Source organism: Nilaparvata lugens, chromosome 6 (genome assembly GCF_014356525.2).
Source record: "Nilaparvata lugens isolate BPH chromosome 6, ASM1435652v1, whole genome shotgun sequence".
NCBI lineage: Eukaryota > Metazoa > Arthropoda > Insecta > Hemiptera > Delphacidae > Nilaparvata > Nilaparvata lugens.
The window spans coordinates 54,233,407-54,305,495 of NC_052509.1; the positions used below are offsets into that span (position 1 = coordinate 54,233,407).

The following is a 72,089-nucleotide window of genomic DNA, read 5'->3' on the forward strand; positions in this document are numbered from 1 at the left end:
AATCTAATAGTTATTCAATTAATAATCCCGAATTTTTGCCCTCCTAGGAGCTGAGCTAGGTACCGACCAGAAACTACTCTTCCTAGCCACGAACTCGAGAAATGTGACCCTGAAAGTGAACGCCATTCAGGCGCTGACCAATCTGGCTGTAGCGCCTGTAGCCAAACAACGCCTCCAAAATGACATCAATGTGTTGAAAAATATCGACAGAATGTCCAATCAAAAAATCGCTGAGTTGGTGGTGCGTTTGATTGAAGTCATACAACAATTATGAATGGCCTACTTTGGTTGGAGAAACAGAATCAAAATCTAGAAAAATCAGATAAAGTTTCATCACATTTAGTGTTTGATCTGAGTAATTTAGCTATATAGCCTAAACCGCGGTACCATAAAAAGTTGAAAATTATTATACTACTGGTTAATTAGAACAGAAAATTAAAAAGTTGGATAGAATTATTAACGTGTTTAATTTATCCTATATCATGTAGGATTGTATTTATGTAAAATTAAACGAATCAGCCTAAATTTCAAAAGAAATTGTTACAATCACTTGTAAAAATAATAAGTAACCTTCTTATTTTTCAATGAATGAAGTTTTGATTGTTAAATCATAATCAATCTTTGATGAAGCCAGTTTATTCATCCTAGTAGAGTGTTCAACTAGAGATTGATGAGGGTGTAACACCCGAAACTAATGGAATTGTTGCAATATCATATTTTATGAAATAGACTATATCAAATTAAGCAGTATACGATATCAATTTAAATTGTGACAGCCACTTATGAACAAATCAAGAAACTATTTTTGGTTGCTAAACTGTAATCAATCTCTGGTAAACCCAGTTTAGTCATTCTAGAACCGGTAATCACTGTTTACTAGAGATTGATAACTGTGTAACAACCGAAACTAGATTATATATGTTCTTATATCAAATAAGAGGCTGTGACAGTTTGTTTCGTTTTCTGGACTTATTGAACTCGGTCTGAGTTCACTAGAGATATCTGATGGTTTATACATACAAAAATTATTAATTTTATGAAAATTCTTCACAATATCTATAAAACTCTTCTACTGTAGTGAAATTTAGTTTTGCTTTAAACTGTCAGCATACCTTACAATGGCATACCCATCAATGCTTTGCATTCGTCCAATGCGAACAGTTAAAAGTGAATGCCAACAGGCTATGGGTTTTTTTTTGTAGAGGGTGATGGCCACATAACTCTGGAGCTGCCACCCAGGCTTGTGCATGGGTAAGGAGACACGGTTGATGATTGACCTACAGCCTTAGGTGTGTTCCGAACCATCAGCAAGTGATTTTCCAAATCATACTCTATTTTTCCAGAGGGAGTAGCAGGCGCTAGAATCTCAATCAATCTAATCGACACGATAGTTAATCAGCGCGACCACAGAGTAAATCAATCTCTATTGATTTATTCTACGGTCGAATTGCTGGAATTCAACAGAAATTAATAATGTAACAAATTGAACTTATTTCCATAGTTTCATTACGATATTCTATGTACCTACATACAACAATTAGGCCTATGTTTGAAAATTCCAACTAAGAAATAAGTGAATAGCTATTAGCATAACTAATAAATCTTTCAATTAGGAATCATACAAATGAAACAAAGCTTGATATGAAAATAGTATATTTATTTATTATCACAAGTTTATTGAACATTGAGTGCAGTTGATATCAAATATTGACAGAAATCGGGCATAGGATACACTGGTATTTACTCATACTATTTTTAAAATTGAAACTATTATACATTTATTATTACTTATGAGTGAGATCTACAAAACTATTGTGAGCACCGGTATTCACTCATTACATATTTTCATTACGATTTGATACACATTGATTACTTTTTATTGCACCTTTCAGCCTTCCTTTTGCTATTTCTAACTATCATCAACGTTATTATCACTTTGAAAATAATTCAAATTTATGGTTTGATAGAGTTTATCAGTACCTATTCAAATGGCTGATGCTAGAGAATCTATCATTTTTCAATTTCAGTAATCTTATGTTTTAAAGCCTTCTGTTGCAAAGTATTAGGAACTATATAATTAAAATTATTTATTAATTAATTACTACCTACCTAAAATATATCGGCTATATTAGTGTTATCTATCACATTTATTATTAGGATCTACTATAAATCTCTATACATTACATATAACATGATTATTTTTTCTATTATTAATGACTCCTTAATTCATATTCTGAAATAATTATCACTATGTATTTATTTCAAGCATAATTTATAAATATAATTAGATTCAAAGTTGATGAAAAATATATTCCCTGAGATCCATTATCACAGAATAAGTCTAATTTTCAATCTGTTTAAAAATAAAATTTATCCTAAATACGTAATTAAGAATCTTCTTCTTTGTTACATCAAATATTTTTTTTTGAAAATTCAGTCTACACCATGAAATTTTATATTATTAATAATTATAAAGCTATTGTGATATTACCGGTCAAGCTACTATATTTTCAATAATTATATTAACTAGTTTGACACATCTAAATTTCTATATAGGTAGTTATAACTTTTATCATTTACAATACCCTTATACTATATAAATGTCTATAGCACTTTATCAATATCAAAGTGACTTCTATACTAAACAATGATAATTTTATAGACTACGTGCATTTTTAAAGCAAACTTTACAATCAGACTTTCAAGTCACTTTAAAATGTTCTCAGACTCATGAGTTTCTCTTAAACTTCTTCAGACTTGAGATGAGATCAATACTAATAATTAATCCGTCGACATTATCCTAGATCAACAAAGTACTGAAATCTGAATATAATATAAATAATATTTCTAAAAGCCTATACGTCTCAACAGCTACCTACAAACAAAGAAAAATACTAAGCAAATTTATTGCATCTTGCAATTCGAAGCTTTGTCAAATTTGAAATAGCATTCTTGAAATATAAATATAAAACTACATCTATCTCTATAATTTCTTCAAATGAATAATTAAAACTCTAGACATGTAATATAATATACATTCGGAATCATTATCAGACAATCAGTTATTATTGTCTATGGTCGTTTTTAGAAACTACCTACTTGGAAATGTTACTCCTTTAGAGAACTTGTGATCTGAAACCTATTGAATCCAATATGCTCGTACTCAAAAACTAATATAAAATCAACTAATCAACTATATATAAATCACATATATCCAATGTGTTTGTACTCAAAAACTAATATAAAATCAACTATAAAAATTCAAAACCTGAAAAATAGATACACAGATATTTACATATACATAATCAGAATAAGACAATAAATTATTGTCTATCGTCGTTGTGACTTAAATATTAACTGTGAATTAATTAAATATTAATTGTGACTTTCTAAAATATTAGCGAGTTGAATAAAATTAAAGACAACTTTCGTTGTTAGTATATAAAAAGTAAAAGTATATAAGACTCTGGACTAGACATTAGAAATTCAATAAATATTTACATATCAACTCATCAGATCAAGACAATCCATTGTCTATTGTCATTGAGGAATTAGCTAACTTGGTGACTTCTTAGTGTGTTGAACCATTGATGCTATTACTCCTAGCACCTTGATCCAGTAGTTACTCCATCTAGTATGCCCCATTTTTTGCTTCGTTGATGAGCTGTTCGACTTCGCTGTCTAATGTTCTTCTCTTCGCTTTTACAACCTTGTTGTTGGTCGACTTTTCAGCTTTTAATCTTGCAGCTTTTTCCTCAGATTTCTTCATCTGATCGTTTTCCTTAAAATGAAAATAACATCTTTAGAGATCTGTTCCAGTTCAGACAATTTAAATGGGATCAAACTCTAATAATCTTGTGGTAGAAAGACTGGAAATGTATAGAAAGATACCCTAATAATGCTCTATAAGAAGAACCTTGAAGAAGGATTCTGAATCAATCAAATTGGCAAAGTTTCAAAATCAATTGTTCATAATAATTCATGATAGAACCATAAAGAGTTATTTGGAATTGTCTAAATCTAATGAAAAAGAATTATTATCAAACGGAAATCGGAATTAAATGCTGTAAGTCAATTTAATTTTGCTGTAAAGCATTTAACTTGGATTTTCGTTTGATAATAGCCTACTCATTAACCCATAAGAATTGAATAAATGCATTACCTCAGTAAGTTCCATGTGTAAACTATAAGAAACTGATGACTAATGATTAATTGCTAAAACGACAATACATTATTCTGGTTTTGCTATAAGAAGCAGACTATGAATCAAAACGATCTGAATTTGTTGAATAAAATCATCTTTCATTCTTTGGAATATTTGAAACGGACAATGATCATTATTATTGTATGTACTCACTTGCATAACTTTGTTGACTTTGGTGAAGAAGTCAGCAAATAGCTGATAGCAGTCATTCAGCTGGAAAGCAGCAGGCTCCTCACACAAGTGAACTGCCAGTTGAGATTTCACCTCTCGAATTTTTCTCATTTTCTTGACAAGACAATCCACATGTTGTTTCGCATTGTGGAAGAAATCTGGAAAAGTAAACAATAAAATAAGTTACATGTTTGATAGGTTCTTCAAGTATTATTCTGAAATTTCGAAGTTTAGGCTTAGGATATAAAATATTTTTCAGACCTCATTCCTACTGTTTGTACACCAAAGGTTACCACTGTTAATTGTTGAATTACAAGTAAAAAAACAGTAATTTAATCAGTTTGCAATTTTTTTATCACTCATTTACAATATAGCATACCACTCTTGATATTCAACAATGCTAGCTATTTTTACTTTTCAATTGAGATAATTGTGATTATAAACACAAAACAGTATAGGATTCTCATACCGTGAATTTGATATTGTACTTTGTATAGGCTTCTTATACCATAGATTGAAAATTGTTTGGGCTTCTCCTACAGTCAATTTGAAATTGTATGTTCATATTATTGTAAGTCTGAAAATTCCAATACAATCAATGGATGGATGGTATATTTGTAGGGTGTGAAACTTACCACCGAATTGAGAAGACACTCTACTCGATTTGATTCTTTTACTGATGTCATAAAATTCCTCCACCAATAAATTCACATCCCCTTCAAGGGCTGCAAACGGTGTCCTGCAAATGACATAATATGATGATAAGTATTGCTTTAAACTCTCTTATACTAGTTTCTACAACTTTTATAACAAATACAAAAAATACGAATACTCAAATTGCCATCAGTCATCTTCAACAAGATATCAAAAATCATCAAGATATCACTTATAATTTTCAAATCATCACATTTATCATATTAACTTATAATTTTATTTGGACTCAAAGGACTGAAGATCATTCAGAGATTGGACGAATACTTGAAAAAACCTAGGTTTGGAAAAGAATGGAAATTACAATTCAACACCTTAACTGTCACTCAAGTCCTCATCTACTCTCATCATATTGGTAACATATTGAATTTGAAAAAAAATACTATTGAAAATAACATTAAAAATCGAATAGGCTTTTAAAACGAAACTCACTTTGACATTCTCTGGAAATCGGCAACCTTGCTTCTGAATGCTAGCATACTGGCATCATTGGATGCAGCCACATCAACCACATAGTGCAGAAATGAGATCTTTGGCTTATTGGCTCTTGTGTCAGCCAGCATTGCCAGAGAGCTGATCTTGATCGCAGCTGCATCACCAGCATATGTTCCCTGAAGAAAAAAGTACAATAAATTATTATCATGCACTGTATCAAACATGTATTGAATACATGTTTCAAGTTGATAAGTAAAATGAACATCTGTGATCGCTTTTATTTCATCTTATTGCAATACCATCTCAAAACCGTTCCAAAATATTGTTATTATTATGTGAATAATCTCAAATAAAATGGACAGTTAATTCATCTTGAATTTTAATAAATGTATAATAATTATATTACACCAATGTATGAATGAGATTTTCCTCCAAGGTTATCTTCTCTACTTGAAGTAATACACTGTTGTAAAGTGAAAATCACTCTACACAAAAGTGAGAATCATCAACCTGGATTATTGAGAAATAAAATCTACTCACAGCATTCAGTTTATTTCCAAGTTGCAGGATGAGCAACAAGAACTGCTTGAGACTGCAATCATTGATGAGGAACTCGCAGGTTTCAATCACTTTCTCCACATGCTCAGATGCGTCAGTGTATCGTTCATGGAATTCTGCTTTGTAGAGCATTGCCTGCACCCTCAGTTCGTAGTCAGCGATGTCAGACAGATGCAGGTAGAAGCTCTCAGCTTCCCCAAGGTTTTTGCTGCTGGCATAACCGCGTATTTCAGCAATCTGAAAGAATGAGAATCACATTTGAAATTTGAGAGAGTTGGCTGAATCACCAACTTTGGAAAAATTAATTATTCATTATTCTGTAAAATTCAACATCCGTAGACTATCATCCATCAATAGAATTGTTTTATTTGTAATGCTGTTATTAGATTGAAAAATATTTTTCTTATTTTTAGAACTTGTGGCTGGAGTTCGAGGCTTCTTTTTCCAGTCACGACAAAAACTATTGTATCTTTAATGATTATTTTTATTTGTAAAAATATTTCTTGTATTTTTGATAGATGAATAATGAAAAATGTATTTTTTATAGTAAAAATTTGGAAAAAGAATTATCCCTGATACTAGAAGTGTCTTAACAAATAGGTTACCATATGTAGTACTTAAAATGTATAACTAAACATTCTAAACTTTTGAAGAAATCAACACAGTTTTGAAATGAAATTTCAATAGAGTTCTCACCTCTTTCTTTTCGGGCATGAGTTTCATCAACGATTTCAGGTTCTCCACAGGTAGACCAGCGCCATTTTTAATCGAGTCCAGGACAAACCCAACATCTTCCTTGAATTGCTTGAGGAATATGTTGACCAGGAAACTGCGCTGGCTGTCCAACAGATTCACTTTCTGCACCTTCTTCTCTGCCAGCTGATTTTTGTTGGCATCAGCTGATTTGGTCGGCTGTTTCTGGCAGAACAGCTCCTCCATTTTCGTAAAGTCCACTTTCAGAACTGGCAGTTGTACTTCCGAGTCTGACCACAATGATTTTGCTGTGATAGAAAACAATCTATTATTTTTATGAATTGAAACTATATAATTGGAAAACTTCAATTGGAAGACTACATAGTATTGGTATTGAATATATTAAATTGCATTCAAATTTTTGTCATCCTTTCAATGAATCCACAACTCTGAACTTTTCCAATAGACCAACTACTGTTTGAATGGTTCAAACAAGTGAAGCATAATATATTCACATTGTAGACTAATATTTTTATTCCAATGAATAGTTCAATCAATTTTTATGAATCGATAGAACTGTTAAGCCTATATTTCTTCATTTATTTAGAAATCTATTGATCAGCCCCTTGACATTAGATAAATTAATTTGTTAGTATTTATTGGAAGAAAGGGCTACCTAATAAATTCTCCTATCTGTACTAATAACCCAGAAATAAGTACTTCAATACGAGAGAATATTTCAATGATCTTGCATTGATTTTTTAGAACAATAAAGCATCAATTGAAAGACTGTAAATCAAATGAAATACAATAAACCAGCTGAAGAAATGGAGTAAAATGGGGAAATGAATTAAAACTCACCAATCTTCTGCTTGGGAACCTTGGTCCAGTTGAGGGTCTTCATCTTGATTGTGCTCTGTTGCAGCAATGTCTTGCTTTTCCTCAACACTGCATTTTCAACGCCTGGCTTCATGCTGGGGAAAGTGGAGGCACCCATCATCGGAGGAGGTGGTGGCGGGGGAATAGCTCCCATTGACAGAGGGGGAATACCACCCAATGGCAGAGGGGGTGGCGGGGGAATAGCACCCATTGGCAGAGGGGTTGGTGAGGGAATAGCTCCCATTGGCAGAGGGGGAGGCGGGGGAATAGCTCCCATTTTCAGAGGAGGTGGCGGTGGAACAGCTGTGACCTTGACATCAGCTGCTGGCTTGCCTTCGGCGTCCTTGTGAACAAAATTTGGCAGCAAAGATTTCTCCACCAGTACTGGCATGGCGGTGAGTGGCGGTGGGGGTGTAATTACTAGTGACATCTTTGCAGGTTTTTTCTCATCGCCAACAACATCCACCTTCTTGACGGCTTCCTTAGTGTCAACCTCAACATCATTCAACTCTAAGGCCGACTTGAGGTCAACTCGTATCTTCGAGAACATCTCCTTCAAACTACTGCTAGATTCGCTCTTCTTCAAGCTTGAACCAGCTTTTTTTAAGTTCGATTCACTTCTCTTGTAGCTCGCACAACCAAGAGTCTGAGTCGCGGCACCAACAGTTTGTATGACATTTGCACAGTTGCACTTGCAACAGCCAATGGTTTGAGTTCCGGTATCAACTGCTTTCGAAATAGTTTGTATGCCAGTTGTTGCAGTTTCTACTGCTTCGGTTTGAGTAGAGTTATTGGCGAAGCCTGGAGTGACTTGTAGGCCAGTGACACTCTCGTCAACTTGTAATCCCTGAGGTCTAGGAGTCATCTTCACGTTCGATGTAATAGCAGCTGGTTATCTGAAAATAAAAATACCTTGTCATATCACACATTCAAAACAAACAATAATGCAAGTTTTATGATGAACTGTAATCAATACCTGAATGAAACAACTTTTTGTGTAGTTGAGAAGTTGATATTGTGGTAATTATTCATATTGAATGAAAAAGACTGAGAAATTGTCAAAAAACAACAGACTTATTGATACTTAGAAAGACCGGTTTCGGTTATTACACCATTGTCAATCTCTGATAAACTAAAACTAAATACAAGAGCAGCAGAATTTATACTAGTAGGCGAGTACTGCTATTGGTCATAATAAAATATACTTTCAGTCTTTCCACTTGTTGTCTTGGTTCTTATTTTGTACTGGAAGTAAATTTTATTATCATGGCGATTCTGTTGCTTAAGCCGCCATTTTGTCACACCGTTGAGTGGGAGGAGACTGTCTAGCTGGGTCAATGGCAAGCGTTCAAGCCCTTGACAAATAGCAGTACTCGCCTACCAGTATGAATTCTGCTGCTCTTGTATTTAGTTTTAGTTTATCAGAGATTGACAATGGTGTAATAACCGAAACCGGTCTTTCTAAGTATCAATAAATCTGTGTTTTTTTGTCAATTTCTTGGTCCTTTTCATTCAATATGAATGAAAAAACTTAATTTAAACCTAATGAGAAATGTTCACAGTTTATTTATTCTGAAATTGATGAACTACTTCTGCTTGCTGCACTATTATCAATCAATTGGAAACGACTTATTTATTAAGCCTAGTAAGCATTATGAACTATAACTTGTAACTAAATGAATTCATGATTTATATCATTCATAAAGATAAACTCATTAAGCTTGTTAAGTGAAGTTTATTTTTAACGAATCAATAAGATCTAAATAAATATTGAAGAACCTTATATGAATCAATTCAAACTTTTTTCAATCCAACCCAAGTTTATTATGTCATTAAGAACATTACATCAATAGTAATAGTTCACAAAGTAGCATGAATAGATAAATAATTATAAAATGAAATCTCAATCTGCATAAATAATTTATCATAGGAAAATGAATAAGGCGATACTACTATCACAGCAATCATTTCAGATATACGATCATGGTCTAGTCAACGCTAGTCTAGACCTTGAAACTCATCGTGAACTGAACGGCTACTGAAACAGTGCCCGGACATTCACATCTGTATTCCTCTAACAACATTGAGTTCAAGTTTCCGTTCCGATTTTCATTGAACGTTTTCTCTTCTTAAAATAACGCTAGCCTACTATACTACGTAAACTCTTTGAAAACTATAACTAGCTAATAGAGGCTGATAAAGACCAAATCTCCTGAATGCTTGGTTGAAACCAAACTATGGAAAACATTATTTGGCTGAATTGATAATTAAAAACGAACATTACACTACAATAACGCTTATAAAAATTGATTTAATTAATCTTCAAGTTTTTGTAAAAACTAATATCAAAACTCTTTCAAACTGATAATAAAATATACGACTACAGACATTATGCTATACTTTAGCATAAATAATTCAAATGCAAGAATAACTAATCAAAACTATCAAGCAACAGAGTTGAATACTGAAATTAACTAATCAAATAACCAATAAATATAATTATTCAATAAATCATTAACTTTAATTCTGAACATCAAACAATTCATGAACAGGTCATCAAATCTACTCCTTCATGTTCCGTGACCTTCAATAAGGTCATAAGAATACTAATTAATACAAGACTTGGAATACAAAAAATGTAATGAAATACTGTACATAATGAATCTACACACTAATATAAGCTGTTTTGTATTCAGAAGAACTTAACAAACATAGAATTGAGTTACTTCAATATAATCAAACTGGAACTTCAAATTCAAATGACAAACGTCAAAAATGATTAACCGTTAGCCGGTACCGTTACCGCTTACTTTACTTTTAAATAGAAAAACTTTTTAATCGATAATTAAACTATCAAATAAACTATAATTTCAAATCAAACTGTATGAATTTATCAAAATCCCAACTAAACTTCCAGTTATCAAAAATCATAACTAAAAAGATTCAGTTTATCAAAATCCTAACCATATCGATTAAAAGAAAATTCAATGAAACAAAAACAAATTTGGAAATTAAATTGAAATTAACACTGAAACACTTCACATAATTATTATATTCTTCTATCAATCTTAAAAAAATTTGTTGACTGCTTGTTCCGCAAAATTTTAAGATGTGATACAGCTGGCAAAATAACATAAACAAAAATTTAATCCACATGATTATTTTGTTTACCTATCACATGACTCAAGTTTTGAGGAACGTTTGCAAAAAGCATATGTTTACTAGTGTTTTAAAAACTGTTGAAGAGTAGTAACATACTATCTTGGGAACGAGTATTATAATATTTTTCTCTTCAAGAAAAAGTTATAATATTCTTGGTAAGATTTTGCTTCCATTTCATTTTATTGAATAAAATCAATTCTATAGTCTCATCTTTGTCTTGAAATGCAAATTTACCTAAAACGCAAATTTGATTGAAATACCAATATTCGACATTGATCATAACTCATTCAATACAAATTAAACATGCTTTGAGAATTTAATGTTTCATTAGACAGATTCATTTCATGGTCAGCATTACTTCTTATAATAGCTATAGCATACTAATAGCTTCAACGCTCTCCATGTTGACAATTTCAACTGAATCTTACAAGCTAGAAATGTCATGTGTACCTTGCTCTCACTACAAATTGCAAAGAGAGTAGCCTGTTATGCTCATCTCAGAATGTCTTGTACATAGCTAGCTGATTGAATGAATCAGTAATATTCCTTCATTATCAATATATATAATTTAATTTCATAATAAAAAGGTGCTATCAAATTGATATTTTATTCCATCATTAGAGAATGGTTTCATTCTGCAAAACTGAGTCTGTACAAGAATAATTCACCATCAGCAATAACTAGTTTCTCATTGGTCAGTCCAATAGAAAGGAGTGAGATGACGCAGAGTTGCCAGCCAATGAGAATGCGTTGCACTTGTAGCTAAAATGAACAAAATGGAGTCTAGGTGGTGACGTAAAGGCATTAGCCAATGAGAGGGCGTTGAAGGCGTGTCACCTTCAAGTGTACTCGCACGTGATTGGTCGACTTTGTAGTAGAAGATACCTCGACTAACATTGAATTTGGTGTTCCGTCAGCATAGTTATACTGTTCATACATAATAAATTTCCGATGCATTTATATCATATTTGGTGATCAATTTAATATTGGCATAGCATGCACGATTGCCAGCTATTACTCTCTGCTATTATATCATCACTCAATCTGTTGAGGAAATTGTGTTGGTATGAAAATTGTTGTGTACTTTCAAAAGATAATCCAAGTACCTTGGCTCCAGCTTCATTCAACGCCATTGGGACTAACTTGACAAGCTTCGCACTCCTTTCTGCTCCAGTACAGTATGGATCATTCAATTCAATATAAAGGCGATTTTAAACTTTTTTTTTCTAATGTACAAAGTAAAAGCTATATGGATTCCAAGAGAGAAGATTGAAGAAAAATAACACAATACTATCATTTATCTAAGGTACTCGGCTATTATAGTCTCCATATTTTTACTACATTATCCCAAATAATATCAAAATTCAAACCAATGATTGATGATTACGGTAAATCTTTGCCAGATATGGCAATTACTAGGATAATTGAATATTATAAAAATTCGGGGACACAATAATTATGTTAAATTTGTTTACAGTATTCCTTTTTCCGTCTCATTATTCCCAATTAAATAAATTATGATTACGAAGAAAATTATGTTGGAAGTTATTACAATCTATCAGATAATATTTGAGGACAAAATATGTCCTAGTAGGTTAAAGTCTCCCTTATATTTCCACTTCATATGATTCCAATCCAATTAATAGGTATTTCGTAGAATCTGAATTTCTATTACAGGTTATCGATTATACGTCTATTATGATTATGTTAAACCGTCTATGATTATTCGGGTAAAATTATACAAAAATTACTAGATTTTTGCTACCCTATCACTTCCGAAGTGAAAATTTTAGAAATGTTGAGCAATTACTAAAGATTTTCTGTGAAGTAGCTTAAACATCTCATCTTAAACTCGTTATACAGTTTCAATAAGAGTATTTCGTCACTGAGAACAAGGCCGAAACTTCTGTATTCGATCCAAAGATCCAATAAATTAAAGAACTGTATTCAGTTTCAGTTAATACAATCCTACTATAATAGTAGAGGAGATACTAGATTAAAACATTTGTAAATTATTACGATTATCATCTTTAGTTTGTTCTGTATTCTTGAACATTCTGATTCATATCTCGAGACTAAAAAGAAATAAAAATATAATACTGTATCGATTTTTCATCAAGAAACATTTCAATTCACTATACGAGTATTTTTGTATTTTCGGGCACTAATATCAATGAATACTTTTTTCTTCGATTTAGAATCATCTCAACTCATTACTTGAGGATTATTACTTTCGGATACCCAAGTTTTCAGGAGAAAGCTTGGATTTTAAAGAGTTATTATGAGCGTTTCTAATATTGTACCTGGGCAAGTGAACAATCAAGGGTTATCCCAGATCTAAATTAATCTTCAGTGGTTGTCGATGGGTACAATAGCCTATAACGAACTTCCGGCGGGCTTTCCCAGGATAATCCAATGCTGAAAAGTTATAACGGTGTTCGGTGGATTACGGAAATACTCAAAAGAATGTGGTGAGATTCACGTTGAACCCTCAACATTCCTTCCAAATAATGTTATTTCAACCATTACTGACAATCTGTGAATCTCACGAAAGAAATTTTACATAATTTTAATGCAATCATAATGAGAAACATCTTTGTCTCCAAAGTAGAGAATTGGAGATTGAAGTTTGAATAGCCTACTAATATGCTAATCACTAAAACAATTATTCTTTCGCAGGTTAATCCCCTACTGTATTGTTTTGTCAATAATCGTATTTGCAATTCAAGAACGATCTTATCCTTATCAGAGCTGGTTACTAGACAATTTGTTTTCGTAGTTCTATAATTTATTGAATAAATGTCAGATTAATTTCTGAATATGATAAAAATTCCATATTATTCAATATTTCTTCATGGATATGATTTTTAACAATCAGGAAAGAAGGAAGGCTACAGTTCTCTGTAACATATTGTATATTCACTTCCCAAGAAGCCTCATCTCCAGCAATCGATCCTATGATATTTTTCGTACTAATAATTTATTTATTTGAATGCATATGGCATTATTTTTTTGTTTTCAGTCTTTTTTCACCTTTTTATTGGTGGAATAGTTAACTATTCAGGGAATATTCAGATTCTACGCCCCATACAGAACAAGATTTCATATCCAACCCCCCCCCACCATTTGGAACCCCTGGTTCATAAATTGCCTCCTGGTGGTTCGGGACCACCTAAAACTGTGATCTTCCACCATCATTAGTTTTATTAGCTACGCACATATCTGGAGCTCATGTGGACATCATCCTCTGAAATTATAATTCCCATTTATTTCACTCATATCTACAATATCACGATTCCTACTTTACATATTATGTATACCAAATTGGAAAGTATACAAATAACAAACTATTTCTGTTATCATTATCAACTTTGGTTTGTTCAAGATTCTGGAGCACCCCGAATAATATCTCAAGACCAAGAAACCTCGGGTACTGATATGTAATATTGTTATTGTTTTTTCTACCTAGCTGAGAAACATTCCAATTTACTACACAACTAATTTACTAATATTATATCTGGGCAAGTGAACAATGGAGGGTTATTCCAAATCTAAATTAATCTTCAGTGGTTGTCGATGAATAAACCGAGTTCACGGCGGGCTTTCCTAGGATAATCCATTGCTGAAAATCTTATAACGGTTTTCGGTGGATTACGGAAATACTGAAAAGTATGTAGTTACATTCACTCCAAACTCTTAGCATTCCTTTCAAATAATATTATTTCAACCAATACTGACAATTCTTAGTGAATCTCACGATAGAGACTATATAATTATGATTGAAATATTGATTGGAAACATTTATGTGTCCAAACCAGAAGATCGGAGATTGAAGCGGATTTGTGGCTCACTAAAACAACTACCGTATTTTTTCACATGTTTACCCCCTACTGTATTTTTATCCATCGACTTTGTTTGCAAGTTTGCAATTCTTGAACTGCCTAGTACGCTTTGATTTCCTAGCCACCAAAACTTGGCTGACCAGAACTAGTCGCTTGATGATAACCAATATTTCTAGTTCTGTTGTTCATTGAACAAATGACAGACTAATTTCTGAATTTGATATAAATTACATATTATTTGATATTCTTAGATGGATATGATTTGGAATTATCATAATCCACGGCTCTACAATCCAAAACGGATCTTGGCCTCCTCCAGCATACGCCTCCATTCTATTCTGTCCATGGCAGCTCGTCTCCAATTTCTTACACCAAGCCTCCTTGCATCTTCAGTGACTGAGTCCATCCATCTCAGCCTTGGTCGACCAGGGCGTCTTCTTCCTTTCATGTTGTAATTCATGATTCTTTTAGCCGGATATGGGTCATCAGCTCTTTCAACATGGCCTGCCCACCTGAGTCTCCCTACTCTGATAATAGCCAGTGCATTGGTGTGGCCGTACATATCATACAGATCCCTATTCTTTCTTCTGTGCCACACTCCATCAATTTGCACACCACCATAAATTCGGCGTAGAATTTTTCGTTCCAAAATGTTGATCATATTCTCATCCAGTTGAATAGGTCAGCACAGGCAGAATCAGTGTGCGGTAGATTCTTATCTTTGTCTCTAGGCTCAAATTCCTTTATCTGAAGTGTTTGGCATGATTTGGAATAATGGGGAGAAAAAAGGAAAACCATGTCCTTCTGTGGCATTTATCTATCAAGTTCCCAAGAATCGTTATCTTCTTGACCTATAATTAAACCTATACCATAACCTATTTCGTAAAAATAATTTATTGATTTGAAGGGATATGTTATAATATTTCCTGTTCCATTCTTCATTCCTTTTAACATCTTTTTATTTGTGGAATAACGAATGATTTAGAAAATAATTAGCTTCTACCCCTCGTACAGAAGAATCTCGTCAGTAGTCATTTTAAATAGATGCTGCTTGCCCTTTCTCTGGGACCACCCCAAAATTTCCAAGGATGCAGTCTGAGTCCAACCTCCAAATATCAAATTGAAAAGTAGCATCATATTTTGAGAAGTGGCTTGAAATTGTACAAAACTGGATGAATTCATCTGCAATAATGGAACATGGAATAATTTTTAATGTCATTTTTCATAACAGACATGATGTCAAGATGACAATTAATTCCAACATTGGAGAATAATTTCGTTGAATAACATTGAGTCTGCATGAGAATTCGCCATCAGCCATCAGCCATTACCAGTGGGTCATCATCAGCCAGTTCAGTAAGTCCAACCAATAGAAAGGAGTGAGATAGCGCAGAGCCGTCAGCCAATGAGAACTCGTTGAACTTGTAGCTGAAAGGAACAAAATGGAGTCTAAATGGAACAAAATTTAATTTGAACCCATTACAGAGAAACCATTAATCAAGTTTGATTGTTGGAAGTCACAAGGGAAAGGTAGAAATTGCAGCTGACGACCTCTTTTTCTCGTGATGATGAGAATCAGAAATGAAAATGACTCTTATTAGTCATATGACTATACTGGGCGGAGTGAAAATTGTCTTTCTCATCCACTCAACCTTGAAATAAACTCTACAAGTGAAAACTACAACTAGCTGTTACAACAAGACAACTATATACTGTCTACATCTATATGACAAGAGATGAAGATTTGAAATTTTCCAAAAGTTCTTTAATCGGATACCTCTGAAATATCTGATACCATTTGTTAATTGGGAAATAGTGCCAAAACAAGAAATGAATGTTCACGTCCTATCCACTTGTACATCTCATGGAACCGCTCAAAAAAATGATTGTACTATTACGAGGTCTGTACTCCACTATAATATCTTCTCTATAACATTCTATATCTATACTCTCTGATAGTACAGAGCACACGAAGCAGTACAACAAAGGTACTGTTTATTATACAATATTGAAGGTATTATTAAATTTGTTGTAAAGTTATCTCCGTTAACACAGAGAGCAAAATAGAAGTTTCATAAACAGAAAAGAATAGAATTTTCGTAAAGTTTCTCTGCTTGTTAACGAATGAGGACACGAGATACCATATCCCAATAAAATTGGGACTCAAAAACGTTGTATAGAGTAGCAATCCAAGTGCCCAGTCACACAGAAAGCGATCAGCTATATTATGGGGTTCTATAACTATATCTTTGAGAGTTATCTTAGATACAGATATAGAAACCTATGAACGCAGTTCGCAGATCGAACTCTGTGTGGCCGGGCTCTAAATTTTGGAAATGAAGATACTTGACAAGTTATCTGAGAAGTTGACCTACTCAGCATGAAAATAGTGTTGACTTTCTCGAAAAATTCGTCAAACAGGATAAAACACCATGCAGCTGGAAGGTAGTGCAGTCCTCGCAGTAATGGTCAGCCAGCCTCACTGTGATTTCCTTCATCAATTCCAATTTTCTCACCAGTTCATCGGCTTGGTTCTTGGCATTTTGGAAGAATTCTATAACATAATTTAAATTTGACACTTCAATATTCTCATTCTCTATCCATATGATACTGGATAAAAATTAAGTCGGTCGTATCGCTTTTGATGAACGTTTCGGTAAGTTTGGCAATAGTTCCAAAAACATTAAACTGCATGATTTATTCAAACAGAACCAAAAAACGAACCTGACCTAATTTTACGGTTGGTGAATTGAATTCGATTTTCGTCAAATTGAGCAACCAGATTTGATGAAGTACCGGAATTATTGGCTTTTCCATTGTTGGAAGAATCTTGTATAATTTTAGTAGCCAACAGAAATTCCGTTCTGTTTCAATCAATACTTTTATCCTCAATTTTATTCATATAGGAAGGATAAAATGCGTACTATATAGGTTCTTCTAATGACATAATATATTTCAGTAAAATTCCTAGAACGAATCAATTTAGTAAAGTGCGTGTATTCATGATACTATCATGTTGAATTTGAATGGAATCTTGTTGTATGGTACCAACAGCAAGGTAACAATACGAGTTAAAGTTTTATCTATTCTAGGAAACTAATGTATTGTAGCTATTCGTTGCTTCCACTCATTCATTCTCACGCTCGAACTACCGCTAATGCTCAAGAATATCCTCATCAAACTTCCATTCAACCAATATTTTGACAGTTTGAATTGTGTGACTTGTCCCACTCATTCAACACAGGACTAATTAGGTGCATCAAATACATAAATAACTCAATTGAAACTAGTCAATGCTTGTCAAAAGATAGACTTCGGATAGTTTATTTATTATTCAGACTAACTTAATTTGAAACTCAATAGTTAATAGTCTTATTTGAGTATCATGATTCAAAATATTATTCTTCTTGAAACTAGAAGTGGAAAGTTCTAGGAAATACATTAATTTTGAACAATTCAAAAAATGTTGATTCGAGGGCCTTTTTTCATTTAGGATTTTTTTTGACCAAATAGAAGCGTATTCCAACTAGTAATGAGTAATTGCGGTAGTGAATTGAATTGATTGACTCCGTGGTATCTATCACTCATATAAATAAAGGAGTATGTGTACAAAAAAGTTGTCTTCCCACCGAAGTACAAGCCTACAGCTTATGTGTGTAACCCTACAGCCAGAGAAAACTTCTATAGATTGGAGAGAAACCTGCTATAGATTGTCTTTTTTCTTTAGAACTACTTTTAATATAAATAAAAATATAAATTCGAGTACACTTATAAATTATTTTGTCACGACATGTTTCGGCTACTAATGCCTCATTTTATTTTTATTTTTCTGCTTTAGATTGTTTTTTCCGTGCTACAGCTTACAAGCATCATCCTCGGTGACCAAAAAAAAAAAACTTTAAGTAGATGTATTTTCACGGTTGCAAGTAGCCTACGTCAATTAAAATTAACAACGGTCAAATGACGTCATCTAACGGAATCGATAGCACGAGAAACAATGAACGACAGTCGATCACGTGAACGTGGTTGAATATAATGAACGTAAGTGCACCCGATCCTATCGGGATATTATCCGAACTTTTAATTATCATCCGCATCCTTTAAGGTATAAGTACAAAACAAGGAAACACAAACTCAAATTTTACTTTGTGGTATATGCTACAAACAGAACTTACAAATTACTAGTGAAAATGCCAATATAACAAGTGCATAAATGATAGATTTGAATACTCACCACCAAATTGAGAGGAAAGTTTGCTTGCTTTGAGTTGACTCTGAAGGCTACAACAAAAATATGGACTCCCTTCACAATGGATTGGTGGTTTGAAAAAATTTTATATTTTAATTATTTGATAAAGGAATAAGATTACATTACTCGTTTTGTAGAGAATGACTCGAATATTAATATCAAGCTTTCATTAACCGATTCCGCTAATTTTAATGCTAGAAGATAATTTCGAGCTGAACTACAATCAGAAGACCGAGTAGAATAAGATCAGACTAAGAAAATTTGAAAATGAAAAATTTCAAATGTTTTTCATCATCAGAATTGAAGTATTTAATTGGCTCAGGCCAATGAGACAAAACAATAATCATTATCAATATTGATGATATGTCATGGAATTTCATTTGGTAAGTAGACAAAGGTATCGCCAGTGCACGGTTTTCCCAGCCCACCTCACAGTCAATGCATTGCGTTGCCCAAAATAGACAAGGAATTTCCACCATTATCCTGGCTTCTCGTAATTACTGCTCCGTTCACAGGGTTATTTCAGAAATGCATACTGGAGAAAGTTCACACCAAAACAATAATTATTATAAGATAGAGGTTGAATTGGTATGGGTACACAGAATTTCACCATCAATTTTAAAGGAAAAAATTGATTTTTTTTATGTCGAAGAGTTCCAAGTCCTATCTTATCCTATTTGCTCCACTGATTCTAGAACAGCTTGAAATTTTATTCTAGCATTCAATTTAGCTGACATAATCCATTCAATTTTTTCCATTAGTATATAAGTTATGGAAAAATGTTCAATAAAACAGGGGATTCACATAGGCCAATAGGAAAAATGTGAAGGCTGTATGAATTCAGAAGATGGAGTAAAATCATCTTCAAAACATATTCGAGTAATGCTAGCTACACACACATCGATTTTGGTCGTTCGATAAAAAATTTAACGTTGTAATTCCAATGGTAGCGCAATGAAATAAATGGGTGTTTACAAACACATCGATCAACGATTTTTATCGTACGAACGCCGTGTAGTGGTCGTCTCATGTCTCGACTAAACACGTCCGCCGTGTAGTGGTCGTTCAGTGGTCGTGAAACTTCATACACATCGAATTTGAAGTTCGTAAGAACTTTTATCGAATGTCCGAGTAGAGTGATCATATGGCAACTCAAAATTGGTTGTATGGATTCAGAAGATAGAGTAAAACTATCTTCAAAACATAATATTCGAGTAACACCTTCTAAAATCCAAAAATATACATTTTCCATTATCTGTTATTTACGGTATGCGGGTATCTTCTGGGTCTACTCAATATTCTTCTTCTTACAATCAAGGATTAGCCTGTTCCGACTCACATTCAGCTGGTATTTACGATTTTTCATGTGTAAGAATATTATATTTAAATATGTGTAATAACCTATTCTATTGTTAATATGGAATGAATATTATTGCGTGGTCTGCCAGCCTCTCTCTTGCCTACTGGCTGATAATTGAAAATTTCTAAAGGAAACCTCTCAGCAGGCATTCTTTAGACATGCTCCCTCCATTTATGCCGATACTGCACCACTCTCTCATTCAGACTGAAGATATTTAACTCACTTCTTATATCCTCATTCCTGATATGATCTCTTCTGTCACACCCCTTGGTTCTGCGAAGAGTTCTCATCTCGGCTGCCTGCACTCTACTCTCAAGTTAGTGGTTTTGTTGCCACCCACGATTCACTGCCGTAAAGGAGGATTGGAGGTTGGAGCTGCCATTACTCTATAAAATTTCATAATTGTGTATTTCCTAGCTTGTTTGCCCAAGGTCCTGCTGATTTCACCACAAATCATTTGGAACTTTCCTATTTTCTTTTCAGTATCCAATATTCTTCTTTGTAACTTATGTCACATCCTGGATATGTGTATTCAGACACTTGTTCCAGCACTTTATTGTCAATCACAATTTTCGATCTTATAGGATATTTGCCTTGAGAAAGCTTTATTTCCAATCAATTCAACTAGTACCCTTTTATTTGTATTTTCATTAGTAGCCTACATGTTTCGACTAAAAAGCTCGTGTTTAATTGTAAGATTTCTTCATTATTTTTATTGTTATGCAATGATTAAATTAGATTAGAGTTTTTTATTTATGTATGCTATAATATTATACTGGCTTGAACTGATGCAGTGATATTCTTTTTAAACTATTCGCATTGGTTAAGGGTTATTGGGCCTATTATTCATGGCCCCCACATTCGATTGCAGGCCCTGCACCCAGGTTCAGGACCGTGCTCCCCGCATTTACCATTCTATTCATCTTTGAATTATCTAGCTGATTCACACACAAATTTGAGTCAATAATACTTTTCTGAAGATTCACAATCGTTTTTGACACCGTACTGCTTCATGGAAATCCAGTTATAAAAACTCAATTGGAAAAAATAGCTTTTCGTGATGGGCCTGAGCATCAGTATTATATTTCAATGAATTTTCACCAAGAAAAAGATAATCATCCGACTTAGATGGTATGGGTATTGTTTGAAGTTTTGTTAATAGCCTTCATCGAATAAACAATGAATTCAATTTTTATGCTTGATTTTGAGACTTACTTTTACTATCCTTTGTCTCCCTACATCATTCGCCTGCTGTTTTTTTTATGGCAGGGACAGGGAGAGGCCTACTAGCGGTTAGCATTCTGTCAATGTGCTCTTCCAATCAAATTCATTTTTTTTCTACTCGATTCAATTCAATATTTTTATTTCCATCAAAGAATACATCAATAAAACATTTACATTACAATTCAATAATAAATATTTCCAGGAAATAAATATTCCCCCACATAGACTATTGGTCCATGTGTGGGGGGAGAATTCCTATCTATAATAACTGTAAAATAAAAAATCCTGCAGTATTCTGCCTTAATATTATTCTCACTTAACTATTACAATATTGGAAATATATTATATCAAGAAAAATAAATATAAATCATCAATAGTTTTATTTTAATAAACAGAGTATGATGCCGTGGGACTTTTATTAAAGATTACTATAGTATTATGTTGGAGTACCTATCTTCTAAAGTTTTTAAATTACTTATTATAATGTTCAGAGTGCTGCATCACAGTACCAGAGTTAACAGAGTTTGAATCAGGATCTACATATAAGGCGAGTTTATGAGGACTTCTGATGCCTCCTGACCAATACCAAGCAACCATGTGACTATCTTCTTTTTGTAGTTAGCAACACTGCATCCCTCAGCTTCTTTTATTGTGATTGGAAGATTGCGATAAAGTAGGTGGGCAATACGAAATGGGCTGTTATCGACCGATTTAAAGATAGCTCTAGGTGTATAAATCCAAAATTCAGTGTACCATATGTCTAGTGGGGTAATTATGGTGTAGCTGTGTAAAAATTTCTGTTCTGTACGATTTGATAGAAATAAGAACAGGAAATTCGGTGTAGAGTTTGTAACGTTATTTTTTCTATAACGTGTGCCCTGCTTGGCCGCAGTCGGTAGAGCAAAGATTTTTGAATATACAGAGTGATTCATAATTATGGTAAAATAATTTAATACGTGATATTAGAGGTAAAAATAGGAAAAAAGTTCCTATAAACATTTATTCATAAACGCTTCATTAGCGAGCTATACAGAGTGAAAGATTTCGCACGGAATTCAGTTCCTCTGGTTAAATACACCGATGCTGAATTGTTTGAGGACTAGTTTTTGAAAAACTTATGCTGGATTCATATGGAAAAATATCTGAAAAATTTAATAAAACTAGTCTGGAATCTGTAGTGTGAGTAGTTTTTGAGAAAAAAGTTGAAATATGCAAAAAATCTAAGTAGAAAAACACAGACTTCTACGTTTGATGCCCAATAACTTTCTTTAATGACCAGTAAACCAATAATTTTTCGCAATAAAAATTGTGGAGAATTTAATTCTGAAAAAAATGATGTAAGCTGTGTAAACTAAATTTAAATAAAAGTTGGATAAAATGTATTCTTATGTAGTACATTACACCACAAAATTTGCTGTTTTATGAGGAGAGAACTAATAACTCATAGGTTGTAGCTGATTGCAAATAGAACATTGATTTTAAAAACAGCTGTTCCAAAACAGCTGATTTATTTTGTTTTAAATAAAAAAATATTTAAAAGAAATTATCAGCTGAAAATTATTTTCAGAAATATTTTAGCTCACTTTTGAACAAAAAAACAAACTGTAAGTTAGGCCTACTGTAGCCGCGCTGTGTTTTTTGTTTAACCTATTAACCAGTTATTTGTAACCATTTCACTTTGCTTTTGTTTTAAGTGTTAACTTTTTAAAATACATTTAATGTATGGAATGGGACACTACTGTAATAGTACTGAAGCAAGACGTTTGTATCAAGAGAACTTTCCTAACCGAGTATGTCCAAGTTCAAGGTTTTTTGCCACTATTCATCAACGTCTGTCTGAGACAGATTCTTTGATATCCAAAGAGCACATTTATGCACGCAGACCCCGATCTACTAAGACTGTTGAGTTAGAAGAACAAGTTCTTAATGAAATTTATGAACATCCCGAGAAGAACACAAGAGAATTGTCAGTGCAGTTTAATGTCAATCAATCTATTATTTGGAGGATACTAAAAGAGCAACAATTACATCCATACCACTTCCAGAAAGTTGATACTCTATTGCCACGAGACTGTATTCCCTGTGCTGGTATTTGCCGATGGTTTTTAGTAAAACTTGTTTACCCAAACTTTTTAACAACCGTTTTATTTACCGACGAGGCACACTTTACAAGAACAGCTATCGTTAACGTCCACAACTAACATATTTGGGCAGCTGAGAATCCTCATGCCATCAATCCCAATCTTCCACAACATCAGTTTTCAGTAAACATTTGGGCAGGAATCATAGGAGATCATCTACTTCTGTTCGAGCTTCCTCCCAGGCTTAATGGCATAATCTACTAGTCTTTTGGTATAAGTTTAATGTCATTTAGATAATCTACTTTCATATAAAAAAACTTTTCATAAAAAACCGAATATTTTATTTGCAATCAGCTACAACTTATGAGTTATTAGTTCTCTCCTCATAAAACAGCAAATTTTTTTGGTGTAATGTACTACATAAGAATACATTTTATCCAACTTTTATATCAATTTAGTTTACACAGTGTCACGTTATTTTTTATAGTTAAATAACGATTAGCCTCCTGCTTGGCATCAATCGGTAGAGCATGAAATATTTTAACAATTATAAAAATCAGGTCGTGGTTTTTAATAGGATATAGTCTCATAAAAATCTTTATAGGACAAGATATGAGCTTCCACAATAATTCTGATAATTCATTAAAAAATATATATATAATACTTATCCTAAAGTATTGAGGAATTAAAATAAATCGTACACCATAAACAATTTGATACATATATTAACAAATATCTCAAAAAATAAATCAGAGCAAAAATATATAGAGCGACAAAAAATATATAATATAAGATAAAACAATAATCGAAATCAATAAAATATCACAGGCTAAATACTATTCTTTAAATTTTATAGCACGAAACGTTACCATGTGCTTTCATTTTTATGATCTTATGCATTTATTTGCATGTAGCTGCGATATCAGCTTGCTAATACTTGTCGACTTGGACAATTCTATTTAAAATAGATTCTTAAAATCAGCATGACAAACTGACAAACTAGTATTCCAAATATATATATTAAATTCTATAGTATCTAATAGATTTCTTTGTAATAAATATATTTTTTATCTCAGGGTGCGAGATTCGGCACTTGTATGTTCGTATTTCTACACATCAACTCCCTTTAGTATACATAATATATCCTTTGTGAGTAAATTTTATATAATTCAACCTGTTATACTGGTTGACCGAATGATCAGCTGATTCGCTCAGCATTGATTCTAATAATTATCGATATATTTAAGATCGACTAATTCTTTTCAAAATGTAAACAAATAATTCTAACCTCAATGTTCATACAAACTTTTATTTTTTTATAATCCGCCAATAATAAGTAAGCCGCTTTATAATTTTTTGATCTTGCCAATGGGTTCTCATAGTTATTGAATCACAATTATACATGTTTTCTTATCATTTTTGATAATACTATTACTCCTAATCGCTAATAATATTCGATTTAAGTTGATTGGTCCCTTGACTAGGTCTAACCTTCTTTCCATTTTATAATTCTATTAAAATTCATTGGTTCATTTTAAAATATTTGATGGTACTAAAATACCACGTGACAACAGCTTACAAACTTTACAACAAGACAAAAATTAAAAGACTGATTTTCAAAGACCTCTGACTTGGAGCAACTTGGAAAGACGACTGATCAGCGGCGACGGTAGACAACCGCCAAATGTGTTAACGCCCATTTGGTCACGTACGTCACTGCTTAGACAAGAGCGGCAAAAACACCGCCAGCCGCAGTGGCAGTGGACGGCTGCACAGCTGCCGCCAACGGCAATATAACCGCGCGGCGTTTCTGCCGCCCAGTGTGTAAGCTTCCATTCAAATCCATTAACTACTGCTCGAACGGCGGCGACGGCGAAATTACTGCCCCGGCAGAAACCGCCTAATGTGTAACCGGCGTTAGGCGATCGCTCAAGGAGGGCTGGAACCCGGGATTAACAATTAAAGACGTGATACTTGGGGGGGGGGGGGGCGGCAGTTGCCGATCTCGCCCAGGGCGGCAAAGTCCCTAGGGCCGTGCCTGTGTATTTTTCACGGTTGCAAGTAGCCTACGTCAATTAAAATTAACAACGGTCAAGTAACGTCATCTAACGGAATCGATGGCACGAGAAACAATGAACGACAGTCGATCACGTAAACGTGGTTGAATCTAATGGACGTAATTGCACCCGAACCTATCGGGATATTATCAGAACTTTTAATTATTATCCGCATCAAGGTATAAGCACAAAAGAAGGAAACACAAACTCAAATTTGATTTATTGTTCTTTACTTTGAAAGCTACAAACAGAATGAACAAATTACTTGTGAAAATGCCAGGATATCAATTGCCTAAATGGTAGATTTAAATACTCACCACCAAATTGAGGGGAAGTTTGCTTGCTTTGAGTTGACTCTGAATGCTACGACAAAAATATGGACTCCCTCCACAATGGATTGGTGGTTTGAAAAAATTTAACAATTATTTTATTTTTTTTTGATAAGGAATAAGATTATATTACTCGTTTTGTAGAGAATGACTTGAATATTAATTATGAAGCTTTCATTAATCAATTCCGCTAATTTCAATGCTAGAAGAAAATTTCAAGCTGAACCAGAATCAGAAGACCGAGTAGAATAAGATCAGAATATTTCAAACTTGAAAAATTTCAAATGTTTTCATCATCAGAAATAAAGCACGAAATTGGCTCAGGCCAATTAGACAACACAATAATCATTATCAATATTGATATGTCATGGAATTTCAAATAGTAAGTAGACAAAGGTACCGCCAGTGCACGGTTTTCCCAACCCACCCCACTGACAATGCATTCCGGTGCCCAAAATAGACAAGGAATTTTCACCATTACCCTGGCTTCTCATAATTACTGCTCCGTTCACACGGCTGTTTCAGAAATGCATACTGGAGAGAGTTCACACCAAAAACAATAGTTATTATAAGATAAAGGTTGAATTCATATGGGTACAGAGAATATTTTACCATCAATTTTGAAGGGAAAAATATAAAATTTTTGATGACAAAATGTTTCAAGTCCTATCTTATTCTCCTCGCTCTACTGATTCTAGAAGAGCTTGAAATTTTCTTCTAACATTCAAACTAGCTGACATAATTCATTCAATTTTTTTCATAAGTTATCTTCATATGTATGGAGAAGTGTATGGTTGAAAAACGTTAATATATTAACCGTGATGTAACTACATGAATCGGTGGTGTTTCAACAAATAAAATGTTGATTCTCTGGAAAGAATATAGTCTAGAATAATATCCTTCTCATTAACACACGGTCGGGAAGGGATCAGAGAGTATAGAATGTAATTAAGTGTTGAACTGATTCAGTGATATTTTCTTCGAACTTTTCGCATAGGTTAAGGATTAATAAGTAGTCGACCATTTATTCATGACCCTCACATTCGATTGCGGTCCCTGCACCAGGTTCAGGGCCGGGCTCCCCGCATCTGCCATATTCACCTTTGAACTATGTAGCTGATTTACACAAAAAATTGAGTCATTACACTTCTCTGAGGACTTACATAATTCTTCTTTTCTGAAGATTTTTGATACATTCTGTCAATGTGTTCTTCCCATCAAATTCAATTTACATTTTTCAATTACCCTACTTTACCCTTGATAATGGTCGTCCTCATCTCGGGGACGATCCATACCAAATGGTATGCATTATTTGATGCATATTCAATGTATTTGTTTTTAATAGAATAGATTCAGATTGTCCCATGTATTGGTCTTTAAGTGATAGGCAGTGTAGTGTGGGTTTCTCAACTTCCACAACTGACTTTAGTATCAGGTCACTGACTCCTATTGGGGGCCTGGTCTACCGGACCTTCAAAGACTAAATTTTTTTTAGCTGGACGGTTTTGCCCCACTTTCCCCCTAATACTACTGTTTTAAATTAATATTAATTTGACTTTTACCACTCAGATATCAAGATCTCCCTCAGACCAGGCAAAACAACCCAATCTGAACGATCATCGATGACCAAATCAGAATCATAAGATTCCCATTAGATCTGCCTCACGCTCAGGAGAACTTGATACGAGTTCCTCATCGTGGTAAAAGTGAACTCAAAATTTGAGATTTAGATGAGAAATACATACTACAGAAAAGATCCTGTCAAGTATGATTTCGGTTTGACCATTCCAACGGCCAACTATATATACCAACCAACGCACAAAACTCAAACGAGAGTTGCTGAAAAGTAGCGTCAAAAGACTGCTGGCGCTATCTGCCATGTATGTATGGATACAGCACTTCTTGACCACAAAATCGAAGCTTCTATGTTTCGACTAAAGATGCCGCTAGTCATACCAAATACCTTGCAAGTCTACATTTATTCAATAATTCTTACTTCAATAACAAGTTTAAATAAATATGTTATTGCTTTATAATGATTTTAGACTTGTTTCATCTGATTAACTAATTAGTATCACATGGAAATTGTTATAATGTTCATAAAACGCGATTAAAGTTTGGGATGTTCCCAGTTCTCGCCAGAGTTTTGTGTGTTGGAAGAATTGGGTGCTCTTCAGTTGGTCATCAGAGTTAACTTTGCGCAGTGGCGATATCGTAACCAATGAAGTTCTACTGAGGTGCGATTATTGCTAATTGAAAACTTTTACCAATACCCCGCCTTGTGGACGTGAAATACCGTCCGCTCTGGCAATTTTTGAAAGCCCTAACGAGGGCTCCCTATTATAACCAACAAAGTGTTACTGTAGATATAATTCTTATTATAACTATTTATAAAATTATATATTTTAATTGTAAATTACAATTATTATATAATAATTCTTATTAGTTGATAGAACTAATTTACCAAATTAGAACTAAATAATACTAATAAAACTATCTAACTAATACTATAGAACTAAATTTACCGTAATATTCCAGAATTCCACAAAGTCTGAATATAGTCACCATCGAGACCGATGCATTTCCGTCTCGAAAAGAAATTCTTGAGTTCCTCTAAAGTTAATCTTTGATATGAATTAGACCATTCTTTCTAGAACCAGCAAGCAAAATTAGTGAAAGTAAAGGCCTATGGCTATGTAGGCCTAAAAGTAAATTCGTAGGCCTATGGCTTTTGTTGGTGGGACCCTTGCAGGAAGGTCTCACCTCGCCTGAATACATATTGTACATTTCATAATTATAAGCTGTCAATTAGCCTTACGACTGTCATACTTCAGCCGACAATTTAACGTGCCCATCCGAAAACACGAGAGTGATCTGAGTGGTTAAAAAATTAGCTAGCCAAGCACCTCAAGCCAAAAGAGCAAATTTTCACATTTGATAATAAATGAAATATATTTTTAAAATAGGATCGTCCTAATTTTGAAATTAAACGTTGAGTAGGTACTACTAAAAATTGTCTTTATAACTGCAATCTATAATCTATTTAAAAAAATAAATAAGAACCAAGAGTAGAGAAATCTATTTTCAGGATGTATGTGTACCGTCAGAGACAAGAATAATATTAATTACTACTTATTATTACTTACTTATCCTTCATCTATGGTACCGTGTACAATTCAACTCATTTCTGACATTCTACAGTGTATTTGGAATGATGGAAGATGACATAAATAAATTGATTGATAAGGACCGGGACAGCGCGAACGCAGTCCCGACTACCAAAAATTATGCGCCCGAGATGCCCACATTTGGACCGCCGTGAAGCTGGCCCCACCATATCGAGCCCAAAATTAGAAACAAAAAAAAATTGAAACCAAAAATTGAAACTTGATTATTCTGGAAGCCCAAAAAAGCCCTAAATATTGGCATAAATATGTTTCAAATTTTGGACTCGATATGGTGGGGCAAGCTTCACGGCGGTCAGCTGCAACTGTCTACAACGTTGATGGAAGGATACATTTTCAAGATATTCGATGTTTTTGAACGGGTAGTATTATAGTCAACTGTCTACTAACGTTAATGAAAAGACACATTTTCAAGATGTTCGATGTTTTTGAACGGGTAATATTATAGTCTACAAGACAGCTGATATGATGAATTATTCTAAAGTCTGATTTTTACGGTAATATTGGCGTTCAAAGGAGACTCCTTTTCCTTTTGTATTATCCTTAAAATGACAAATTTTCAAAAACATTGTATATACGTCGACGCGCAATTTGAAAAGGAACATACCTGTCAAATTTCATGAAAATCTATTACCGCGTTTCGCCGTAAATGCGCAACATATAAACTATAAACATATAAACATATAAACATATAAACATATAAACATAAAACATATAAACATATAAACATATAAACATATAAACATAAAACATATAAACATATAAAATATAAACATATAAACATATAAACATAGAAACATATAAACATATAAACATATAAACATATAAACATAAAACCATATAAAACATATAAACATATAAACATATAAACATATAAACATATAACATATAAACATAATAAACATATAAACATATAAACATATAAACATATGAACATATAAACATATAAACATAAAACATATAAACATATAAACATATAAACATATAAAATATAAACATATAAAATATAAACATATAAACATATAAACATTTAAACATTAAGAGGAATGGCAAACCGTCGACTTGAATCTTAGACCTCACTTCGCTCGGTCAATAAGATATTATGAAAACTCTTCAGGATATGGAAAGTAATAAATTGTGAAGTTACATTTCTATTATCTGGCCCCATGATTATTCAATAAATTGCCGCCACAATAAAGACAAAAAATCAATCAGAAATGCTTCAAGTTAGAGCTTAAAAAATTCCTTTTTTCTACTGATATTAACTCAGAATTGGCATTGCTTTTGAATGCAGTTTAGTATTGATCCTGAATATGTACCAGTAGGTACCAGTCTCATATGTTATGAGAAATGATTATTATTATTATTCTATTCATGTTAATAATATTATATATTGTAGAAATTATTGTTTTCAAAATGTGTAAATGAGTGCATTGAGTACATCGGTAGTGTTCCCAAAAGAAAGGAAGCAATCAGTTTTTGTTTATTGAATCTATTTCTATTATCATTGGCTAAGAATTTGAGATTATATTCCTTTCAATTGTTTTATGTGTTAGTATTGTTGTATGTAAATATATGTTTGAATAGCTTATGCTTGTAGACTACAGCAGTAGAAAGTCAACTTTTTCTTTCTTGTATTGTGTCTATTGTTGTGATGACTTCTCCTCTAAACACGGACTTGTTCCATATAAGAGGGAGTAATTCTCAGGAAATATATTGTAAAATGTACTTTCTGGAAATAAATTGAATTATAATTTATGTTAATATCGCATGAATTGTGATCTATAATCAAATAATAAAACATTAAGCATGTTAATTTCCAGTGAATCATTCGATTCTATAGATTTTCAAATTTAATTCACAATTAGTTTTCAATCAGTTTTTCAGGTTTCTAATCTTCTGCCAAATGGGATTTTTTCACAATTTGAATTTTTATTTTTCGCAATTTATATAATTATTTAATTTCACAATCACATCATTAAATCAATTTTTTATACAGAATGCAAATAATTTCTCTAGATCTAGAACCACTGATCATTGTTTTGGTAAAACCATAGAGAAACAATAGCGTAAGTAGATATCCCATGGTATAGGGCGTTTATGTCACAACTTTTACTGTTATCCCAAGCCGATTACTGTCGATTATTGTTTATTTTCACTGTTTTGACCGGGTAAGAGTGTATTAACGGCACAATATGAGAGACTACCAGCGTCATAAAGCTTCACGGGAAAGAACTACGTGGGCTATAGGCTTGAGATAACAGTAAAAGTTGCGACATAAACGCCCTATGCCATGGGATATCTACTTATGCTATTGTTTCTCTATGGTAAAACCCAAATGTAGCGTAATTCAGTCCAGTATAAAATTATAATGACAGCTATTATTCATTCATTCATACAATAAGTAGGCCTGCATCATCAAAATGATAGGGAGAAAAAATAAGGTAACCTTGTGCTATTCCTCTCCCAGATTTAGATAAGGTTACACATAGTCCGAAATAGGTTAAGTCTTGTAGTTCTTCACTTCACAAAATTGTCAGTCCTTAAATATGTTAGTTCAACTATTTTGTTTTGATAAATTTCTTTTACAGTGATTCTAGTCTATTCTAAAATTTATTTTATTTACCTTCCTCACTTTAAACCTCTCCAACTGTTTTACATAAAGTATTCTTATTTAAAAGCCTACCATGCTTTCACTCTTTGCATCTTGATAAAATAAAATCCTTTAATGTCAAAAACACAAAGTGTCACAACAATGTCAAAACAATTTGCAGCAGCAACATTTATTTTTATTTTTATGTTTATTATTTATTTATTTATTTACAATGCAAATGACACTAATGTAATAAAATTGGCAGATAAAATAATAAGGTAGTCCTTGTGCTATTTTTCTTCCAAATTTATAGGTGACAAAGTCCAAGATAAAGTTAGAATTTCACGTGTACAATTTTTATAAAATGTTGGTCCAAAATAAACATTAAAACTATAAATTTTGAATTTAGATGGCTTAAATTGATAAATTAATTAGAAATATTCCACTCAATTACCACTTTTAACGAATAATATTGAGTTATTTGAGAAAATTTAAACTATTCAAGAAACACAAACTCGTAAACACATAGAACAATATTCAGATCATGCGAAATAAAGCATGAAATCAGTCATTAAAATTAGTATAAAAGAATTCATGTACATTGGGCTATAAATAGGCACCTCTTCATCAATAATACTTTCAAATACCTTCCAAAACAGTGGATTCTCATCGTTTTCACATTTTTGGGAAGAAAATTAGAAAGCCCAATTGACATAATAATTCCCAGTTTTTTGAGAGGATGTATAGTTGCACTTTTTGATTCTCAAGTTATTCAAATTCAATATCAAACAAACACACATACACCTACATAAAGATATAAAGTGAAGTCACTTAGTAATGAGTTGAAAAATGACCCTGTCTAAATTTACATAATTAGGCTATAACAAGGTAGGTAACATTAAAATAGGAAAATCTAGAATATTAAGTCCATATCTAATAAAAATCACAAGTTAATTTAATTAATTCAATTAAATAGTCGATAATTCCAATATTTTATTCTCACAAGAGATTCGTAAGACTCTTTGTTAATAATAATTTGTTATGAATGGAAATGTTTCAAATTATAATATAATTGTCACAATGTTTAAAATGCTACTCTTGATGATACAGCTAAAATTTCATACACATACATATTTTATACAGTTTAGAGCACAATACTTTGCAATTCTAAAAATTCATAAAGTGAATAAAAATGATTTCTTAGTAGCCAGCTATACACCCTCTGTTTTAATAGACCAGCTGGAGCTTCCATCCATTCTTGAGGCAGTTTGTTGAATAATATCAAGCCAACGTTTTCATAGCTGTTCTGCGACTTTGATAGCCTACAAAAAGGTGTATTAATTGTTCTATTACTTCTTGTATTGTAGAGATTTATATCTTTCCAGAGCTGGTGTTCATTCAAATTTTTCTTTGTGTACAGCAGAACAGAGTAAATGTACAGATTTATTACAGTTTGAATTTTATATTTAATAAACAATGGCCTATTATTCTCTCGTGCATCATTGACCGAGCGAAGTAAGGTCTAAGATTCAAGTTGACGGTTTGGCATTTCTCTTAATATTCAAATGTTTTTATGTTTATATGTTGCGCATTTACGGCCAAACGAGGTAATAGATTTTCATGAAATTTGACAGGTATGTTCCTTTCTCAGTTGCGCGTCGACTTTTATAGAAGGTTTTTTGCATTTCAAGGATAATATAAAAGGAAATAGGAGCCTCCTTCATACGCCAATATTAGAGTAAAAATCAGACTATAGAATTATTCATCATAAATCAGCTGACAAGTGATTACACAGATGTGTGGAGAAGCCAGTCTATTGCTGTTTTTCCATAAGGTCTATAGTTTCAATCAGGTACTTGTGGATGAGAATACTGCGTGAGGTCTACTGTTCACAGAGCTACTAGTACTCAAGTACATTGCGATTGACCTCATATTGACAGATATTCCTCTTCATCTGAAACAAATAAAAATTCCTCTTTAAACACAAAATATTATTCTCATCTTCAGTAGAAAAGATGGACGCAAAAATAACATACATCACTGACACAGTGATCGCGAGAACAGAAAAGCACCGTGTCTTGAAGGCCACTGCATGATGTAATTGTTGCTTATAGCTTACAGTATAGCAACAACAATCACGTGACTATATGTGTGCTTGGAGGCTTGGTCTTGGCTTACAAACGAGAGTTAGCAGATAAGCAGTTATCACTCACAGATTTCTCATGCAAAGCTTTTTAAAACCGTGTACTTCGCTCATAAGCTTTGTTCAATTGTAAAAGGAAAACAATTAGGCCTCACTGAACAGAGAAAATGGTATTGTTGTGATTTTAAATAGCGAAAGAAATAGTTTTTGAATGATCATAGGATTTGAGAGTTGGAGATTTACTAGTAAATTCATGTGATGTGGTCATATGTAGTTGAGGAAAATACATTAACCATACACGAAACTAAATGGCTCATAAAGATAGGAGAGAAGTTTCATTCAACTTTGAAAATATATTCTTTGAAATAAGCTCAGAACAATGAATTCTTTCAATTGATATGCCATGGTCACAATGGAGTGTGGATAGTAATAATTGACCGAGCGAAGTGAGGTCTAAGAATCAAGTCGACGGTTTGGCATTTCTCTTAATGTTTAAATGTTTATATGTTGCGCATTCACGGCGAAACGCGGTAATAGATTTTCATGAAATTCTACAGGTATGTTCCTTTTTTAATTGCGCGTCGACGTATATACAAGGTTTTTGGAAATGTTGCTTTTCAAGGATAATATAAAAGGAAAAGGGAGCCTCTTCATACGCCAATATTAGAGTAAAAATCAGACTATAGAATTATTCATCATAAATCAGCTGACAAGTGATTACACAGATGTATGGAGAAGCCAGTCTATTGCTGTATTTCCATAAGGTCTATAGTTTCAATCAGGTACTTGCGGATGATAATACTGCGTGAGGTCTACTGTTCACAGAACTACTATAGTAAGGTCCACGTTATAATGACAGTGGATAAAGATAGAAAAATAGCGATGCCGATTCTCTGAATTAATTAATTATATTTCTACACTGTCAAAAACATAATTGGCATCGTTGTGGACCTAGAAATGGATAGTACCACCGGATACTAGTACAAGGATATCAAAACCAAAGTTAATCAAATACTGTCATTATAACGTGGACCTCACTATAGTATACTGATAGTCAGAAACCTTTGACACTAAAACCATAGAATAAGATTGGTAGGCATTGTCCATGTTGTTTTATTAATTATTAATTCATTCATTTACATTTGATGATACACAAATCGAACACATGATTAGAAAAGGACCAACAGGCCAAGCCCAAAACTGCTCCCTTTTCGAATTTTGATAAAGGTATGTCCAAAAAGTGTAGCTTATGTTGCTTCACTTTATCAATTTGAATAGAATTTCGAGTCCAGAAAGATACAAACCAAAATTTAAAATTTACTTGTATTGAAAACCGAAAAGAATAGAGATATTAAAAATATAGATCATCAGCTGTTCTTAGTGAAAATTTGTGTGTATTTTTGGCTTCAAAATTCATAAAATAACTTAATTAATACAATGTGCAGTGATAATTAAGTGTAATATTTAACTATAATTTGGTGTTTTAATTTTTCTAAATTTAAAATTTGCATCTCATATTTATTTTTGGACGAAAGTTGAGCTTGAACTTCTTACTGAAGAAACATAACCTATTTTTGGACATGTAATCAAAATTTGGGAATGGAATAGTTTTGGGCCAAGCCTGTTGTTCCTTCCCAATCATATTTATATGATTTGTTATTGTATCCACGTATAAATAAATAAATAAATAATAAAATAAAAATATTGCACCAAACATGTATTTCCTGTATTCATGAGTGCGTTTGGGCTGTTATGCCTATTGCACCCCTAGATTTTTTGTAAGAATAAATAAATAAATAACCTGTAATTTTAAAAGTATTGAATTATTTCGAAATTAAGAAAACAAAATCAAACTCACTCCTAAAATCACATCTTAATTTTAATGTACTAGTACATCGTCATTATCTATTATCTATAGTCTATTGTTATCATTAGATACAATCTAGTAACTGTAAAGAATAATAATAATTCCAAATTATTTGTGCTGTGTACAATAATTATTGGTCAAATCATTCATAATATCATATTATTGTATTTATTCATGAATTTTGTTGTTGGTTATCCATCTTGTTTTCACTATTATTATTACTATTAAATTTTGTAAAACTTTAAAGTGGAAAAACACTCACATTCTTTGATGTGGCTTCCTTGTATATAAGAAATCAAATATTCTTAATAAATCAAATCATTCTTTGATGCCTCATCAAAGAATGTGAGTGTTTTTTTCACTTTAAAGTTTTACAAAATTTAATAGTAATGTTTATGAATTGCCATCTATACATTCTGATGAACTATTATCATCTCAATTATTGATTTATTTGATTTCTTATATACAAGGAAGCGTTTTCTGAATGTTTTTGAATGATTGAAATATTCTTAATTTGTTTGTATAAAATATAAATGTTAATTTGAATAATCATGCAAGAAAGAGTTAGTCCTGCCTCTTTATTTTTGTAAAATTATTCTATGAATAATGAATTCTATTTCCAACATAAAAAGAAATTTCACAAACACTTTTTGTAAATTAACTGACCACTACTTCAAAAGTGAACGTGGCCAGTGAGTAATTGAGCTATTGTAATTTAAGTTATTTGATGAGTGTATTGTTGAATGTAAAAATAAAACAAAATAAAATAAATGAATACAGATTGTATTGCTCAGTTCAATAAGTAGAACTGAAGAGGATACATACTAAAGAAGTTTACATACTGGTATAGATTATATATTTTTCTATGTTGGAACTTATTTTTCTTTAGACAATTTTTGTATCATTCTCCTGAATTATACGGTAACTAATTTATCCTGATTGCTCCTGTAATCGAGGTACCGGTAGACTATTATCAGAGACAAATATTAATCTAGGTAAAAGGTATCTCTACATGCTATAATTAAATAGGTAGTCTAATTTTTAAAAGTTGTCAATTCTCTCAAATCGGTTCTCAATAATTATTTTTCTCCATACTCTTTTAATATATTAGAGGTATAGTATACCTTTAAATAAAACCTTTTTTTCATTTATTGAGGAGTTATAAAATCTGAATGGATTATCAAGTTTCTCCAGAGGTCTACAAAATGAATGTAGGCCAAAAATATCTTCAACATTATCACACAAGAATAAAAAATAGCTTCTAATCGCCTAGCTTGCTGAACAAGCTGGCAAATTTTAATCACATAAAATTCCCACATTTAGTTGAAATCATGCAGGTTACTTGAGAATTATTCCTTCTGAGAAGTAGAGTACAATTCATTCTCTTGTATCATGAGGGTTTTTGAGATTAAGTTACAGAAAGATTAGGTGAATCATTCTATTCACATGATATTTTGAAGTATATCAGATTACACCATAATATAGGATTAGCACATAATCTTTTACCGTATCATTAATCTACAAGTCACAAAATTCGTTACAAGTAGATTTCCATTGCATACTTTTTCAGCAACCTGGCAATTAGATTTAGTTGCAAAGTGGATATTCAGTATTTAATTGATTTTATATGCAGGCCTACTTTATAAATTTCCATAACTTGTGAATAAAACACTATTTGATTCGATTTGAAACTAATTGTTCCCTGGAAAATTGTAAACAGCTCAAGAAAAATGGTAAGAATATTTAAATTGCTAATTTACCAAAATTATTGTTTACTATTGATTGAAATTGAAGTACAGTTTGTAATTGACTTCTAAAGCCATGAATACTCCTGCTAATACTTCTAAGTACTTCAACATCATAAGAGAGACTTTAATTCACACAATGCTACAGAATATAATAGATTAGAGTTTTATTTTTGCACACAATAGTATACAATAAAATAAAAACTAACTTTGTAAACTAAATCAGGCATACTTAACATGATATAAAAGGAAGAAAATTTCCTGAATAATAAACTCAATTTCAATTACAAAAATTCTCACCAAAAATCATATTGTAATAAAAGCTGTAGTATATTAATGAACTATGAACATGATAATATACTGTATGAGTGATTATGCAAATGATATTCATAATGAATTCATGAATTCATAATTTAGGTACATTTTAATTGAGTATCCATAAACTGATAATCAAATACATATGTATATGAAACGAATATGATAAAAGTCTATTGAGTTGACAAGAAATATGATTGATTTAAAGTACACCATGTAGTGCAGATATAAACGGTAACCCTATGAAATAGAATAGTTTTGTGTCAGTGTGTCAAAGTCACCAAAATTATTATACATTATTAGAAAGAAAACCGAGTTAAGCAATGAGTTAACACTGAGTCATTAAATGAGTTGAAGCTGTAATCCTCTAGCCTATATTTTGTAATATTTCTATTGATGTATTATAATAAATAAATAAACAGTAACTACTGATATAAAAAATAATCAATCACTCACATTCTGACTTCATTGGATATAATATTTTCTCATCGATTCACAACTTCAATAACCAACAATATCGATTTCAATAATCAAAAATGTTCCTTCAAAAGCAATGTAAGCTTCTTAGCCACCCACGCAGAGGGATGAAAAAAGTAGAAATCTATACGCTCAGAAATGACTGCGTTCAGGATTATTCTATGATAGGGATTATAAGTTTTCCATTACTTGCTAAGAAAACACTGTTGCCTTTCTAATCCTTTTCCCCAGAAAAAGCGTTTCAAAGTTCTCTGGATTTGCCACTGTTTTTCCAGTATTCATTTGTTCTCTCTTTCTCTCTCTCTGCTCTTTATTTTTCTCTCTCCTTCTTTCTTTTTGTGTCCATCCATACTTCTCCCTATCTCTCTCTCTGCTCTTTATTTTTCTCTCTCTTTCTTTTTGTGTCCATCCATACTTCTCCCAATAACACGGAAACTTTATCCAATTCTTTGCCGATTTTGCCGGCAATCTTACTTATTCTGAACAGCATTCTACGATACCTTAATCTGCCAAACTTCCCGAGATCCATTCAGGACTTCATACTTTACTTGCCCAAGCTACTTGATATAAGTTGGAGTAGTTTCTTGGCTTACTATATAATCTTATCGATATTCTGGTTTGCTACTATAGCAGTGAGGCCCACGTTATAATGGCATATTTGGTTAACATTGGTGTTGCTATCCTTGTCTATCATTCGACAAAGTAGATAGCGCTATCCTTTACAATATATCATATATATCGATATTCTGGTTCAGTACTATAGTGAGGTCCACGTTATAATGGCAGTATTGATGAACATAGGTGCTGCTATCCTTGTCTATCATTTTCAACAAAGCGGATACCGCTATCTCTTTCTCGCTTTGCTCTGTTGACAGATCGTCTTCTAACAATGCAGAATTAATTATTAATTTAAAAAATATTTCATCTTAATTATGAAAATTTATTATGAAACTATTTAGAAATATAATTTATCGCTTAATAAAATATAATTGATCATTTCAAACGAGAATGAACAGGTTATATTGCATTAATAAACCTGTATCAGGTACCGTCTGTAGAAGGCATTGACAAGACAGAGGATCGGCAACGTTTTTCTTCTAGCTTTCTCCACTGCCATAATAACGTGGACCTCACTAATAGGTGTTGGTTTACTAGAATATATCGGTGAGAAGTTCTGTTTCAGAAAGGACCTCTGTTTCCCAGTTGAACAAGCAGAATTTAAAAAGTGGACCTGACTATAGACAAAAATTATGTTTAAAAAATGTTATCTTACAACACATCCATCATCACTGACATTTATGACTCCATCACATGACCTGGAATCTGGTGTCAACTATGCAAGTAGAAAGTTTCTACAAGGTTCAAAGTATATGGAAAACAATTAGAAGACAACTAAATATAATCAGTGGGCTCTCGCCCTGGTTTGCATAGACAGTCTGCCCTTTTTTACATATTGTGCAATCAAATAGTATGAAAAGTTGAACAACTGTTCATTTAAATATTTCTGAAAATCTTCACCTTTCATAATCATCTGCATAATGTCATCTTTTAGCTTTTGGTGAGAAGCTAAATTTTTTTCATCAAGTTTCTTTTGCACCTCAGCAAACATAATATTGAATGTTGATTCTAGATCAACTACTTTCAAATTATAATCTTGCCTGTTAATAAAGTCTCAAAATTTTGAGACTTTGGCATACAATGCGACTTGGAAAAAGAAGAAGAAGAATTGGAGAAGGAGGCAGCAAGAATTAAGGAGGAGGAGAAGGGTAAAGAAGAATGGGACAGGAAAAATGATGACATTGATTTTGCTGTAGTCGAGTTTCATTTTTTCAAAAGTGATGATAATTTTATCATTATTAAAGAGGTAGCCATAATCGATTACAAACTACAACATATTGTGCTACACTTTAAATCACCATTTCCGAAAACATTACTGAGTAGAAAAATGTACCGTGATGTGAGCTGACTTGAACATAACTATCATAAAATTAGATGGGACCAAGGCGACTTAATTTACACTGACGCGCTGCGTGCTCATATTTGCAAAATTATACCACAATCTAAACAAAGGGAAGAAAAAGCGCAGTTTTTGAAAAGGTTACACGACATGTGCTTACTATGCCAGAGGATATTCAAAAACCAGACTATACAATGTTTGAAAATTCTTGGTGTTTTAGTGTATGCAAAATTCATAACAAATCGTCCAATGCTCGGTGTGCTCTTTTCAGTGCGTATCATTTTTGACAATCTTGATGTGTAACAAGCAAACAAAGGAGAATAGTGCTGCTTCAATGCCTACAAACAATATGAGTTCATTGAATCATAATGCTGCTGCTGATATCGATTATACATGCGAAAATAATAGAATGGAAAGTATGAAACATTGTAAACTGCTAACTAAACAACGAAGACGCAACTATGCCCAACAAGGTTTTTATTTTGATGGGGAAAGCATACTGTGTGTTTATTGTGGATTTGATTTGATTTCACATAAAGCGAGAGTATGCAGTCTGACCTGTAGCGAAAATGTAGGTGGTGGAAGGGAGAAGCGAAAAGCAATAAATTTCACTGTTCTAGTACCACTCATTTAGTGTACCTTCGGTAGCAGCAGCAGCAGATTGAAGAGCTATAATGAATCCACAAACTTGGTCTTATGCGCCAGAATGTTTAGAAATTAAATTACAAAACTACATTGAATGGTATGATTTGTGTCAAAAAGCAATAGAGGACAAAAAACAGTAGTATTGCTAGACAATTGAAAGCAATATTCTAAATACAGTTAATATTAACGATATCAGTGATTACTTAGCTTATTACAGACCCTTTAGTTTGAATGTAAACAAGCTAATAAGAATTGAAGAAGAATTTTAAGATCACTAGAGGTGAACAGAGGAGAAGAAGATGCGACAACTAGCTGTAAAGAAGAGGTGAACCGGAGAAGAAAGGAATGCGCCTACATGTAAAGAAGAAGAAGAAGAAGATGCGACTAGCCGTAAAGAAGAGGTGAACAGCGGAGAAGAAAGGAATGCGGCTACATGTAAAGAAGAAGAAGAAGAAGGTAGAAAGCGAGAGTGCGTGTAAAGGTGAGAGACACATTGGCGGGAAGTCAACAGAAGGAAAGGTGTGAGGAGGCGTGGCGGAGGGGTAACGAGTCAACAGAAGGAATGTGGAAGGAGTCGACAGGAAACGGAATGGGTTGTAGGGGGCTGACGGCTTAACAGGTTTGCTCAGTCTTCACCGACAACCCACATTGAAGCAAGCATATAGCTTTGTTACTCTTGCACTCGATCGCGCGCGCGGTACTTTCTGTATTATGGGATCACCATCTACAGAGAAGCAACACTGGAAATGATAGACTTTTTAGTATGAAGTCATTCAATATATTTCGAAAACTGAATATCCAACGGTCTCACTCAAAGATCTTGACCATGATTTGTGGTACCGTGTTGTACACGCTAGATTGGTGAGAACACAGCAGGACAGCGAATCATATGAGGTTATACGATCATGACAGCAAGGGTGACTATTATTGCGAAGTTTACTTACCTGAGAAATTCTGAGTGTATTGAATCTTCAAACACTTGAGGATTTCAACAACAAAAACTCTATCTGAAGTGTGTACAGCGAGAAGTAAATCGCCTCTGTTCTTCTAGAAGAAGAAAGGAATATATGAAAAAAAATAAAAAAAATAAAAAAAAAACCCATTCCCATCATTGATTGTGCAATAGGCCTAATGTTGATTAATACTTTGTATTGAATAACTAAGTGACATTCAATTACAGTTTTCTCAATATGGGGATAGCACATTAAAAAAAGCGCCACCATTCCTTTTACAGCATAGTGTGGGGAAAATAACAATTCTCATGAAATGTAATTTTTTCATTCTTCCTGTGGTGGTGGAAAAAAGGAACATGCACTATATTGTTTTGCAATAGGCCTAATGTTGATTAACACTTTGTAATGAATAACTATAGTAGTATGTAGAATAGATTAGCCTATCTATTCTACATCCTATTATAGCAACATTCATTAGAGTTTTCTCAATATGGGGAAAGCACATTAAAAAAAGCGCCACCATTCCTTTTACAGCATATGTGGGGAAAATGACATCTCATACGAACAAATATGAAATGTAATTTTTTCATTCTTCCTGTGGTGGAGGAAAACAAGGAACATTTATTGTAGTTTAATTTGCGCCAAACTTTGAACGCTAGTAGTGTAGTTTGAGAGTTTAGCACTAGTAGTGTAGTTGAGAGTTTAGCGCTAGTAGTGTAGTTTGAGAGTTTAGATATCTGTGATTTTAAAGATTTTAAATGTGGGGATATTTTTAATATGCTAATTGGCACCACTTAATTGCTGAAGCAGGTGTGACTGGGGCAGATGTTTTTGACAGTTGCAAACACCTGCTACAACAAAGATGGCCGTCGGGGGCACTTCCTGGGTAGGGGAACCTCTTCCTATTGGTTGGGGGCGGGGACTTTGGTGGGGGATGACTGGGGCAGATGTTTTTGACAGAACACCTGCTACAACAAAGATGGCTGACACTTCCTGGGGAACCTCTTCCTATTGGTTGGGGCGGGGACTTTGGTGGGGGACAAAATGGCCGACACTAGGGAAGGGGGGGTGGAGGGGAAGGAGACCACCATTTTGGCCACGCCCCCAGCAATAGGAAGCAAGGGGCGGGGCCAAAATGGCGGACTGGGGGGCGTGGCCACGCCCCTTGATTCCTATTGGCTGGGGGCGGGGCCAAAATGGCCGACTGGGGCAGGGGGGGTGGAGGGGGAGGCCACACCCCTCGATTTCTATTGGATAGGCAGCTCTCTCAAAACACCACTACTAGAGGAGAAAGATAGGAGAACAGTGTCGTCGATTTTCTGCCTTGCCACTGTTAGATGATGTGAAGAAAAGGCTCTGAGGAGGCTCGAATAGGTTCCAAACTATAGTGAGGTCCGAGGATAGTATACAGCTATGTACTAGCTTGTCTTTTTATTATCTTTGAGTTATCTTCGTATCATATTTGTATCACCTCCCTATAAATAGTGAGGTCCACGTTATAATTACAGTATTTGGTAACAGTGGTGTTGCTATCCTTGTCTATCATTCAACAAAGCAGATTACGCTTCCCTTTTTTAGCTCCACAATTCTGCCAAATCGTTTTTAACAACGTAGACGTATGATTAATTAACCAAATCTTCAATCTCAATTATTAACAGTTTTTATTCAATAATTTTGTAATAGAAACATGATTCTCGCCGGCAAAAGGCCCCTTCCCGTCCTTGTGACTTAAGATACTATTACAATTATTGAATAAAGACTGTTAATATCTTAATTATTGAGATTGGACATTTGGTTGATTAATTATATTCGAGCAATGATTATATTAATTAATTAATTATATAATTTATTAATTATATTCGAATTTTATTCGAGCACTGCAAAAGACATTCACGTCCAAGTAGCCCACATTATTTTTTTGTCATAATAATCTAGAAAAGAATAATAGAGAAACAGAAAACATTACCCGCTTGTGCTAACATTACTACAATGTATTCTTTAAACATAACCTAGTTTACAAATTTCGAATCAGGAATTTCTTGATTGTAGTTGACAAAAGTTCCACCTGGAGCGCTAAAAGGCGGTTTTTGTACCAGTTTTGCTGTTCCAAATTCGGAACTAGGAAATATACTCGATTGTAAAGAAAACATATGATTTTATTCATATGATAGTATGCTGTAATGAGAATCTGTTTACCGGCTTGATTTCATGGATGTAAAACAGCTCAAATTGAATGACTATGACAAAAAATATATTTTCTATATATTTATATATAAAAAATATATTATATATATTTTCTTGACGAATATGGAATATAACTCATTATTCCAAAGAAGAATGAACAATATTAATATTACATCAGATATACCGGTATCAGCTATCCTCTATAGAATGCAGTGGCAAGTCAGAGAATCGGCAACGCTGTCTCCTATCTTTCTCCACTGCCATTATAACGTGGACCTCACTCAAGCTAGTACATAGCTGTATACTATCCTTGGACCTCACTATAGTTTGGAACCTATTCGAGCCTCTTTAGAGCCTTTTCTTCACATCATCAAACAGTGGCAAGGCAGAAAATCGGCAACGCTGTCTCCTATATTTCTCCACTGCCATTATAACGTGGACCTCACTCAAGGCTGGTATATAGCTGTATACTATCCTTGGACCTCACTATAGTTTAGAACCTCTCGAGCCTCCTTAGAGCCTTTTCTTCACTTCATCTAACAGTGGCAAGGCAGAAAATCGGCAACGCTGTTTTCCTATCTTTCTCCACTGTCATAATAACGCAGACCTCACTCAAGGCTGGTATATAGCTGTATACTATCCTTGGACCTCACTCTATAGTTTAGAGCTTTTCGAGCTCCCTTAGAGCCTTTTCTTCACATCATCTAACAGTGGCAAGGCAGAAAATCGACGACACTGTTCTCCTATCTTTCTCCACTGCCATTATAACGTGGACGCCACTCAAGCTAGATTATAACTGTATCCTAGGACCTCACTATAATTTAGAACCTTTTCGAGCCTTCTAAGAGCCTTTTCTTCACTAATTTAGAACCTTTTGGAGCCTTCTCAGAGCCTTTACTGATCGCGAACATGTCCCAACATTTATGCAAATGGACTCGAAAGAATGAACATTGGCTGAATTCATTAGCACTTAGCCCATTCCGAAACTGGTTTCAATGAAGTGAGTAAGTGAGAAGTAAAGTTACAGAGGCGCACTTAAGTGTTAAGCACATGAACGCTTTCACCTGTTTGCGAGTGTTGATTGAGAGCTTCAAAAAATGTAAAAAGGCGAAAACTTTGTTAGCACTTGTTAAGAAGGCTGGAATTCTAATGTGTTAATCAACCATGGTAGGTGTTCGTTCACTAGAATAAACATATCGTTGAGAAGTTCTGTTTCAAAAAGAACCTCTGTTTCCCAGCTGAACAAGTGGCATTTTAGACACAGTTTTGGATTACGATGTGGGTTAACTATAGTGAGATCCAAGTTATGATGGCAGTGTTTGATTAGCAATGGTATTGCTATCCTTGTCTATCATTCAACAAAGCGGATTGCGCTATCTCTTTCTTGCTTTAACAATGTATAATTAATAATCAATTAACAGAATATCTCATATTAATGATGTAAATATTGAAAAATATAATTTCTAGCTTAATAAAATAATATCGGGGCACCGAGCTTCGTTCGTTATTTATTTATTGACTTTTGATAAACCGAAAACAAAATTCTTTTAAGATGATTGGGGAAGTACTAACAGGCACAGCACAAAACTGTTTCTTTCCCGAATTTTGATTTATACACTATAAATAGTCCAGAAAGTAGGTTATGTTCCACACACTTGAATATTCAGGTTCAATTTTCTGTTCAAACATTTGAAAACAAAAAAATTATAATTTAGATTATATACAAACTGAATTGAATAACAAAATAACACTCACTAATCACTTGAAATTGTCAAATAATGATCAACTTTGAAAATTATGATATACTCTAGTTCAGGAGGATTATCATGTCATGTCAACAAATCAGATTATGTTCATCAAGGAGAAGAAGAAAAGAAGAAGAAGAAGAAGAAGAAGAAGAAGAAGAAGAAGAAGAAAGAAGAAGAAGAAGAAAAGAAGAAGAAGAAGAGAAGAAGAAGAAGAAAAGAAGAAGATGATGATTAGTGAGTAAATAAGTGGATATACTACCGAATACTTCTCTCATATCCAAGCATCTTCATTACAACATGGTTTGTAGATGAATCAAATCATTTCTCACAATAATTTATTATCATTTATTTGAATCGAATCTATCCAAATAAAGAATTGGTATAAGGTATTTTAATAGGGTGACTGTCCAATGATTGTAGAAAATAACTAGGTAGTACCCAGCAAGTAATATTTTCAAAACTATATTTTCAAAAATAACCACAGAGTAACTAGAACATTTGTAATATGTTTAAAGCTATATTTTGAGGAATATTACAAGGGTAATATTTATTTTCCATTATTAAAGAATTGGAAAATCAGCAAGTTAATAAGTATACACTATCGCACAGTTTTCAGTATATCCTCGTATCAAGCATTAAGAAACTCCACCTACATAGGACGACTATTATTCTCAATCCTATTATATTAAGCGAGCAATTTATGTATTTATATATCTGTTATTTTTATATCTGGTTATTTTATATCTGGTTATTTATATTTAACGGATCTCGAAAACGGCTCTAACGATTTCCACGAAATTTGGAACATAGTAGGTTTATGATATAAAAATTCGATCGACTAGGTCTCATCCCTGGGAAAACTCGCTGAACGACATTAAAAGGATAATTCATCCCTGGAAAAACAGCTGAGACTTTCGTCGAGACGCACTCGGTCTGAGGAAAATCAAAATATCTCATCCCCGAAATTCATAAGCTGACGTATAGCCAGCTGTAAAATATAAACACGATCATTTTAGAGAATTGTGTTCTGTTTATCAATAGATAAAAATAACGAGCGAAGCTCGGTGCCCCGATATTCAAGTTATAAATTAAATAATCTTACGTAGGTATAACACTTTGGATCTGACTCCTATTCACGGACAAAGACCAGTAACATACTGTACTTTCTGTGAGTAGTATCTTGTTCACTTATTGTAACTTGTGTTATACTTTAGTTAATATTTTGTATGAATTTCCAGTGAATAAATTTGATTTGATTTGAAAAAGGACTACTTTTTTCCTATAATTGAAGAAATAGGAATCAGTAATTGAATAAGTTGATAATAATGCACAGTTTCCAGTAGGCCTATTCTCGTATCAAGCATTACAAACTCCACCTACAAGAGACTTCTATTATTCTCAATGAGAATGATTCAGCGCAACAACTAACTTACTTATTCTTCAAGCGAATAATAGATAATGTCCAAAGATTCTCATAGTTAGTTTCTTTTTTATCACACGTGAACAGGAAATACGTAATACGCGATGGATGCATCCTATAGTGAGGTCCACGTTATAATGGCAGTATTTGTTCAACATTGGCGCTGCTATTCTTGTCTATCATTCGACAAAGCAGATAACGCTTTCCTTTTTTACCTCTGCAACGTCACCACATCGTTTTTCAACAATGTATAAATATGATTAACTAACAAAATATACAATCTTAATTATGAACATCTATTATTTAATCTTTGAAAAATATATTTCCTTGACGACTAGAATATTATTGATAATTTAAAACAAGAATGAACAGTTAATACATCAGATATACTACTGGTATCAGCTATTCTCCGGATAGTGCTATCTCTTTCTTGCTTTGCTCTGTTGCCAGATCGTCTTTTAACAATGTAGAATTAATAATTAATTAACATAATATTTCATATCAATTATAAAAATTCATTATGGAATATTATTGAAAAATATAATTTCTTGCTTGATAAAAGATATTTAATTATTTTGAACGAGAATGCAGTTGATATTACATTAATAAACGTGTATCAGCTATCCTCTATAGAAGGCAGTAGCATAATATAGATTTGGCAACGTTGCTCCTCTATCTTTCTTCACTGCCATTATAACGTGGACCTCACTATAGAAACCAAGAGGATGATAATAGCTGAATAGAATATAGATGATAGCTGAATAGGCAATACTATATACTAATCACAGTAAATTGAGATTAATTCCCAGAGGAATGCAAACTCACGAAGGCCCAGTTGCACAAAAGCCGGTTAAATTTTAATCCTGATCAACTTCACGTGAACCAAATCAGAGAAGACCATTTCAAAAAGATGGATCTACTGGAATTAATCAGGATTGAAAATAACACAGCTAAATTTTAATCCTGATCAACTTCACGTGAACCAAATCAGAGAAGACCATTTCAAAAAGATGGATCTACTGGAATTAAACAGGATTGGAAATAACCCGGCTTTTTTGCAACCGGCACTAAGTACCTGATTGAATGATTACAAAAGTTCAACAGCTGAGTCATAATTTTGACACAGTCCCACACACATGAACTCGCTCACTCACTTCCATCACCAACAGACGACAAAATAATTATTATCAGCTGTTTTTCCAAGGATGAGTAGTAATTATCCTTTAACTGTCCTTCAGCGAGTTTTCCCAGGGGTGAGAACTAGTGCAATCGAATCTATATATTATAAACCTACTATGTTCTGAATTTCGTGAGAATTGTTGGAGCCGTTTTCGAGATCCAGTGAAATACAAACATACAAATATATAAACATCTAAACATCCAAACATCTAAACATCTAAACATCTAAACATATAAACATACTAGTAGTTCTGTGAACAGAAGACCTCGCGCTCAGTAAGTTACATTGACCTGTTGTTATGTTTTCTCAAAAATTGATAAATAATTTATCAATTTAAAATGACTAGAAAAAATCCTAAATAAATATAGAGCTATCTGCTATCTGTCCTATCGTACCGTGACGTGTCGTCCCGGAATGTGAGTGTGAGCGTTGTTATCAGGTCTGGCTGCAATACTGTCTACAACGTTGATGGAAAGATACAATCTTCAAGATGTTCCATGTTTTGAACGGGTAGTATTATAGTCCACTAGACAGCTGATTTATGATGAATAATTCTATAGTCTGATTTTTACGGTAATATTGGTGTATGAAGGAGGCTCCTTTTTCCTTTTATATTATCCTTGAAATGCAAAATTTCCAAAAACCTTGTATATACGTCGACGCGCAATTTAAAAAGGAACATACCTGTCAAATTTCATGAAAATCTATTACCGCGTTTCACCGTAAATGCGCAACATATAAACATTTAAACATTAAGAGAAATGCCAAACCGTCGACTTGAATCTTAGACCTCACTTCGCTCGGTCAATAAACAGAAGTTGCTCGTTTAATAGTATAGGATACATGACGTAATATGGCATACTCCCGCAATGCAAATCCATGCGGAAAAATATGTTTTTTCTCTCAGTCATTAAGTACGAAATGCATTTAGCGTTCAAGGTTGCATTGAAAGGCTGAGTAAATTGCATGATTCATAAATGAAGCCAGCCAGCTGAAATGGCCTTCAAGCTGCATTGCTAAAAATAACGTTCATACAGAAACAACTATACAGTACTCCACTATCCATGCAAATAGAGAGGAAACTAGACTAGAGAGGAAAAAATGATGAGAGCAATCCAGCAGACCATCAGATAATTATGATATAATGTGGGTCACTTCCACATGACCAGACGACAAAAAGTAATTGTGTGACCCAGTTCTTCGGCTCTAGTATTATATTTGTATTGTGATTAGAATAATCTCATTTCCTGCGATTCCTTCATGGGATAGAGGGATCATGGAGTGGAGAAAACTATAGATTATTTCTGTCATCTCTGGAGGGATAAAACGAGATTTAAGGATACAGGGAAACAAAGAGGGATTGAGGGGTATTGATTGAGTGCTATATTTATTCTATTATATTAACTGGAACAATTTTTTGTATAATAAATATATGGTTATGTGGTTATCTGGTTATCTGGCTATGTGGTTATATGATTATATGGGTATTTATATTCATGTTCAACGGATCTCGAAAACGGCTCTAACGGTTTTCACGAAATTTGGAGCAAAGGAGGTTTATAATATGAAGATTCGATTGCACTAGGTCTCAACCATTCGATAACTTGCTGAAGGACATTAAAAGGATAAGTACGTCCTTGGAAAAACATATGGAAATTTTGTCATCTGACGATACCGTAATGAAAGAGAGTGAACGAGTGCATGTGTGTGGGATGATCCAGCTGATCTCACGAGAAGAAAAATTCAGCAAGATAAACTTATTTTCGTTTATTTCTCTTTTTTTTAGAAAACATGTTTACTTCAGAAAGTTTAAATATTGTAACTAGATGCTGTTAGTGTTGAATAGTACATAGTATATTAACAAATATGATAGCAAACATAGTATATCATTCTAAATCGAATCCATAGTATATGTATTTGTAATTAATGATGTGTTTGTTTTTTGAAGTGTATAAATTGCTATTTTGATGAGTGATAGTAGCTTAACCAAGATTTTGATTTGGGCTGTAGTACTGTATTAATTTGAGAAGTGACAAAATAAGAGAATGCATTTGTTCAAATGAAGAAAATCCTATAGTGATGTCCACGTTATAATGGCAATGTTTGATTAGCAACGGTATTGCTACTCTTGTCTATCATTCAACAAAGCGTATAGCGCTATCTCTTTCTCGCTCTGCTCTGTTGCCAGATCGTCTCTTAACAATGTAGAATTTATAATTAATTAACATTTTAATTATGAGAATTGATTATGAAATTATTGAAAAATATAATTACTTGCTTGATAAAATATAAAAATGCTTTTTTTAAACGGCAATGAACAGTTAATATTACATCAATAAACCTGTATCAGCTACCGTCTAAAGAAGGCTTTGACAAAACAGAGGATCGGCAACGTTGTTCTCCTATCTTTCTCCACTGCCGTTATAACTTGGACCTCACTATAATAATCACTGAAGAATTAGTGATAATGATATATCAAGTCGTTCCCATTCAATGATTATAATTGATGACAGTCATTGTGACTCCAAGTGGTTCCCGTTATAAAATATTTCAACCTGTAATGATTAATCAATAATTTGAATAAAAGTGATAGAATTTGTTTTTCTCAATTTGTAGCATGATATGAATTGGGAACTGTTGAACTATAGTGGGGTCCACGTTATAATGGCAGAGAAGAAAGATAGGAGAGCAACGTTGCCGATCCTCTGTCTAGTCAATGCTTTCTACAGACGGTACCTGATACAGGTTTATTGATTGTCATACATGACATCAAAACCTATTCAATTTTTGAAATATTATTTTGTGAATTGGAAATCTGGTCGCGGATTTAATTATTAAATGTAATTGATAAAGCGAGAAGATCTCCAATGTACAAAGATGAAACGTGTGTTTTATCACGATTCGTGAAGGCAATATTATGGTTTTCAGCTCCATGCTATACAAACAACAGTGAGTTGACTTTTGGTCTGTGAATCAAGGCTGCATGTGTTTTTCACATAAATAAATTTTGAATTTTTCTTTCGAGGCTAGTATTCTTTGCACCGTAAGTGAAGTTAGTTGTTGAGTTAAGGCATTGGTTACCTGAAGGATTCTGTCTTGAGAATTCAATTATAGGCTGTCGCTGTCCGGGCAGTTTAAACCTACATAATTGTATTTTCAGGATTTGAATCTTGTAGGGAAAGCTGGTGTTTTGATTCAGTCAACTGGCAGTTTTTTATACATATATATATATTTTTTAATTTAAAATCGGGAGTGCTTTAACTGGACCTTGAGGAGCAGGCCAAGGGATGTTTTAAGGTAAAGTAAGATAATATTTAATTGTACATTTTTAATTTTTCAGATCTATAATTCTAAATAGTAATTGTTGTTCTTATTATCAAAACCTGAACGGCCATTTCTTTGTATTTTTCCCACCGTTACATGATGTAATATTAACTGTTCATTCTCGTTTGAAAAAATCAATTACATTTTATCAAGCAATAAATTATATTTTCCAATAATTTCATAATGAATTCATAATTGAGATGAAATATTTTGTCAATTAATTATTAATTCTACATTGTTATAAGACGATCTGGCAACAGAGTAAAGCGAGAAAGAGATAGCGCTATCCGCTTTGTTGAATGATAGACAAGGATAGTAAGAACATTGCCAATCAAACACTGTCATCAAAACGTGGACCTCACTATAGACAATTCGTATCTTTCCAAAATATTCAAACAGGTTATCACTGATTTCATAGTAGCAGACTCTGTATGATCATGCATTGCTTTTCCAGCTCATGTCAACCTGCCATATCGTAACATTACGGGGATTGTCATTCTATCTGACGCACTGATTCTGTTCACATTTATTCCAGATTCGACAGCAGGCACTAAATGCTGGAATAGAGCTTTCCAGTCGCACAAAGGGATTTTCATTTGACATAACGAAAGGGACATGAAAAGACCCCTGGCCTTACGGTCTTAAAGCCTTTCCGGGCTTAGTCAGCTTCATAGTCAACAAGTTAAGTCTCAGAGTCTCTCTCGGCGTGTCCTCGTTCCACAATAATTATTGTCGTAATTCCTCGTTGGTTCTGATTGTACTCGTCGAATATACAGAATACATCCTTGTTAAATAAATAAATTTAAATTCAATCAATAACCTCGATGATGAATACACTCAACAAATATCCTCAAAAAATATACTCGACAAATAATATCTCTGATCAATTAGCTCGATGAATATGCTCGACTAATATATTAATATCGAGTACCGAGCTTCGCTCTGGAATAGACAAGCATAAAGAATTTATTACGAAAGAATAAATTGTAATAACGTTCATACAGAAATGTTCTATCCAATCACAGTAAATTGAGATTAATTCACAGAGGAATGCAAAAATTTCCCTCACAAAGGCCTACTTGCACAATAGCCGGTTAAATTTTAATCCTGATCAACTTCACGTGAACCAAATCAGAGGAGACCATTTCAAGAAGATGGATCTACTGGAATTAATCAGGATTGGAAATAACCCGGCTTTTTTGCAACCGGCACTAAGTACCTGATTGAATGATTACAAAAGTTCAACAGCTGAGTCATAATTTTGACACAGTCCCACACACATGAACCCGTTCACTCACTTCCATCACCAACAGACGAGGAAATAATTATTAACAGCTGTTTTTCCAAGGATGAATGATAATTATCCTTTAAATGTCCTTCAGCGAGTTTTCCCAGGGATGAGACCTAGTCCAATGGAATATTTATATTATAAACCTACTATGTTCTGAATTTCGTGAAAATCGTTAGAGCCGTTTTCGAGATCTGGTGGAACATATAAACATCTAAACATATAAACAGAAATTGCTCGTTTAATAGTATAGGATAGCCTACTTGACGAATATCCTCACCGAATATCGTCGACAAAATATATACTTGTCAAAAATACTTGAAAAATAACGTCCAAAAATATACTTGACGAATACTCTCGTGGAATATACTTCACGAATATACTCGACGAATATAATAAGCCTACTTGACAAACCTTGATACACCACGAATATACTTAACAAATATATACTGGACGAGAATACTTGACAAATACCCTTGATGAATGTACTTGACAAAAATCATTGACGAATATCCTGGACAAATATACTAGAATATTCTAATTATTATTAAACAAAAATCCAAATTAAATGTTGTACTTCACCCTGAAGACTTCTGCTACTGTAAATATTGACAACAGGGTAAGCAGCTAGATGGAAATTCGATGATCGCTACTATTCAAAAATAATTTCTAAATATTGACAACAGGGTAGACAGCTAGATGGAAATTCGATGAGCGCTACTATTCAAAAATAATTTTTAAATATTGACAACAGGGTAGACAGCTAGATGGAAATTCGATGAGTGCTACTATTCAAAAATAATTTTCAAATAGTGACGCTCATCGAATTTCCATCTAGCTGTTTACCCTGTTGTCAATATTTGCAGTAGCAGAAGTCTTCGGGGTGAAGTACAGCATTTAATTTGGATTTCCGTCTAATAATAATTATTGATTCATTGACATTTGAATAATTGCAATATCTCAGTAATTTCCATCTCTCGAAGATTCTGATCCAAGATTCTTAGAATGGAACAAGGAAATGTTGAATTTTGGAAGGACATTGCATCTATTTGTATTCAATTATTCACTCTGTTATAAAGTTCAGTGTTGGAATGAAGTGGAAGGAGATGAGGTATTATCTTGCCATTTGCTTTGTTACTGTTAATGTATTCTGTCTGTAGAAAAGTACCTGAGGACTATAACAGTGCTGGATCTGAAAGGATGTACTGAATTTACTAATTCCCTATCCCTTTTCATTTCCCTGATTGTTATTCATATCAATCGAATCAAGCTTCATTGTTTACATCAGACAAAGAACAAAGTACTCTACATCAGCATACTTTGAGTACTGACAGGTGAAAGAATTTCTGAAATTGAGTTTGAGATGAGACCATTTATGATATCATTGCAAAATCAGATCATTATTCTAGTCTTAAGAAAAATGTTAGTCGACAGTCTGTACTCTACCATAAACCATACTACTGAATCCAGCAATAAAGTGAGCATTTTTATTTGAAACTAGCTGGCCCGGCGAACTTCGTACCGCCAAATAGTTGAATGCATCTCATGACAAACTTTAGCTGGATGCACACCTGAGGAGGCGCTATGTAGCATTTAATTTATATAGATAATTTTCCAACTGCAAAATAAATAATTTACTAAAAAACAATAAATTCTGAACACCGAAGACAGCAGAGTTATTCGGAACAAAGCAATGTCTTTAGAGCATGTAAGTCTTTAACCTGAGGCCGCACTGCTGGATGGTTACACACAGAATTTTGCTTTTAGTCGGGGCGTTTAGAATAAAATACATGGGCGGTTATGGAGCAGCACACACTCTTACCAACTTGGTCTACTCTATACCAACAGCTGTTGGATGACGCAATGATTATAACAGCTGATTCTTATTTCTATGTGTGGCCAGCTCACAAATCCTCTCCCATAAGGATTACATGTAAACTTTGAAGGACCATAGGAAAGAGTCCTGAAGTTGGATTATAAATATTTGATAGGCCATAAACCTGGTCCTGAACTTTACGAACACAACCAAAAAAAATCATCGAATTCGGTGCACACATAAAAAAGTTATTGATCGTCAAAATTTGAGGCTCGATTTTTATTTATAATAATAGATATAATGTGGGAGTCGATGACTCAAAACGTCAATGAGAAACTCTAACTCTTCCGATTAAGCAAGTTCATTATCATATTCTTATTTCAAAACTAACAACGATACAAATAATATTAGTCTAGTCAACAAGACATATAAATCAATTTCGATAATTCATAAGCAAATTTTTATTTATTTAAAGATATCAGTCAACTTATTTATTCATTGATATATTGATACATATTCGAATATGTGTGTGTATCACAATACTTTTGTCTAGGAATTAGCATCAATCAACAATTTATCTTTGCAATTATTTCATAATTCACATTTAAATTTTCTTATGTTGAAATAAGTCTGTCCATTGTAAATCAACAATTATTTATTCATCCAATCATCCATAATTCAAATTCGAATGTGTAGGCCTATATATTATAGGTATAATACTACTGTCCAGATATGACCATCAATTAATATAATCAATTTATTTATCCAATTATTGATAATTCGCTTTCAAATTTGTATATATTTAAATACGTATGTCTGTCTATTATTTGTAAATCAACAATCATTTTATCTATTCGATAATCGATAACTCATATTCAAATGTGCATGTATATATAATAAGCCTACTCCTGTCTAGGAGTGAGCGTCTATCAACTTTCTCAATTTATTTATCTACTCCTTTATTTATTCTTTCATTATCAGATAAATGATTAGGCTACCATACCCACATTCGAATGTGTGTGTATCACAATACTCCTGAACCTCAATCAACTTCCTCTATTCTCGGCCCCAAATCAAATCCTTGACCACCTGATCCCCCTGTCAATCTACTCTCATATTCACGAAGATTTACCCTTAAAACCAACATTTTCTCCTCAATCTGCTGTCTCGTTGCATCCAGGTTGGCATTCAGCCAAGTTAGAGCTTCATTACACTCTTGCACAATAGTATTCCTATCTTCCATCGTAATCCTATTGGTCATGACCGCATCCTCAGCTGATGACTTCATACCGTAGCAGTAGTTCTCGAACGAATTTCTAGCATCTGCCACTTCTTTAAGCTCCACATCTTGCTTCCTGAATCTTTCCGCATCTTGTATCATGGAGTCTATCTGTTCCCTAGTTAGCCTTGGTCTATCGTTTTGTATGACGATGTTGGAGGTTTTATTTGTGGATTTTTCAACGGCAGTGACAGTCAGTATCCCGTTGGCATCAATGTCAAAACTAACCTCAATCTGAGGCTCACCTCTGGGCGCAGGAGGTATCCCCGTGAGTAGAAAATCCCCCAGGAGGTTATTGTCTTTGGTCATCGATCTTTCCCCTTCAAACACACGCACTTGCACCGTTGTCTGGAAGTCGGAATAGGTGGAGAATGTCTGGGAGTGCCTTGTGGGTATTGTGGTGTTTTTAGGGATGATTTTAGCCATGACACCCCCAGCTGTTTCAATGCCGAGGGACAGAGGGGTGACATCAATTAGTAGTACATCTTTGACTTGATCTGAGTTGTCTCCGTATAGGATTTCAGCCTGGACAGCTGCGCCATAAGCTACTGCTTCATCGGGGTTGATAGACTTGTTCAATTGTTTCCCATCGAAGAATTCTTGTAGAAGTTGTTGAATCTTGGGTATCCTTGTGGATCCACCAACTAAAACCACCTCGTGTATATCCTTCTTGTTGAGACCTGAATCAGCTATCGCTCTCCTAACAGGCTCCAAGGTCGCTCTAAACAGATCCGAATTGATATCCTCAAACTTTGCCCTACTGACACTCATTATAAAATCGATTCCCTCGTGCAGTGAATCCAACTCAATATTTGTTTGTGTACTGCCAGATAGGGTGTGTTTCGCACGTTCGCAGGCAGCCTGCAGGCGCCTCATCGCTTTCCTGTTGCTTTGGATGTCCGTTTTGTGTTTCTTCTCGAATTCTTTGGATGCATGTTGGAGGAGACGGTTGTCGAAGTCCTCTCCCCCCAGATGGGTGTTTCCGGATGTCGATTTGACCTCAAAGATGCCTCCAGCGACTGTCAGAATCGATACATCGAAAGTTCCGCCTCCGAGATCGAATATCAGCACGTTCGATTCACGGCTGCCCTTGAAAAATACAAAGAACAAGTGAAATATATTTTTATTGGAAGAATAAGACGTTGATGTTGTCAATACCACTCTATTTGTTCAAAATCATTTTAAAATACAAAACCAGGTTTCATGGCAACACCTGCCACATCTTCAGCTGAACAGTCTTATTCTTTCAATTATGGAGAAATATCACAACATCTCTAATCGAGATATATATCTTAGCAATTTCTGATTGATATCATTGAGCACATGCACAAAATAAGCCAATGAGATGAGTCATTATCATCACTTCAACTACGTACAGTATTACTGTATTATTATTTTTGAAAATTATCGCTATAGTGAGGTCCACGTTATTATAGCAGTGGGGAAAGATGGGAGAACAACGTTGTTGATTCTCTGTCTTCTCATGAAAACAAGATAAGGACAGTGGAAATGAAGTGCCATAGAAAAACTGTAGAAAATACAGATTGACACAGAATAACGGGAACTTTTAAAAACGCCATGAAACATTAGTGGGAAGGGCAAAATGATTCTATTCAAACTAATGTAAGGTTCAAGACTTGCCATTTGAGAATTATTAATAAAACCTATCACTTTTTGACAATTACTTCTTTAATATGGCTTCCTTCTGCACGAATACACTCTTGAAATCTGTGTTGAGATTTCTGCAACATTTCAGCTGGGATATTGTTAATTTCATTTTGAATTGTCTGTTATGATTCAACCACAGTTATTGATCAAGTTGTGGAAACGTTTGATTTGTGATAGCTCCACAAACAGAAAATCACATGTGGACAATAATAAAGTAAAATTATAAAATCTAATTATGTTATTAATATTACGATGTATATTAGTATCTTATGCTATCCAACATTCTAGAGATACACCATCCCTCATCACAAGCTTTGCTTAAAGAGGGATGCAACAATATGATATTTCATGTAAATATTCATTATTTTATAAAGAATTTGTATTTTATGTTTGTAAGTATGAATTGTATATCAATTTTTTGTTGACATTAATAAATTGAATTGAATTGAATTGAATTGACAGATCATGGGACCAGGAAACGCAACCTAATCGTGAGATTACACAGTTACTAAACAATATTCACTCGCACAGTTGCCATTGAATGCCGTGCAGAGTGAATTTCGCTCACAATTTCATCAATAATTTTGAATTAATTAAAAATTGAAACAGAATTCAAAATGAAATCCGCAATATCCCAGATGAGATGTTGCAGCGATCAATGAGGAATCGTCAACACAGACTTCAAGAGTGTACCGTATTCGTTCAGGAGGAAGCCATCTTGAATAAGTAATTGTCAAAAAGTGATAGATGCTATTAACAATTCTCAAATAGCAAGTCTTGAACTTCACATTATTTTGAATGAAATCATTTTTGCCCTTCCCACTAATGTTTTATGGCGTTTTTAAAAGTTCCCGCTATTCTGTGTCACTCTGTACAAGAAGTGATAGAGTAAGGAATACTAGAATACGGGAAGAAGTGAGCATGAGAGATGTCAGTGTAAAGGTGCGTACAGACTTACGCTCTGCTCCGCAATCGAACGTCACTCGAGCAGATCGATTGATGATCGACCGGGGAGCAAGAGTGGAACACGAGAAGAGCTAACATCTCCCGTAACGTTCATGATCGGAGCGAGTGCGGAGCGTGCGTGGAGCGATTGCGGAGCGTGCGTGGAGCGATTGCGGAGCGAGGGCTGAGTGTGTTGGAGGCGTGTGTATCTGTATTCTGTACACACCTTTAGGTTAGAAGTGAGGCGGTTGGGATGGTATGGACATGTACAGCGAATGGTGGATGATTGCAAGACAAAACAGTATGTGAGAGTGCAAAGAAGGAGAGCAGTGGGACGTCCAAGGTATATTCATATTAGGAGATAGGACGGAGAAAAGGAAATACTGTTCCAGAGATGAAGAGAGTGGAGATGGATAGGGAAACATGGAGGAAATGAGCTGATGCTACCCCAACGCTTTGAAGAGAGACAAAGAAGGAGAACCACTGCCTTCTATAGAGGAGAGCTGATACCGGTATATCTGATATGTAATATCAACTGTTGAATCTTGTTCAAAATAACCAATTATGTTTTATTTGTCAAGAAATTATATGTTCAATGATCGAATAACAAATATTCATAACTGAGATTGAATATCCTGTCCATTAATTCCACATTGTTGAAAAAATGATCTGGCAACGTTGCGGAGCTAGAAAAGGATAGCGATATATGCTTTGTCGAATCGTAGACAAGAATAGCAACATCAATGTTGTTCAAATACTGTCATTATAACGTGAACTAAACTATATACTACTATACGTATACTAAACTATACCTCACTATAGAAGGTCCTTCTATTCATAAGAAGCTGGAAGAGTGACTTGCTGGGAGTCATATCTATAACATATTTTATAGATATCTCTCATCTTATAGAGAATAAGAATTTTTATTTGCCATCAAACATTATACAAACATGCAATAGGCTTCGTCAATATAAATACAATACATTTTAAAACAATACATAAAGGACCAAATTTCTTCAATCAATTATTAAACATTTAACTACAATAAATTTTCAACACAATCGGGTAACAATATTGACATCACAATCCATAAATTCTTTCAAATTGTAAAATGGTTTTTTCGATGAGAAAGATAATGATGTGCATAAAAATTAATTTTTGTAATTTGTCATTGAATTAATGTCTATACAAACATTTTTCATAGCTATCATATCCATCTACTGTTCAATGAATTCTTAATCAATTTCATATATTTCCATAGAATACAATCTATCAAGGACTGATAGGTTATTTGATTCATTGGACCCTTATGCCTTATGTAATTTATGTACTTATTCATATCTCTCCTTTACTGTTTATTATCATATCTTGGTAAATAATCAAACATGTTAAATATTATAGATAATCAGGACCTTCAATTTAATTCAATTAACACATAATCTGAATAATTAGCCTCATTACACAAATAAATAGATTTGAATTATTATGATTCAAACACAGTATTCAAATGGCATCATTATAAGCAAATTCAAATGTTATTGTTTATTTGAATGTATATTTTATCTATTTGTAGATACAATAACGGTCATTTATTTAATTTATTTTTGGATGAAATTACAAATCATATGAATATGACTGGGAAAGTACAACAGGCTTGGCCCAAAACAACTATTCTATTCCCAAATTTGATAATGAATAACATGTCCAAAAAATGGGTTATGGTTTTACTGTTGGAAATTTTAGTTAAATTTTTGTACAAAAATATATATATCAGCTGGAAAGTTTGTACTTATTAGAATTAAAACACCAAATTATAGTCCAATATTTCAGTCAATTCATTTCTTTTATCAATGAGGGATAAATTAGAAAATAAATCAATAAACTATACAATATACATTGCAATAATCAAAAGAATTTAGTAGGATTAAAACGCCAAATTATAGTCAAATTTTACAGTCAGCTCATTTCTATTATTTCTTTCTCATAAATTACAAAATAAATCAATAAACTATTAAATATACACTGCATTAATAAAAAAAAATAGTAGAATTAAAACACCAAATTATAGTCAAATATTACAGTCAGCTCATTTCTTTCATTTGTTCCTCATAAATTACAAAATAAATCAATAATAAGGTGAAATGAAAATATATTGTCAATTCCACATAATTTATTTGAGTCCAAACTAGTTTCGATGCACTTGGCATCATCATCAGTGGTAGACAACATTTCACCTTAATATGGAGGAGAAATTCCACAATATCTCTGCGCCAAGTGTTAATTTTATAAATCAATAAACTATATAATATGAATTACAATAATTAAATATTAATGTAGAAAATCAAATAGTTATTTATATTTAATGTGATATTCGCACTTCACGTTCAATTTAATGGAAGACTAGGTACGTTACCTCATCTCACACGTGCAATAAAAACTAGAAAAAAACAGAATGAGATAATCTCTACCCATCAAACGATGAGAGATTCTTCATGATTTCAATGGATTTGATGATCACATTGCAACCCGTGAGATGCAACTAGGATTTATGCAGCTTGCAGCCTTGAGAGATGCAATTAGCGGTGCAAGGCAGTGATGCAACTGCAAACTGCATCTCTCAAGAAATATTGCACTTTTGATCGACGCTAGAGAATTGGAAAGTCAAGGTGACTGCCTGCATTCCATCGTAATGCATTAGTTTTAAGTCTTTCAGCTCTAGTAAAGCAGGCTCTACGGTCCACGTTAAAATGACAGTATTTGATCTACATTGGTGTTGCTATCCTTGTCTATCTCTCAACAAAGCAGATAGCGGTATCCTTTTCTAGCACCGCGACGCTGCCAGATCGTTTTAAAAATGTAGAAGTATAAAATAATTTGACAAAATATTCAATCTCAATTTTGAAAAATATATACTCCCTTGACGATTAAAATATAATTGATAATTTTAAACAAGAATGAACAGTTATTATTCTATCAGATATGAGCTATCTATCCTCTATAGAAGGTAGAGGCACGGCAACACTGTTCCCTTATCTTTCTTCACTGCCATTATAGTAAAGTAGGCTCTAGTAAACAACTTATGAAGGTTTCGTAACACTGGTTAGGAACGGTGACCAGTAAGTGACTTGGCTTGCACCGCTGGAATAATATTTTGAATTGCATCCAAGTATGAAGTCAGTAGAGTGTTGTGGTAGAGGATTCAATGATAAAACTTGAATTACAATCTATGAATATTGAATGGACTTCCTTGTTACATACAATAAAAATAGAATGAAGAGACTTGAGACTCGAGGTTGAGTAGTGGAGAATACTGTAAAGTCCTAACTCCGTCTAATGAATATTTTTTCCATTATAATTTTCATTCTTTATTCATCCATAGTGGGATGAATAATGAATCATAAATCATAAATTTATTAATCTTGTGTTTTTTACAAGTATTGTAGTTGAATGAAAAATGAGTTTATAAAATAACATCATAGAATCCTTTTTTGAAAAGTATTTAATATAAAATAACAGTACATAACATAAATAATTTATTTAAAAACACTTCACTTGAATGGGCTACTTTTGTACAAATTAATAAAAACAATATGAAAACTTTTAGTATACTTTATTATTTAAAACTTAAAAAAATTTAAAGACTAGTTTCGACCGTAGGTCATTTTCAAGTATATTATAAGTTTATTTATTATAATTTTATATTATAATTAATGTAATTTATTATAAGTTTATATTATAAGTTTGTTCATAAATTATAGATTTATTTAATATGAATAAATATAGAAATAAAAACAAAACAACTACCGGTACCTAGTTTCTATGTTTCACATCATCTTCAGGTTTTAGAAATAAATTTTAAAAATAAAACTAACACTTATTTTGTAAAATGTTTATTTGAAATTTAATTAAAAGCCTGACGATGATGTGAACCATAGAAACTATAGTGAGATCCACGTTATAATGGCAGTGGAGAAATATAGGAGAACAACGTTGCCGATCCTCTGTCTTGTCAATGCCTTTTATGGAGGGTAACTGATAAAGGTTTATGATGTAATATTAACTGTTCATTCTTATTTAGAATAATCAATTATATGTTATTAAACAAGAAATTATATCTTCCATAATGAATTTTCATGATAAAGATGAAATATTTTGTTAATATAATTATTAATTCTACATTGTTAAAAGATGATCTGGCAACAGAGCAAAGCGAAAAATAAATAGCGCTATTCGCTTTGTTGAATGATAGACAAGGATAGCAATACCATTATAACGCAGACCTCACTAGAGTTAGTTGTTTTGTTTCAATTTGTGTTTTTAATCTTTTATTTTATATTAAAATCTTTTCAAAAAAGGGTAATATTATGTTATTTTATAAATAAAAATAAGTTGCAGATGGAAATTACTGACGAGATATTGCAATTATTCAAATGATAATTAATTAATTATTATTGAATGAAAAAAACTAAGAAATTGTCAAAAACCACAGATTTATTGATACTTAGAAAGACCGGTTTCGGTTATTACACCATCGTCAATCCGAAACCGAAAACTGTACATATAGCTCTGGACATGTATGATTGAGTTCATCGGTTTATTATTGAAGATGATTATTTATTGTTCAAATTATCATTGTATCACTTCATTTCATAAAGAATTATTTGTATGTTCGATTAATAAGTAAGAATAATTTACTTTGTATCAATGTGTAGTTCATCTCTATAATAATGATTCAGGTTTCTCAAATGAACTGAAAATGATAAGATTCCAAGCATAGACGGTCCACTGTGCTATGTGTGACTGATATTTAGTGCTAACTTCCCAGTTGCCTTATAAAGTTTATTGAGTGCTATCGCATGACATTGTGTAGCCCGTTCACTCTGTGAGAACTTTTGACAAAAACTAGAAGATAAGAATGAGATATAGATAAAATAACTATCAACTCCGACTGACGGCTTCGGCTATGCCTAAGAATTTTCGGATAATTATGAACTATGGTATTGATTGGTGACGAATGATATTGTATTCAATTTGATTTTATTTTGTATTGTTTTTTGAAGTGAAAAATAAATTCTTTATCTATCTATCTATCTATCCATCGTCAATCTCTGATGAACCGGTCTTTCTAAGTAGGTATCAATATATCTGTTGTTTTTGACAATTTCTTAGCCTTTTTCATTCAATATGAATAATTACCACAATATCAACTTCTCAACTACACAAAAAGTTAAATATTTTTATTTCATGAAAATCCAAATTAAATGCTGTACTTCACCCCGAAGACTTCTGCTACTGCAAATATTGACAACAGGGTAAACAGCTAGATGGAAATTTTAGAAAGCAGCAGAAGTCTTCGGGGCGAATCACAGCATTTAATTTGGATTTTCGTTTAATAATAATAATATTTAATGATAATAATAAAAAAGTTGCCCTGAATACCAACATGGGTTGTTCAAAGTAAAGTTATGTGCAATCCATAGAATTAATTAATTATTAGTATCATTTAGAAGATACTGTTTTTATTATGTTTTGCATAATTTTACCTTTTTGTCGAGGCCATAAGCGATTGCAGCAGCCGTGGGTTCATTGATGATCCTGGTGACGTTGAGACCAGCTATCATGGCCGCGTCTTTCGTTGCCTGACGCTGGGCGTCGTTGAAATAGGCTGGCACTGTTACGACAGCGTCTGTTACCTGACAACAAAACATCACTCAATATTCTAAATTCTGCATTGTTATTTACTCGAAAAATTAAATATTCACATGATTTTTCTGCTTAGTATTATCATAGAGAAACAATAGCTCAAGGGCTAAATTTTCAGCTAGATCAAGGGCTAGATTTTTCATTGTATCTAGTGTCATTAAAGTATAGTTATAATTTCTCTTATCGATTGTCAGAAGACTCCTCCATGCACACGGACTCATCATCCAGGCATGGAGTTATTCATTCATTTTTTACTTGTTTTTCATATTAATGTTACAAACTAATATAAATATCGTCTTTAATTTGTTTTTACATACTATGTAATGTATAAAGTTTTTGAATAAAATGAATCGAATTGAATTGAATTAAATATATACAAATATCGATTTGTCTACTTATGCTATTGTTTCTCCATGGTATTATGTTAAGATCACCTCCAGGCGGGATTGTCTCAATACTGAGAGATTTCAATTTGTTTAGTGAATAAATATAACCTGAAGTGTTCTGTTTAATTCGGTTTTGGAGGTAGAAGCATAGAGAAACAATAGCGTAAGTAGATATCCCATGGTATAGGGCGTTTATGTTGCAACTTTTTCTGTTATCTCAAGCCGATTACTGTCGATTATTGTCAGTTTTTACTGTGTTTTGTTGGGGTAAGAGTGTATGAACGGCACAATTTGAGAGACTACCAGCGTCACACAGCTGCATGGGAAAAAACTACGTGAACTATCGGCTTGGGATACCAGTAAAAGTTGCGACATAGATTCCATATACCAGTCCTTAATTTGTAAATTTTGAGGTGCCTGAGCTCTGGCTGGCCCGACCACCCCCGGAAAAATGCTCTAAATTTAGCCTTAAAACCTAGTTTCAAGTCTGTTTTCAATTATTTTAATTTTCAATTAAGTTTAACGTGAAACAAATACATAATTGATCAAATTAAATGGTAAAGGCTAATACTTTAAATTGCCAGAACCTGCAACGTTCCGGTACGTTCCGGTCGCCTGGGAACGCCGTTCCGGTGCGTTCCGGCACAAATTAAGCTCTGCCCTATACCATGGGATATCTACTTACGCTATTGTCTTTCTATGGTAGAAGGGAAAGTTAGGGGGAGTAGGTTTTGGCTTTCAAATTACAATATTCTAATTTTATATGAGATGTGTTTATAATTTATAAAATAAGATGACAAAAAGTTGAAATACTCGCACTTTGAGATATCCCACTTACTAAAATGACATCCTGTTTATATTGAGATGAACTCAATCAAAACAAACCAGTAATTTTTAAATGATACCCTTATGATAAAATAACATTTGGAGCTGAACTAGGAGAGGAACGGTAAGAGATCTTAGCGATATATTCAAGGAAGGTGATTCAAAAGATAATTGTACTGTGTTACATATTTTTGTTATTCATGTTACATTAAAATATTACATTGAATACTGAAGCAAGACAGGTTTCATCGGTTGCTCCTCTGCGTGAAAAAAAACTAACAAATAGACGCCACACTGTTGCAGTCATATGAATAGAATGTCACCTGAAGAATGGCACTGGTTTAGAATGACACTAAGTTTAGAACTATATAAATGAATATTATAGAAGTTCAGAAATAAAAATACAAATCTAAGTACCATTTTTCATTGTTACATTAACTATTGTTATTCCAACTATCAATACATTCAGACTGTTATCAGGAAATAAATTTCTATAAAGACTTATCAATCATTTAAAAAATCCAGCAATATGAGAAAAAGAGTAGATTTAAAAATCAATTTTTGAAGAGAGATTGATTGATTGATTGATTGATTGAGTACTTTATTTATGTAGATTACAATATATACTGGCTTATACACTTATATATAGTAACTTACAATACAGCAAAGTTATAGATGAATTTACATAATATAGATTAAGAAAATAATTATTGAACTGTATATATGATACGAAAAAAGCAATTTGTAATAACTAAAGATAATATTGTTAAGCATCTACATAAATTGGCGGAGCTTTGGACATATCAATGTCTTTTCTTCGGAAAGAATATTCAAAATATCCTTCTCACTAACTCTCTACCAAAAGAGAGAGAGAGAGATATTCAAAAAAGAATAATCATTCTTAAAGTCGATGCTAAGATAACAAGATTTATCTTTTATTTCTTAGTAAGTATTAATAAATCCAAGCTTTTATCAGGAAAGAAAGTTTTATTAGGACAAATTATTTATTCAAAGAAATAATGTAATGTAAAAAGAAGACTTGGTTGAAATTCAAAATATTTTATTTTTCGAAGACAGAAAGAGATATTCAAAGAGAGAATAATTCTGTAAATTGTCAATGCCAAGATATCAAGCTTTATCTTTTATTTCTCAAGGTGCGTACAGATTTACGCGCCGCGAACATGAGCAATTCACTTTTAATAAGCTGATGCCAAGCTTTTTATATCTGTATCTTACCGTTACTGTAAAAATACAGATATAGTCAGCTGATTAAAAGTGAATTGCTTATGTTCGCGGCGCGTATATCTGTACGCACCTTTAGAAAGTATTAGTACATCCAGGCTATTATCAGAACAGAAAATTTTATAAAGACTTATCAACCATTCAAAAAAATCCAGCAATGTGAGAAGGAGCCCTTGTTAGAATTCAAAATATTGTATTTTTTTAAGAAAGAAAGAGATACCGTATTAAAAAAGAGAATTATTTTTAAAATTGCCAATGCTAAAATCTCAAGCTTCATTTTTTATTTCTCAGTAAGTAATGATATATCCAGGCTATTATCACGAAAGAAAATCTTATAAAGACTTATCAACCATTCAAAAAAAACCAGCGATGTGAGAAGGAGAGTAGATTCGATATTCAAATATTGTATTTATTAAAGAAAGAAAGAGATATACACAAGAAGAATAATAATTTGAATAGCCAATGCTAAGATTGCAGCGAGTAAACTTCAATTTTCAATTCATCCAAGCTATTTTTACAAATTTGGTGTGGCGCACTCACACAACTTTCCTTGCCGCTATGAAAGTTGATCACCTGACGCTAGTGTTTACGCGCATCTCAAGAGTCTACTATTCAAAGATCTGAGCCAGCTGGTGACAGGACAATAACGCTGGAGACATGCGGGGTCTGATATCTCTTCTTAGTGAATCATTCAATAGAATCAACAGTTGCCAACAGTTAGCAATTGAATAATTACATTTTCTCAAATTTCGAGCTTATTTTCAATTTTAGGTGAAAATATTACTAGACTCTAATTATTGTAGACATTTTCATGCTCAATCTTTTCCACTCAAAAGTTTTTGTTTAAATTGTATCTGAAGCCTGATAATTGGGAATCTAATATTAAACTTTGCATAGATGGGGCGGAGCTCCTGAAATTTTTACAGATATGTGACTTGTGGCAGTTGATAGAGCTTATCAATGACTATTGTGGGTATGAAGTAAATCAAAATCGTTGGAGCCGTTTTTGAGAAAATCGCGAAAACCCCTGTTTTCGACAACATTTTCTCCATTTTAGGCGCCATCTTGAATTGTATTTTATCGAAATTGTTCGTGTCGGATCCTTATATTGTAAGGACCTTAAGTTCCAAATTTCAAGTCATTCCGTTAATTGGGAGACGAGATATCATGTACACATACGCACATACACTCATACACACACACACACACACACACACACATACAGACAAATACCCAAAAACCACTTTTTTGACTCAGGGGACCTTGAAAACGTATAGAAATGTAGAAATTTGGGTACCTTAATTTTTTTCGGAAAGCTTAATTTCTTCCCTTACCTATGGTAATAGGGCAAGGAAAGTAAAAAAGGAAGTTTTATAAAGACAAATCAAGCAGTCAAAGATATCAACAATGAAAAGAGAAGAGTAGGTTAAAGATTGAAAATATTGTATTTTTTGAAGAAAGAGATTAGATTATAGTTATAGTTCATTATTCATGTATGCTACAATATTTATTTATTTATTCAAAAATTTAAAATTGTACTTAACTTCTACAAAATATACTGGCTTGTACCGTACACTAATTCACATCAAACGACGGTATTGCTAATATATTCAACGAATTTTACAAAAAGAGAGAGATTCTCATAAGGAGAATAATTCTCTAAATAATCAACGCTAAGATTGTGAGTGAACATTAATTTTTACGAGAGCATTGACCATTAATTTTCATGCTGGGAGCACGTAGTCCATTCTACTTTATGGTCTTATGTTTGTAAAGATAAAGATAAAGATACTTGCTCTCCTTCATGATTTTTATCGCATCATAAATTTTTCTCGCTGACTGCTCTGTGCAGTAGTCTAGTTTCATTCAATTTATCACAAAAATATTAAATCATATCAGTTTCACATTGACGGTTATGTAAGCATAGATTTGTTTTCATCCATGAATTGAGTGCAGAATACGAGCAGTGTATTACCTTCCGCATGAATTATCTCATCAAGCCTCAGTTAGTTTCCAGTGATCTTCAGTGAAAACAAAAGATTCTAAAAATAAATAACATTTGAATGAATCAACTTGGATCTCAACGTACGATGATAGAATATTACAAAATTATGTCTGTTTGTTTCATGGAATTTCTGACACTTGACAAATTCCAATTAAAAAACTAACTATCAGGAATCAAAGATAAGGACGACAATATTGGTTGGCTCCAGCAATATTGAGCACACTCAATGTATAACACAGTGATAATTTAAAATCATCATCTTCACTTCAAGGGATAGGTTTAATAATTATAAACCTGTTCTGGTACCCATATTTTTTTCGGCCTTTCCACATCTCTGTTTGCAGTGTATACTTATATTTATTCATTTATATATATTATATTTATCATATAAATTTATTTATTTATTTATTACAAATAATTACATTATTATTTTCATTTATGATACAAATGACACTGATGTCATTAGAACATTGGTAGGTAGAATAATAAGGTAATCCTTGTGCTATTTCACTTCCAAATTTAGGTGATGACAAAGTCTAAAATTTATATAACATTACCTATAAGATTCTAGTTCAAAATAAACATGGAAGCTATGAATTTTTAATTAAGATGGCTTAAATCAATAAATGACATAGAAATAATCACTCAATTAACACTTGAAACAATATAATATTGAACTTCTATATCTTGTTTCGTTAGGACTACTTTTAAATAGAAATAAGAAATAAAAATCCTAGTACCCTTTTTCTAGAATTGAGCATATTCTATGCTATGAATATCTCTCTCTTCAATAAAAACAATACAGTATTTTTAATTTTTAATATATACTCTCATTAAAAGAGTATATTGTTTTTGAAAACAAGATTCTTCGAAAAAATGTTGGCCCAACACTAGAAAACGGAGTTTGGGGAATCAAGTACAACTATGAAATACGCAAGGCAATTATTCAATGAAGCAGACATAGTGGGTGAGATTAAAAGCAGAAGGTTACGGTGGACGGGACACATTCTGAGCAAAGAAGAAAGCGCTCTGACAAGCAGTGTACTGAGGAATAATCCTATAGGAAGGAGACCAGCTGGAAGGCCAAAAACTAGATGGTGGGACCAGATCCGGAAAGATATGAGGAGGATGGGCCTAGAAGAGGAGGACGCGGGTGACCGAAACTACTGGAGAGGCTTAGTTGATGAGGCCAAGTACCGACTGGGGTACCAGTGGCCACCGCAGTAAGTAAGTAAGTAATATATACTCTCCTTTCCACATTTCTGCACAACTTACCATCGAATATATCGATGATAAAAAATAAATAGTATCATTGATTATTAAAATATCAGAAATATTGATTATTAATATTATTAGATTATTAATCACTGCCGGCGCACAAGTTGTTCTTTGCCGGTAGTGCCATTTTTTTCATTTAGATTATTAATTTTATATAATATTTATAAAATAATATTTTATTAATATATCGTACATATAAAAAATATATTTTTTCCTAACAAAGGAAAAAAAATCAACGAAAAACTTTATTGATATTTTTAAAAAAGTTACCGGTACTGACTGTCTTTATTGACTTTCAATTAGATATTTTATTTATTTATTGTAAAAAAACACAATGTTTGAAGATTTTGTAGTATTAATGCTTTCATTTTTTCATTTTATGCACTTGGAATAGTTTATTTGTCTTTATAAAACTTCTCTCCCTGACAACAATTTGAATGTTATAATATTAATACTTCCTTAGAGATAGAGATGAAGCTAGTCAATTTCTGTATCGTGAGATCCCTGTGCGTATTCCATAATATATGTTCTAGATTATAACACAATAAAAATGATCAATTGTCCTTTATTCTATTGTAAAACAACTAGTATCAACTCTTCAAACCAGATTTCAAATTATTTACACTTGAAGAGTTGAAACCAGTCCTGTCGCGATAAAATGAAGGATACTCGATCAATTTTATTGTATTTTAATCTACAACATATCCCTGATAGCACACAATATTCTTTTCTCCCTCAGGAAAATTGCTGCCCTCGGCATCGCCTCGGGCTTCAAACTTTTTCCCACAGGGAGAAAAAGTCGTACTTTTCACTCTAGATAAATATACAAATAACTATTAAACATTTAATAAATATTCAGATTATATCCATTTCCAAATTATTAATACACTTGAAATGGCTCTTGAAGAGTTGAAACCACTAACTTGTGTAGCAATAAAATTCAGGGTAGCCTACTTTATCATTTTTATTGTGTTTTAATTATCAGTATCAGCCTTAAAAAGAGAAGTGAATCTGCTGTAGATTCATATGATGGAAAGAAACGTGACGTTCATCAATTGAAGACTGCAATGCAGTTCATGTTAGCACGACAAATGATAAATTCTAGTATTATTGCATCATCAATCTCAATATGACCTCATATCTAGATAATAAACAGACTCTCATTACTTCTAATTTCATAACTTTAAGCTGCACATGATAAGGGCCTCATCTGTGAATCATAGCCATTGCTCCATATATGTCTACTAACTCTGTGTAAAGGATCACGTTTCGAGAATTAACATTAGAATTCACAACTTGTGATATCAATATCATTTTTTTTCTCTGGAATGATGCCCACATAAGTACTAGGCTTATGCATGGATAATATGATAAGGATGATGATGATAATAATAATAATAATACCGGTAATGATGATGGAAATATTGATATGAGCTTCTTGCTTTTTTGTGACTATTAAAGTACTAGTAGTTCTGTGAACAGTAGACCTCACGCAGTATTCTCATCCACAAGTACCTGATTGTAACTATAGAACCTTATGGAGATACAGCAATAGACTGGCTTCTCCACACATCTGTGTAATCACTTGTCAGCTGATTTATGATGAATAATTATTCTATAGTCTGATTTTTACTCTATTATTGGCGTATGAAGGAGGCTCCTTTTTCCTTTTATATTATCATTGAAATGCAAAATTTCCAAAAACCTTTTATATACGTCGACGCGCAATTAAAAAAGGAACATACCTGTCAAATTTCATGGAAATCTATTACTGCGTTTCGCCGTAAATGTGCAACATATAAACATTTAAACATTCAAACGCCAAACCGTCGACTTGAATCTTAGACCTCACTTCGCTCGGTCAATTATTGTTAACTTGAATTATTTTTTGTCATGCTCATTGTAATCATCGTCATTTTTATCAATGTCTATAACTGATAACTAATATTTCCTGGTGGAAGTC

At 33.1% G+C, this 72,089-nt stretch overlaps 2 protein-coding genes, 2 non-coding genes and 1 pseudogene across 6 annotated transcripts in view; 1 reads left to right on the forward strand and 4 right to left on the reverse strand.

The window, feature by feature from the left end:
* Positions 1-3,229: 3,229 nt before the first annotated feature.
* On the reverse strand, positions 3,230-8,702 carry LOC111053481 (inverted formin-2-like). Its single transcript, XM_039431277.1, has 7 exons — positions 7,634-8,702; positions 6,776-7,080; positions 6,062-6,316; positions 5,519-5,697; positions 5,011-5,114; positions 4,358-4,533; positions 3,230-3,781 (listed from the first exon to the last, which is right to left on the reverse strand). Exons 1-7 carry the CDS (start codon positions 8,514-8,516, stop codon positions 3,632-3,634), a joined length of 2,052 nt encoding a protein of 683 aa, XP_039287211.1. The 5' UTR covers positions 8,517-8,702; the 3' UTR covers positions 3,230-3,631.
* Positions 8,703-27,515: 18,813 nt separating this feature from the next.
* On the reverse strand, positions 27,516-27,730 carry LOC120352112. The gene has a single exon (XR_005571712.1). It is a non-coding gene; the product is annotated as a small nucleolar RNA U3 (small nucleolar RNA).
* Positions 27,731-28,147: 417 nt separating this feature from the next.
* On the forward strand, positions 28,148-28,288 carry LOC120352115. Its single transcript, XR_005571715.1, has one exon. It is a non-coding gene; the product is annotated as a U4 spliceosomal RNA (small nuclear RNA).
* Positions 28,289-29,204: 916 nt separating this feature from the next.
* Positions 29,205-29,378, reverse strand: LOC120352107 (annotated as a pseudogene).
* A 25,851-nt stretch (positions 29,379-55,229) lies between these two features.
* Positions 55,230-72,089, reverse strand: part of LOC111055065 (heat shock 70 kDa protein II) — a 24,617-nt gene continuing 7,757 nt past the window's right edge. The window contains exons 1-3 of one of the 3 annotated variants that reach the window (XM_039431281.1): positions 65,822-65,914; positions 64,231-64,380; positions 55,230-57,163 (exon numbers count right to left, since the gene is read on the reverse strand). In XM_039431281.1, coding sequence (XP_039287215.1) covers positions 55,838-57,163; positions 64,231-64,380; positions 65,822-65,908 — 1,563 coding nt within the window. In that variant the 5' untranslated portion in view covers positions 65,909-65,914 and the 3' untranslated portion in view covers positions 55,230-55,837. Of the gene's footprint in view, positions 57,164-64,230; positions 64,381-65,821; positions 65,915-72,089 lie in introns of those variants that run through there. The other 2 variants (XM_022342231.2, XM_039431280.1) reach the window with 2 other exon arrangements.

Coding starts and splice junctions, on each gene's coding strand:
- LOC111053481 (XM_039431277.1), bottom strand. CDS start 8,516: ATGACTCCTAGACCTCAGGGATTACAAGTTGACGAGAGTGTCACTGGC. Junction 6,317..6,775: donor TCATGCCCGAAAAGAAAGAG/GTGAGAACTCTA, acceptor TCATTCTTTCAG/ATTGCTGAAATACGCGGTTA. Junction 4,534..5,010: donor AGTGTCTTCTCAATTCGGTG/GTAAGTTTCACA, acceptor TTACTTTTCCAG/ATTTCTTCCACAATGCGAAA.